Source organism: Crocuta crocuta, unplaced genomic scaffold (assembly GCF_008692635.1).
Source record: "Crocuta crocuta isolate KB4526 unplaced genomic scaffold, BGI_CrCroc_1.0 scaffold273, whole genome shotgun sequence".
In the NCBI taxonomy this organism is placed as follows: Eukaryota; Metazoa; Chordata; class Mammalia; order Carnivora; family Hyaenidae; genus Crocuta; species Crocuta crocuta.
The window spans coordinates 5,242,754-5,314,650 of NW_027529425.1; the positions used below are offsets into that span (position 1 = coordinate 5,242,754).

The 71,897-nt window shown below is 48.4% G+C and overlaps 2 long non-coding RNA genes and 1 pseudogene across 2 annotated transcripts; 1 reads left to right on the forward strand and 2 right to left on the reverse strand.

Annotated features, from left to right (window-relative positions):
- Window positions 1-5,694: 5,694 nt before the first annotated feature.
- Window positions 5,695-16,171, reverse strand: LOC144227246 (small ribosomal subunit protein uS2-like; annotated as a pseudogene).
- Window positions 16,172-26,641: 10,470 nt separating this feature from the next.
- LOC144227076 (uncharacterized) lies at window positions 26,642-37,310 on the reverse strand. The gene is made up of 4 exons (XR_013333849.1): window positions 37,145-37,310; window positions 31,730-31,837; window positions 27,217-27,302; window positions 26,642-26,848 (listed from the first exon to the last, which is right to left on the reverse strand). It is a non-coding gene; the product is annotated as an uncharacterized LOC144227076 (long non-coding RNA).
- Window positions 37,311-38,810: 1,500 nt separating this feature from the next.
- Window positions 38,811-46,857, forward strand: LOC144227077 (uncharacterized). Its single transcript, XR_013333850.1, has 3 exons — window positions 38,811-38,948; window positions 44,945-45,040; window positions 46,419-46,857. It is a non-coding gene; the product is annotated as an uncharacterized LOC144227077 (long non-coding RNA).
- Window positions 46,858-71,897: the final 25,040 nt, after the last annotated feature.

The following is a 71,897-nucleotide window of genomic DNA, read 5'->3' on the forward strand; positions in this document are numbered from 1 at the left end:
GGGTCTAAGATGCCAAGAAAGCCACCATGGTCCAGCTCTCCCCACAGTCCTGGCTTTGATTTCTGCTGTTCATTCCAGCTGCTCATGAAACTCTGAAGCGCATCAGCCCTGATCCAGTGCTGAGAATTATATGTGTAATGAAGTCTTCTAATAAAAAAAATCTGAAATTAAATCGTTGTGTCCTTTGATAGTACCGTTCAAAAGCAAAATTGCCTGCTCAATTATCCAGACAGTCCTTCTTGCCTAGGCAGAGAAAAATGACACAAAACAAAGCTAATATATTTAATATTATATTTTCAGAGGCACGTTCCCTAGAATATCTTTGTTAGGTTAATTAATTTAGTTGAGTTGTGCCTACCAAGAATTTTTTTTTAATTGTAGTGCTATCTGAATAGGTGTTACGATTACAATAAACCAACATTTTTTAAAATAAAAAACTCATATTTATTGTCAAGTGATAGGAAGAAATTGAGAGAGGGATACAAACATTACTGTGAAGGCTTGAACAACCACAATTTATTACAAAGAGATAAAAAGCAAACACCTCAGCCATATTATCACATAATTGTGTGCCGTTTACCCATCTTGTAAAATAAACGGATCATGAAATGTGAGAGCCCGTTTCAAAACATACATAGAAGGTGTTAAAGTGATTTTGCATAGGCTGCCTGACTTAATTGTAAATTGTTTTTCTTTCAGTGGGAAATGAGAAGGTATTAATTAGTCACAATTTCGACAAGATTGAAAGTCCATGGACTTTGGCTCAGAGAGAACTGCGCAAAGGTGCTTCCACATCCTTCAGAGGTTTTTTCTTTGTTTTTGATTGTTTTGTTGTTTTTTATCTTAAGGTATTAATGGCATTTTGTTGTTTGCTAATCCCTGGAGTGGGCACACTGGAAGATCCAGGATCTGATCGATGTACAAGTGGCTCTGATTTTAAAAAGCAACATTTCTCCTCTCACTCCAGGTAGCAAAGAGAAAAGGTAAGGCACATGGTGTTGCCCCAGGGAGCTGCAGACAGAGGATTAGGGAAGGAGCGCCGCACCAGCTGTCTTCCCGCAACTTTAGAGGCTCTGGCACGACACTGAAATCTCACTTGACACTCCCTTCCCTTCTTTCCCAGTGACTTGTTCTGTGCCTTTTCCACCAACAGGTTTTTATTCTCAGCAGCCAGAATAATTTATTGGTTTCCACTGTTCTCCTTGGCTGAATTCTCAAGTATACCGCCTCCCCCACTTTCTGGACAGACTGTCTATAATTCAGCTGGTATCTCATCAGCACCTTGCTGATCCCCCATCCTTCCTTTCTCCAGAGACATGATTCTTTCTTCCTTCTCAGAGCGAAGGGGAATCACAAGCACATAGACACCGTCCAGTGGGGATTTGACTGAAGGGGGGTTGAACTCTACCACATTTTTGCTTCTTTGTTGAAAGAAGTACTCTCATTTGCACGGATAGTGAATCGAGCTCACTAAGGTAACAAAACTGCCCATCACGATTCTGCATTTTCTACTTGCAGCATGGCGATGAATGCCATTTTCACCAGATGCCTTCTCTGAGCTTTGCGTGTCCTGTTTCACCTGGAGCCATCCTCTTGTTGATGCAAAAACAAAACCATTATGACATTGATTCTTTAGGTAGGTTGGGAATGGAGTCCAGACATGTAGACTGTGGGTCTGGCAGTCAAATTCAGACCGTGATCTTTGGCAATCCATCTTTCCAGGGAAACCCCTGAGAGTAAACATAGCTCTGATGAGCCTCGCCACTGCGGACAAAACAAAGCGATAACATGGAAGCGAAAATGACTCCTTTAAAATAGATGTCGAAGGACGCCTGGGTAGCTTAGTCAGTTAAGCCTCCAACTTCAGCTCAGGTCATGATCTCACGGTTCATGGGTTCGAGCCCCGCATCGGGCGTTGTGCTGACAGCTAGCTCAGAGCCTGGAGCTTGCTTTGGATTCTGTGTGTGTCTCTCTTTCTGACCCTCCCCTGTTCACGCTGTCTCTCTCTCTCTCTCAAGAATAAATAAAAAATTAAAAAAAAAAGATGTCAAATTCTGCTGTGTTCTGCATAACGTGTGTGTGTTTCATACCACCCTCCCTTATTCTTGTAGTTTGGACCACAGGCTCCCATCAGTCCATTACTTTCAATGACAGATTACAGGGAACAGCCAGTGGGAGCGTTTGGGCTGTCCTGGAGCAAGGGTCCNCTGTTCACGCTGTCTCTCTCTCTCTCTCTCAAGAATAAATAAAAAATAAAAAAAAAAATAGATGTCAAATTCTGCTGTGTTCTGCATAACGTGTGTGTGTTTCATACCACCCTCCCTTATTCTTGTAGTTTGGACCACAGGCTCCCATCAGTCCATTACTTTCAATGACAGATTACAGGGAACAGCCAGTGGGAGCGTTTGGGCTGTCCTGGAGCAAGGGTCCACCATGCAGCCTCCACACACCAGGGAGCAGGTAAAGGGAGCACAGCTCGCCCACACTCAACACCAGGGAACAGAGCACACGTTAGGAGACTCCGGAGTGCCTTCTGGTCCAGCTGCAGGACCCGCCAGTGTTCGTGTTTCAGGAGCATATCACACGCTGGCATTCTGCTCTGTAAGTTAACATTTTTTGGCCAAAACAACATGAAGGAGTTAACTTTCAAAAACACCGGCAGCCAGTGAGGGACTGGAACAGGGCACAGAAGAGAGACAAACCCAGGACATATGTCTAAAAATAATACCTGCATGTCCCTTTGCAGCTTTAATTATTTTTACACCCCTGGTGAGCTGTCTGAGGGCTGAGGCGGGAAGACTGTCCCAAGCCTCTCCGCGGTCCCTGACACTTGGTTGTTACTTTATTTAAAGCAGACATCAGGCGAGGGAAACGGGAAGTTGAGGGTCAGGAGGGAGTTGGCGAGCATTGTCAAAGCCACCTACAGCTGTGGGAGGGACACCAACTACCTCAACAGCCACGGGTACAGGATTCTGAAAACCATCCAAAATTTAGATCTCCCTCCCCACTGCTTTGCAGGGCTCAGGAAGTGGAAGACGTTCTTCTCACGTTGAATGTGGAGCCCCTGCCTTCCAACTGGGTTGAGAAGACAGCCCCTCAGGGTGGACCTCAGTGACATAATACTGGGACAATGAAGCCAACCGTTAAAGAGAACACACTGTAGGGTGCTGCACAATTCCTTCATACAAAAGTAAAAAACAAACATAATTCATTTATGGTGATGGAGGTCACAATGGTGGTTATTCTTTGTGGATGCTGTCATTGAGAACCTTCTGCGGTGCTGACTTCTATACTGTGCTCTGGATTTATGTGCTTTGTAAAGATTTATCAAGTTGTACACTTGAGATGTGTGAATTCACTATATGTAAGTTATACCTCATTAGTTATGTTTTTACAAGGCTCCTTTCTCCCATAAACTATGAAAAATGTCAAACATATGGAAATGTATAGGGAATGATATAGCTTAAATTCTGAATACTCATGATTTAACCTTAACATTTTCTTCAATTGTTTTTTTTTTATTATTATTTTTGGAGAAATAAAGCATTATAGGGACAACTAATCCTTGATGTACCTGTTTCTGATCCCATTGCCCACCTTCCCTCTCCAGGGGTAATCACCATCCTGCATTCAGTGTTTTTCATCCCCATTCATGTTTTTATATCTTTCCAACATAAGTATTTTGTGTAGCCATAAAAGGTACATGGTGTTGTTTCGCAGGCTTTTAAACTTCATATAAATGGTATCATACAGTTTGAGTCATTTTGCACGTTTCTTTTTCAAGCAAGAGATTTTTGTTTTGAAGCTTTAGCTATATGGATCCATTCACCTCTATTTTCCTCATTTTAACCACTATGTAGTACTTTGTTGTGAACGTAATTGCAACTTATTTCTCCATTCTCCTAAAGATAGACATTTAGGTTGACGGCAAAGACTGCTGGTTGCTTCCCAAGTCCCCTTCCCCTTCCTCACCAACAGACCTCACGGTATTCAGAGCAGCAACATGGCCAGTTGAAAGGATACCTTTCCTCCCCCTTTCTTCTTCCCAGATGTGGCCACATCTATATTCTGGCCACTATAAAATAAGCAGGGGTTCTTGGGTGGGACCAAAGATGGTCAGACTATGGCTTGCTCTTTTGTCCCTCTCCTCTTTCCCTCTTCTTGGAAGAGTGGATTTGATAGCTGGAGCTCCAGAACCCATCTTAACCCTTGGCTTGGGAAGTTTCTGGAGAAATCCTGTCGGGACTGAATTCAGGTTATAAATTAATTGGAGGAGAATCAATATCTTTATTACAGTGAAAATTCCTAAGCTTGTACGTGATTTATCCATGCACTAAAACAAAACACCTCTGGTCATGTTTCGTACTTTTCTTCATAAAGTTTTTAAAAAATTGATAGGTTCACAACTGGTCTAAATGCTTTTGGTTGTTGTTGTATTTTTCCATTTTTTAAATTTTTAAAAAATGTTTTATTTATTTTTGAGAGAAAGATAGCGACAGCATAAGCAGGGGAGGGGCAGAGAGAGAGGGAGACACAGAATCCGAAGACAGTCTCCAGGCTCTGAGCTGTCAGCACAGAGCCCGACGCGGGGCTCGAACCCACGAACTGTGAGATCATGACCTGAGCTAAAGTCGGACGCTTAACTGACTGAACCACCCAGGCACCCCTGCTATATTTTTCTTCCATTATGTTTGGTGTCTTTCCCTTCTGTTACATTTTCTACCTGACTTCTATTGTTCCAGAGGAATGCTACTGGAATTGCATTTTGATTTTACCTCCAGAATATTGTAGATCTCTTATCAGTATGGGATCCAAATTTCCTGATTTGCTCAGGACAGTCCTGGTTTTCAACCTGGTGATCGGGCACCCCATTTGGTTTGGCATTTGTCCCAATTTCCTCATTTCCGATGAAGTGATATTTCTAGCAATTGCATTTAAATGGACCACAGTGGAAGGGCAAACCTCATCTCCGTAACTCCAGCTTCTGAAATGGTGTCACCCAAATCTCATGTGAGACATTTTGGTCTTTGTGCAGTGAACAAAGTTCTCAATTGAACACATGGCTTAATGCGAAGGATGACCAGTGATAACCTCCCTTTCTTGTCCTGACTCTTTCTATGTGCAAGGTAGCCAACATTTCCTTTTGTAGGCGAGCAAGCAGGGCACCAGCTTGAACCCTCTTTGTGGTATCATGAGAATTTGGTTTCGCCATCGTGCTTATGCTAAATTTATAGTTTCCCCTCTGTTTCTAGTCTCTATAAAAGCTTTTATAAGATGCAGGCTCTCTCTATTCAATGATGTCTTGTTAGAACTCATCCATAAAACAGATTCAGCGCCTTTCGTCTGTGTGTTTGGGGGTGGGGCAGTGGGAGTGAGGCTATTCTCCACTGTCAGTTCAGTTTCTTTAACAGCTGTTGGTGTATTTAGAATTTTTAAAACCTTCTCAAGTCAATGTCGGAAGTCTATATTTTTCTAGAAAATCATTCATTTTATCTAAGTTTTCAAGTTTGCTGACATAAAGTTATTCTGCGTTATTTTATTTTATTAATAATTTTAAAAAATCTCAACTGTATGTCTTTTTGTGTCTATTCCTATCATTATTTATTTACATTTTTTCCATCCTTTTTTTTTCAAGAAACTGTTTATTTTCCATCAACCATATTTCCATTCTGTTTGCCTTTGTGGAAGAACAGCTTAAAACCACTCAATGGTTGTTCTTACCCACTCAGTGGCCTGAGTGGTGGGAGCTGCAGACCTGAGCACTCCAGGCTTCAGTAGGGAACTGCCCAGTAGGCACACAGGGCACCTGCCCACCTTCTGATGAGTCTGTGACTTCAGGTTGAGAAGCAGTGAACTCAGGAGCTGGTGCAGCCCATTAACCCTGATGTTCCTCTTCAGCCACAGCCTTTTTCAGCACCAGACTGCTCTTCCTTTTCAGTGTCTTCAGGACCTCTGCATAAGTAAAGACCAGGCATGACCTCCCATGGGTGTTCACTGGAAATGGTGACATGCATGCACAGAACTTCCTGGGGGCCAGCATCCACCACATCAGACCTAGTTAGTGCACTCCCTTATTGTTGCAAGGGATGGCGATGTCTGCCTAGTACAGAGGAGAGTCTGTGTCACACAGTGCAATGGTAGACAGGTTAACATAAGAGGCCTCCATGAGAGGCTGGTGGTCAGCCCCGGGATCAGTAACCACGAGAGGTCTTGGCTCCCAGAGGGCTGTCTGGGTCTGATTAGTGAAGGTTCCAGGACTGAGTTGACCAGCAATAGGAGTGGCTCCAGTAGCAGCTGCACACTGCAGCCCTGCTCACTGGTCAGTACCCCCGGATGATATGACACTGACATCAGCCGGGTTTTCAATGGCAACAATGGCACAAGCTGTCAGCAAAAGCTTCTCTCAGGTTCTATTCAGATTTATGATGTAGACGCCATCACTTTTCCTTTTGTAGATGTACTGTTTCATTTGGAAGTGAAGGTTGATGCCACCTAAGTGGGTTCCTGCTGCAAGGAATTTGAGGACATCCTCCTCCTTCTTTTGCAGGACATGAAGGGCATGTTGTGACAGGTTCCCTTTAAGTTAGGACAGGAATGCAGAACAATACCATATGGACCCCTCTCTGGATGGACAAAAAGATTCCATCCATTTTTAAATCTTGCTAGAGGCTTGTCTATTTTATTTGTTTGATTTAAAAGCCAGTTTTTGTTATTTTGTAATACTATTTCTCCTTTATAATGGTTTTCTATTTCACTTTCATGCACTGTAATTTTTTTCTCTGTTAAAACAAAAAAGTAGCATTTTAACGTAAGCAGTAGTTCATTGTATTTACCAGTATTTTTCATGAACTTTTATGTTGTTTCTCATTTTTCATGCCTTTCTTTCTTGTCCACTTCCCTCTGACATTGAGTATCTGTAATAAAGTTTATTTGTTGTCTATCTGAAAATATCTCTGCTTTGCCTTGACCACTGAATGATAGTTTAGCTGGGTATAGAATCCAGGGAAGGTGTTTTTAAGAAGGTTTTCTTTGCTTGTTCTTATTACATTTCATAAGTATATACATTATGTGATTATTTGAAAAATGTCCATCTCCCACCAGATTGATTTTTGTTTTGTCCACCACCATGTGTCCCAGTCTCTAGAACAATGCCAGGCACTTTGTAGGCATTCAATAAACAGTACTGAAGAATAAATGAATGAATGAATCCCTCACTGGACTTTCTGTTCTCTGAGGGCAAAGAAGGTGTCTTACTGTCCAGGGCTGAGTTCCAGAGACTTGTCTAGTGCCTGATATAGGAAGAATTAAATAAACATTTGTTGAAGGAATAAATGAATTCACCCAAGTTCTAAAACCAAAGAATAAAAATAGTACTCTTAGAAACTAGAGCCTTTAGAAAAAGCAACCTTTAGAGTCTTCTAGGTCTGCATTTTCTTTTTAAAGTTTCTCCCCTGGGGTTAGCTGCAAAGGAGTTGGGGACGGAGAGGAAGAGGGGACTTCCATGAAACCAAGCCCTCTCTGGGGTGTTCCCTTTTACCAAATCTGCACAAACTTTCAAAGACCTCTTCCCAGAAAGGATAATGTTGTCCAGCTTAACAGGGAGCCTGGGTGAGACCTGGTTTCTAAACAGATTGTAATGCATCATCACTGGTGGCTCCTTTAAGGGAAAAGGGTGTCACAATAGGAAAGATGACATCCAGGTGCAGACTGCATGGATGGGCACAGTGACTAATAAGATATTCAGCAGTTGCGGCTGTGGCCTCAGCAAGGACACGCAGCAGAGCCAGCTGATGCCTGAGTGTGAGGAAGTGCACTGGGATCCGCAATAAGGTCCATTTAGGAAGGAGTCAGGGGGCTCTGAGGACCATTGTACAGGAGGTATTTAAAGAGTTGGTCCCCTGAGAGCACTAATGTGCTTCGATTTGGCCATTTATGAAAGGGAAGGAACCATTAGGACTCGGGAAAGATGTCTGGCCTGCACCATTTAGAGGACACAGAGGTCACCTGTGTGTCAACAAAATAAAAGGGTCATTCATAAAGCCCTGCGTCTATTCGTCAGCCCTACAACCTGGCTCACCGTGCAGGGGGCAGCAGGACAGGAGACGTGCTATTGCGTTTCTCTACTTTCTGGTCGACTCTAACAATCTCCAATTGAACGTTTGCTCTCACGGATGTGTGGTCCCAACTCCAGACAGTTTTTATAGGCACAGATGGTGCCCTGTCCCGCTCAAACCACCCCTTTAGATTGGACGAGTCCAATAATCGTGTAACCGACGCCCCCTGCCGGCTGGTGATGGGGCTAAAGTGCATATCTCTGCCTCAGGACGCTCACAAAGACCACACAGCTCCCTGACAGCCAAGTTCGAGGGACACAAAAAAAGTGGAGAAAAATGAGTTTTAAAGATGCCAAAGTTAATGTGTTAGCAAGATTTTAAAAACATGTTTTCTTTGGCTTGCGGAGAACGGAGAACCGAGCTTTTCTCAAACCGCCTCTCCTTCAGCCCTGGCGTCATCTCTGAAACATGGAAGTTACATAAACAGAGAAAAACATCCCTTCCAAATATTGGTTCAGATGCAGGAAGAGCACAGTTGCCAAAGGAGAAGAAACAAAATCGGAATCAGAAAAAAGCAAATTATTCTTGACGGCATCAAAGTAGGTTTCCCAAACAAAAGAGAGTGCTATTTCTTTGTTAAGGAAGGGGGAAGAAAAAGCCATTATGGAACAATACTTCACCCTTTAATGTCGGTGTATGACAAAAATGCTGTCGCTCTGATCTGCAGTCTGCCATTCAGCTTTGCCTTTCAGGGACTCTGCATCTACAGGTCCCCAAGAAAGGGATTTACTCAGTGGCTTTACACATCTTCCAAGTAAAGATTAACAACAACAATAATAATAAAGTAATAAATTGGCCTCGAATCTTGGCACAACCTGAAACCATATGTTCTGAGAGTCGCTTCATTCACTGCTAATTAAATTTTCTTCCACTCCCCCCCACCCCAAAAAAATGAGCCTCTTTTTTTTTTTTTTGGANTCTTCTCTTTGGAGGCTCAAATCCCAGCTAGCTTTGTTTGAAGTTCAGAGCCCCGCATAGCATCTGAGAAGCGTTAATAAAATAGAATCGTGTGTACGGAGTTAGTCTAACTTCATCCCAGGAGGGAAGTGTAATAATGACTCACTGACTTTAACACCACCGCCACCACAGGGGATGATCTCCAAGCCAGCTGGAACCACATGTGTCTTCAGGCCCCGGGCCACCCAAAGAACTCCGGGGCGGGGGTGTCACACATTCTCTGCAATTCTTCTAATCAACGCCCAGTCCAGGTGGTCACCAGCCCTCTCTGCAGCAAAAGTCACTGAGCATTTGGGTATATACACAGCTTGTTTGTCTTGAGTTAGTGCAGCCTTGCAAAACACAGATGTTTTCCTTTTAATCCTGTTTGTGCTTTGCGATGGTCACACTTGGTGTCATTTGGCTGCAGGAACCCCCTCTAGGAACGATTCTGCAAGAGAAATAGCCTGTGTGCAGAGCCATCTGATTTGGGGCAGCTCCCTACTTCTCTGCAAAGCTGAGCACAGTTAATTTATTGGAACAGAATGGGTTATAAGGGTGAGGATGAACATAGAAATACCTCTTTTTTTTTTTTTAAGGCTAACTGTATAGAATCTAATCATCTGGCCCTACAAGGTAAGTTTATGACTGTGTTATGTGTGTGTGTGTGTGTGTGTGTTAATGTTTATTTACCCTGAGGCAGAGAGAGAGAGAGAAAGAATCCCAAGCAGGCTTCTTCAGCACAGAGCCCGATGCAGGGCTTGTACTCCAAGAACCATGAGATCATGACCTGAGCCGAAATCAAAAGTCGAATGCTTAACCAACTAGGCCACCCAAGCACCCCAGTTTATGACTATGTTTAATGTACTTTTGGATTTTTACTCCTCCACCAGGGTTTCTTGGCTTTCTTGAGAGAGACAGAGTGTCTTCGGATTCAAGAGCTCAGACTAATAGCAAACAGTGTGAGTTCAAGACTCGGACCTGCTGCTTCCTAGCTGTGAGGCCTGAGGCAAAGCACTTTGCCTCTCTGGGCTGTTTCTTCATCAGTAAAGAGGAGCAAGTATAAGAGGCTATGTCATAGGGTTGTTGTGAAGATTAAGGGGTACACTGCATAGAGGCACATAGAGTAAATGTGTAATATGTGTTACTCCTTTCATCTGTGTTCCTCACTTCAGGCCCTTGATCTTGATCTGCATCAAGAACCAGCTCAAAGTCCAGAGCCTTGTAACGAAGCAGCCTGTGTGTCTTTTCCCACAGAAACACCCACCCTGCTCCCTCCTTTGGATCAAGGAGTGAAGTCTGCTAGGAGCCACAAAATTGTCACAAAGCATGTGTCACCGGGGGCTGGGGTGCAAATTGTGAATCAGCTGTAGAGAGAGGGTTGGTCCTCGATGAATAGGACATGGGGCAGATCAGTTTGGAAGATCCAGATTCACTTATGGTTAAGACCCTCCTCTGTACGGGGAAATTTGTTAGGTCTATTTCCACATGTGGTTTTGTGTAACACTCATGACAAATCTATTGGACAGGTATCATTATGATTTCCAATTTATAGATGTAATTGAGCTTTAGGGAAGGTAAATAATTTGTCTGCCATCCAAAAGTTGCCCTCTGCTTGCAGGATGAAGTCCCAGACCCCAGGGACAGTCCATGGCATGACCCTCCATCTGTCCACTTACACATCTCCCCATACCCGCCTTACACCTTACTGTCACCCAAAGGAAATCGGTTTTCTTCTTCCTGCCTTAAAGGAGACAGAGGCTCCCACAGCCAGCAATACAACCAGCATAAAATCCAACCCCCCAAAGCACTGAACTCTAATGATAGTCTTTACTGACAATTTCTCATGGAAGGGCCTTCACACACAGAGGGATGTCCTAAAAACCCACTTTCCATGCTTCTCACCTCAAAGCCCTGGTTCTTATGGGAGCTCCTCCCCTCATCCTCTTCTCTCCTTCATTAATTCTTTAATGCTACTCCTTTGTTCCCCTCCTTCCTGCAACCCCACCCCCACCCCATCTTTCCTCCAGTGGAGGAAAGTGGACAGCACTGGCTTTCTGCCCTGTGGCCTGCCCCCTCCGCACACAGCTCAGTGCGGCAAGGCCAGCAGGGAGGGTGGTTGCAAGATTGCAAATATGTATGTTAACTTTTCTTGTCCTTTATCGGATTTGCCTTGCACTCCAGCAACACTGCCCTGGGGATCAGCTTCTGCATGGGCCTCACCAGGTCTTTTCTCTGAGACTCACTCTACCCAAGCAGCCTGCTCTGTCATTCCTCTGCCTGATGGCCACTGTGCGATATTGGATTATTTGTTCAAAGATCCATCTCTCACCTTATTTCAAGTTTCTTTTTTTTTTTAACTTTTTTAATGTTTATTTATTTATTTTGAGAGAGAGAGAGACAGAGTGCATGCACAAATGGGGGAGGGGCAGAGAGAAGGAGAGAAAGAATCCCCAGCAGGATCCCCACCATCAACACAGAGCCTGATGCAGGGCTTGAACTAACAAACTGGGTAACCATGACCTGAGTGGAGATCAAGAGTTGGAGGCTTAACTGACTGTGCCACCCAGGTGCCCCTTGAGTTTCTTGAGGGCCCCACAGCCAACTCTCCACTGAGGATGACTTTTGTTGTTTTTTGGAGCACGTTAAACAAATAAGAATTGATTCTTCTCAATGACAAGAAGACAACAGATAGGCTGTTACTGGTGTTGACTCAGCAGCCGCCACTGGGAGGCAGGGCCAGGCACTCCATGGTCCTGTGGACTTTTCCATCCCTGGGAGCCCCATCATGGCAAGATGGCCCTAGGGTTCTAGATGGACCATCTGTGTTCAAGGAGGAAATAAGGAGTCGAGACAAGCAGCTCTCTGAACTTCTACGGGAATGCAATGGCTTTCCTAGAACTTGGCCTTGCCTTGAACATGAACCAAAGTGTCTCATTGGCCATTAGTGGGCTGCGAGGCATTCCCCACCTTGTTTAACAGGGTCTTGTGATCTGATTTATTTTTATATTTATTTTATATATCTTTTTATCGCAGTGAAATTCACATGACATAAAGTAACCATTTTAAAGTGAATAATTCAGTGGCGTTCAGTATATTTACTAGGTGTCTAACTTCCACCTCTACCTAATTCCATGCAATTTCACCACCTGGAAAGGAGACCCTGAGCAGTTACTCCTCACTGTCCCCACCCACTGCCCCTTGTAACCACCCATTTGCTTTCTGGTTCCAGGGGTTTACCTATTCTGCACATTTCTTATAAAATGGAATTCCAAACCATGTGACCTTTTGCATTGACATCTTTCACTCAGTATCATGTTTTTGAGGTTCACCCATGTAGTATCGTCTATCAGAACTTTGTTCTTTTTTAGAATTTTTAAAAATATTTGTTCACTTTTGAGACAGAGCACAAGTGGGGGAGAGGCAGAGAGAGAGGGAGACACAGACCCAAAGCAGGCTCCAGGCTCTAAGCTGTCAGCTCAGAGTCCAACACAGGGCTCGAACTCACAAACAACGAGATCATGACCTGAGCTGAAGTCAGACACTCAACCTACTAAGCCACCCAGGTGCCCCAGAATTTTGTTTTTTTTTTTTTTTATGGGTGAGTAATTTTGTATTGTATGGATATACCACAATTCATCTGCCCATTCATCTGATGATGGACATTTGGGCTGTTGATCATGTCACTTGAGTCTAGGCCTGTTCGCTCCAAGTTCCCACTGTGGACCTCTGCAGAATGCCCAGGTCTGGGCCCAGAGTAAAGAGGTTCATGGAGGAGATTCAAGATGGGGGCTGGGGGGACTGAGCCACTCAGTTGAGCAACCAACCATGGCTCAGGTCATGATTCACGGTTCATGAGTTTGAGCCCTACATGGGCTTGCTGCTGTCAGTGCAGAGCCTGCTTTGGATCCTCTGTTCCCCTCTCTCCCTTCACCTCCCCCACTTCTGCTCTGTCTCAAAAATAAATAGAACATTTTTTAAAAGGAGGCTCCAGGGATGCCTCAGTTGCCTGAGGGAGTGAGCATGATCTTGGGATGGGGAGCCTGCTAGAAACCATCTCCACCTACTTCCCAATCCTACTACGGCCCTGTGATTACCTGCCTTCTTGGAGCATTTGCCTTGTGCATGCACTTAGAGCAATCAAGGAAGCAGCACTATCTTAACCTGGGGTCATCTAATCCAGGACTGCCCTGGCTGGAGCCCAACCAAGAACATTTCTCAGTACTGGTGTCATTTTATGTCGTTCTTATTAGTAATCACATAGGATTCATAGCCGGTTGACTCTTTACTCTTGCCAGAGGCTGATAAATTGGCCAGATGCAAGGATCATTCTTCAATAATTAAAAGCCTTTATGGCTTGCAGGAAGAAGCAAATTTGTGAGTATCCACCATGGATCCGTACAGCGCTCCTCCCTACCAATCAATGTCTGCATCTACTGCTAGCTGGTGAACTGTTCACCTTTGACTTGGCCTCTGGAATTTCAGTTCAGCCATCCAAAGGCACTACTGTCTGCAGAGATCAGGCACTTCCAGGTGTCCCCTGGTGTTTGAAGGTGGATTAATTGGCCCAGGGAAACCAAAGGGTGGTCCCAGAATGCACTCAGCATCAAGTATCCTTTGCATGGAGCTACTGATTCAGCCCTTTTCAATTTCCTGCTCTGGAGCCTAAGGCACCTAGCACACCCCGCCCACCTTCCTGGGCCACTAGGGAAGGACTCTGTCTTCCTAAGAAAGGACCCAGCAAGAAAATGCCCAGCCATCAGCTTATGACAAGGAAAGGGAAGAGCTAAACAATGATATACAAAGGCACCAAATGGACAAGTACAGCCTAAGATGACTTAACTTCTCAAAAGCAGAGATTTTATTTCAGAGTGATTTATCACCGCATCATGCTTAAGAGTTCTGGCTTCTGAGTCAAAGAGACCCAAGTTTGATTCCAGGCTCTGCCACTTAATAGCTGCATGCTCTTGGGTAAGTTACATAACCTCTCCAAGTCTCTGTTCAACCTCATGAGGAAGAGAAGTAGGATAATCCTGTGAAGTATGGTGCCTGCCCCAGAGGGAGAGCTCAGCAAACTGCAGCTGTTAACAATTTTTGTGACTCTTTGCTTCCTCATTTCACTTGCCCCTGTGGATCCAGACAGATCTGCCAGGACCCCTCCTCTCCCAACCTCCCCCATTTCCGTCATTCCAGTCCAAGGTTTTGTGGACTCAAATCTTGCCAGGGCATTTTTCTTAGGGGGCTCTCTTTGCCAGGATGGGCTGAAGATGATAAAGTGTGGTTAAGAGTTTCAAGGTCAAACCTAGTACTTCCTATGAAAATAAAAGATGGCAGTACATTACGTTGTCAAGTTAATACAGTGTGATGGAGCATCTTGAGACTGCACATCCTGGAAGACTGTAAAAGTCTAATAGATTTAGGGAAACTGTACCTCGGGGAGCGTATTAGACAGCACTCATCAATGGATCAAAACTGTCTTGGAGGCTCCCTTCCCAGGGAACAGCAGTGGCCCTTAAATGATTGCTTTCCCTTCAACAACCTGGAGATAAATTGTGCTTCATACATTAACTTTACACGCACGGGCCACTTATTTTGACTGGAAAGTACACCTTATTTTACCCCAAACAAAAAAAGCAGATCCTTTGAAAGCCAAATTCTGTATTCTTTTAAACTACTGTAAAATGACATAATGCCATGTTAATTCTCCCCCCCCCACCCCCACCCTGTAGCTCTATCTCCACTGATTTCAGATGTGTTTGGACACATTTAGCATCATGCCCCTATTGGTGAAGTGTTTTTAATGATTCCAACAGATGTTCTGATGCATTTAAGTTTTTCTTAAAATTTTATAGTTTATTTATTTTTGAGACAGAGCATGAGTGGGGGAGGGGCAGAGAGAGAGAGGGACACACAGAATCCAAAACAGGCTCCAGGCTCTGAACTGCCAGCACAGAACCCAACACTGGGCTCGAACCCACAAACCATGAGATCATGACCTCAGCCAAAGTTGGACGCTTCACTGACTGAGCCACCCAGGTGCCCCATTTAAGTTTTAATCAGGTATACAATTAGCAGAGCCTAAGGTTTGTACATATACTCCTAGGAAGGCATCATTTCAATGAGCTTCTATCCTGGGAAGAGACGCCATCCTACAATGAAAATGTCAACACAAATAACCTAACTGGACCATACAGAATTTTTAAGAGTTACCATGTGAAATCATGGCTTTATTTTCCTCATTTCACACATTCCTAAAATTGCATACGCTTTCACAATCTTAACAGTCACTTAGGAGCCATTGTTCTAACGAGCTGAGGTCGGATGAGGAATAGCGCTTGACAGATTCTTGCCCCTTGCTTCTCATGCATCTCTCTGTTAGTTGGGATTTAATCTCTTCCATGGGGAGGACTGGTCAAACTGAGTAATTTATATCCCCTCTAATTTAAATAGACAATGCATCACAGTACTGCTCAGGGACCAGGCGGTCGGATGGAGCATCCGTTACCAGGGTCTTGACACCTTGGGTTCAGAGACAGATGTTGTGGGAGAAGTTATGCACATCACATCTCCCACAGGTTTGCCCAACCAGTCCTAGGCCAGCCCAGATCACAGAGGAAGGGAAAAAAGCCCCATCTCCTGATGAAAGGACTGTCAAACGTGCAGCCACCTCCAATCCACCACACCAATCACAAACACGTGCACAGTGGTGGCAGTTTGGAGACCATTACCATTTGAGGCCCTTTGTTGAACCACACTATAGAAAGGAGGTTAGCAAATATGCATGTTCAACCAAGCCAAGAACAACTTAATTTCTAGACACTCTACACAATAAATTTGATTTGTCCTTCTTCCTCATCCTCCATTTTGAAGTGATTGCCAAGAATCACTAAATCTGGTCCATTTTACTTTCTAAATATTGTGCAGATTTCCACTTCTCTCCATCCTCACCATTATCACCATCATCACCCTCTTCACTACCACTACTACCATGATCATTATCACCATCATCACCACACCACCACCACTGTCATCATCGATACCACCACCATCACCTCCACCAGCATAATCATCTCCATCATCACCATGACTGTCACTACCACCAACACCATCACCACCACCATCATCACTATCATCATCTTCATCCCCATCACCATCATGACCATCACCACCACCACCACCATAATCCCATTTCCTCTATTGTGAATCCCTATATGCAACAAACTGAATGTTGGTATCCCCAAACTCCCAAATTTATATGTTGAAATCCTAACTCCCAATGTTATGGTACTAGGAGGGAGCACATTTGTAACATGATGTGAAATTCATGCCTTTATATAAAAGAGGCCCCAATATGCTCCCTTCCTCTGCCATCATGTGAGGACACCACCAGATGGCCATCTGTGAACCAGGTAGGTCCTTACCACGCACAGAATTGCCAACACCCTGATCTTGGACTTCCCAACCCCAGAACTGTGAGAAATATTTGCTGTTAAACTCCCTTGGTCTGTGATATTTTTGAATAGTTTTTAAACGTTTATTATTTATTTTGAGAGTGTGCACAAGCAGGGGAGGGGCAGAAGGGGAGAGAGGGAGGGAGAGAGAGAACTCCAAGCAGGCTCTGCACTATCGGCGTGGAGCCCAATGCGGATAGTGAGATCACAACCTGAGCTGAAATCAAGAGTCAGATATTCAGGGGCGCCTGGGTGGCTCAGTCGGTTAAGCAGCCAACTTCGGCTCAGGTCATGATCTCGCGGTTCGTGGGTTCGAGCCCCGCGTCGGGTTCTGTGAGGGCAGCTCGGAGCCTGGAGCCTGTTTCTGATTCCGTGTCTCCCTCTCTCTCTGCCCCTCCCCCTCTCATGCTCTGTCTCTGTCTCAAAAATAAATAAACTATAAAATATTAAAAAAAAAAAAGAGTCAGATATTCAACTGACTGAGCCACCCAGGTGCCTCTGTAGTCTGATATATTTGTTACAGCAGCCCAAATGGACTAAGACACCAGCCCATAGCATGGTATTTAATGTACATTCACTAATGACTGCTCATGAACAATTGCACATATTTTAGACTTCTTATCCCAGACAGAGGTTAAACCTTCCTAAGGGCAAAGACTAGATCTTTTATTTCTCTGAAATAACAAAGACATGAGAGCTTTCTGGTGGGCTGGAAATATTCTGTACTTTGGTCACGACCAGGGTACTAGGTGTGTACATGTGCCAATAGTCCCTGAGCCCTATACTTAAGCTTTGTGTACTTCACATTATGCTACACCTCAGTAAGACTTAACACAGCAATAATGATCTGATGATTTATTCAACACCCACTAGGTGCCAGGCTTATGGGATTTAAGAATATTATTTTTATCCTCATATGAAGTGGGTGAGGTAGATAACATCCTCCCACTGGACAGTTGAACAAATTGAGGTTCAAAGATATGAGATAGTTTGTCCAGAGCCAAATGGCTGGTCAGTTCTGGAGTATTGAGCCACATTCAGGCAGATTCGACTGTGAATGTTATGTTTTTCTCAGCTGAACTCACCAAGACCTCAAGGGAAAAAGAAAACACATCCCCCCCCTCCACACACACACATGCACACACACACATACTTGTACACACACTTATCCAAGATGAGCTTTCAAACTAAAATTCCAAAGTACATCTTGTAAAATATGACAAATTCATCCCTCCCAAGGAAATACAAATACAAGAGCAATCTGAACAGATGTACAGAGGAAGAAGCCAGAACACTGCTTCCCAACCACTAATGTGCACCGAACCACCTGAGCATCTTGCTGAAACACAGATTCGGATTCAGGACATCTGGAGGCGGAGCGGAGGGCCTACATTTCTCACAAGCTCCAGGGGGTAGCAATGCGGCTGCTCTGTGATCCACACTTTACAAAGTCAAACATCAGAGCACATTTCAATGCACATGGGATCAATCAAATCATTAGCAAAACACAAGAAATTGCTTAGGAAATTAGACAATAGTTCCTGCAAATGCAAAATACGGGCAGTCTCCAGGCAGGGTAAAAATGAAAACTTCATCCAAATTGACACGGTTGCAACCCCTTTCTGGGGCGTCCAACCTGAAGACTGTTAAGTCTCTTGTTGCGAGAGATCAGGTTGTCCCATGGTCCAGCGCAGCCCAGCTCCAAGGGACACCAGAGGTGCTACCCATGATCTCTTTTGTAGGAGGGAGCCCCGGTCTCTGCTTACAGCCCACGCCAAAGGCTTTCACACCTGCCACTGCCAGGGAGGCATCGCGGCTATAAGAAACCTGAGTCTGGATTCACACATGAACATGATTCACAACTTCTAATCCCCACTCTCCTTTTCTCTTGCCACCCCTCCCCCTCTACCAGATTTTCACCAATGTTAGTTTGCGTGTGAACAGCACATTTACAAGGGGATAGGAGCTGTCAGTTTCCAAAGTCTCAGTCCTGAGTTCAGACAGAAAATGGGATTCAGCTCCAGGTTTACCCACAGAGGCTGTCTCATTCATTACGGAGAGATGAAAATAGTTGTTGGTAGAAACTCATCTAACTTAACTTGACATGCCTGCTGTCCGGAACAGAGGAAGCTTCTCACCCAGCCAGCTCTTGTGTCCCGATCAACAAATTTGCTCCCTGAAATCACACAGTGGCTAGGCAAAAAGGAGATATATTTCCATATATATATATATATATATATAAATAATGTATTTATATATAAGTATATACTATGTAATCTCAAGTACAGCCCTGAGATCTGAGTCAAGAATGTTCTTTGAGTTTTGCTGCAATTTGGTGGAATCTATGCTGAGGAGTTTTTGTTGTGTTTTTCTCTCCTTGTGTGCCGTTTTGAATGTCCCAGGCGGGCCACCGGGGGAATGACAATCAGAAGACTAAATGCATGTGAGGAATGTAGGAGAGACATGGGGCACCGGGCGTCAGTTCAGTAACGTGGCGGCAGTAATCAGCGAGTTAGTAAGTTAGGTCTGGAACTGCCAAGAACGTTCACCCTGAGAGCTATCTCTTTTGTGAGATGCTGACGCGAAGGGCCCACACAGCATTGCCAGTAGCTTTGTGGACAACCCTGTTATAAGCCCTCTACAAAGATCCAGCTATTTGGTTGTTGTTATGGGAACAGTACAATTATGGCCAAATTGGAGTTGTGATGGGGGACAGAAAAGAAAGAGGATTGGGGGTGGGCAAAATTGCTATTTTCGCCCAAACTCATTTTGGCAGATCACCTGCACTGAATGTGAACAACAATTGAGAAGAGCAGGTAGCAGAAGCCCTGCTTGGCTTCCTGGATTATAGGCCTGAGTGTGTGCTGAAAAAAAAGAAAAAAAGAAAATGAAAAAAAAAGGAATGGCCTTTAAGAGAGGAAAGATCACGTCCTCTTACTTTCTTTGTAATTTCACAAAAATACTATAATTGTGCATCAGAGCAGGAAGTTCAATGATGTTCAAAGATCCTATGTGGCCTCTTTACTTTTGTTACTGAAGTTAATACATGTCTGAAATATGTAATTTTGCAATTTAAGGTTTTTGATTGAAAAATCTAAAGTATCAGTCAATAATCTTCCAAAAGGATTGTTATCATTATCCAAGCAAGTCAAGCAAATGCCTGTCTACAAGCTAATTAAGATAGCAATCGAAACGCCAAGGCGATCCGTGCTCTATGAAACCGAGAGTCCTTTTCGAAGCCAGAGGCAGGAAGAGGAGGTTACTTTCCACAAAAATGGCGATGTGAGTTCACACAATACTTCCCTCCTTCTGTCTCCCAAATCATAGAAATAATGGAAAATGTATGAAAATATGTTTTAAGACTTAAATGTCTTTGGAAAACACCTAGAGTTTTTGGAAATAGAATCCTGCCAGGTAAAGAGAATAGAACTGACTCCCTGTATCCGACACCTGGGTCATCTGGGGAGGACTTTGCTACCCACAGATGGAGCTGAAACATTGCAACATGGGCCCAAGGGGATTGCCTGGGTTGGCAGGAATGAGCAGAGACACCTACAAAACAGACCTGGTATCAAATCTCATCCTGTCAATGTCCCTGTGGGACAAGGACCAAGCCACCAGAGAGCTCACATTGAGGCTGGCTAACTTCAGTCCCTCTTACCCGATACATCATGGCTGACTTTCAACAAATACTATAGGCATGCTGGAAAGCAAGAAGAAACGGAGTCTGAAGAGACAAAGCAAGCAACATAATCAGACTTGGATATGACACAGATGTTGAAATGTTCAGGCTGGGAGTTTAAAACAACTATGATTCATCTGCTAAGGGATCTAACAGAAAAAGTGGACAACATGCAAGAACAGATGGGCAGTGGAAGCAGAGAGATGGAAATGCTAATAAAGAATCAGGAGGAAATGCTAGAAATCAAAAGCGCTGTGACAGAAATGAACAACATTTTGGATGGGCAAATCAGTAGATTGGGCATGGTCGAGGAAAGAACCAGTGAGCTCGAAAAATGTCGGTAGAAACTTCCCAGGCTGAAATGCACGTAGAAAGAAGAATGGAGAAAACAGGGGGTGGGGCAGAGGGACAGAATAGCCAAAAGGGTAGAACAATTACAAAATACACAACATGTGTGATGGGGATACCAGAACGAGCAGAAATGGAGAAAGGAACAGAAGAAATATTTCAAATAATAATGACTGAGTGTTTTAAACAATTAATGACAGACACCAAACTACAGTTACAGCAAGCTCGGGGAACATCAAGGAGAATAAATACCAAAAAACCTACACCTGGGCATATCATAATCAAACTGCAGAAAATCAAAGACAAAGAGAAAATTTTTAATGAAGCCAATGGAAGAAAATACCTTACGTACAGAGAATGAGGATTCAAATTACATCAGAGATCACTTCACAAACCAAGTGAAGTGGAATATTTAATGGACCATATAAAGAAAAAAACCTCTGACCTAGAAATCTGATCCAGCAAAGCCATCCCTCAAAGGTAGGAAGAAATACATTCTCAAAGAAAAAGTGAGGAATTTGTCTCCAGTAGACCTACCTTGCAAGTAATGTTAGAAGCTCTTAGATAATGTTAGATCAGAAACTTAGATCTACAGAGGGGTTCCTATGTGGGTCAGTCAGTTAAGCATCCAACCTCAGCTCAGATCATGATCTTGTGGTTCATGAGTTCAAGCCTGGCATCAGGCTCTGTGTTGACAGATCAGAGCCTGAAGCCTGCTTCAGATTCTCTCCCTCTCTCATTCTCTCTCTCTCAAAAGTAAATAAAAACATTTTAAAAAATAACAAAAAGAAACTTAGGTCTACATAAAGAAAGGAAGAGCATTAGAGAAGGAATAAATGAAGCTAAAATAAAATGTTTTCTTTTTCTTATTCTTAATTGATCTGCTAGGTAACTGTTCAAAATAATAATAACAACAAGATAATGGGTGATCACAGCTACTTGATAGGTGCAGTGCCCAACAGCAACATGATAGCAGAAATTGGGAATACTCTACTATATGAATCTGTATCTGCTGACTGTGAAGTAGTTGCTTGAAAGTGAACTTAAATTGGTTGTACATGTACATTGGAAACACTAAAACAATTCTTTAAAAAAGTATGATTGACATACTAACAGAGGAGAGAAAATTGAATCATATAAAATAGTCAATTCAGACCAGAGAAGATAAAAAAGACAGGAAGACCAAAAAACAAAACAAAACAAAAACAAAAACAAAGAAAAAGGGCTACACATAGAAAATAGTTGTAAATATGGTAGATATTAACCCAACAACAAAAAGGCATACTCAGGGAAACCTCGTTTCCTCTCACTTCCTTTCTGGTCCCCTAAACCCCACAGACAATTATTTTTATTAGCTTGTTTATCTATCCCACGTTCCTTTCCTGGAAAAAAAAATTAAACACACACACACACCCTTAGTATATTCCAGTATTCTTTTGCAATTTGCTTTTTTCACTTAACAACTTATCTTGGAAACCAGTCTATCAATTCTTAAGGATCTCCCTCATTGTTTCCCAGGCGCATAGCCATCAACTGCATGGACATACCACAATCTTTTCAACGAGTCTCCCATGAATGGTATTTGAGTTCTTTCCAATACTTTGCTTCTAGAAACAAGGCTGCAGTACTGGTCTGTTCATATGTTGTTTCATATTTGTGGAGGTGTGTCTTCAGGGTACATCCCTGGGAAGGGGATTGGAGCATCCAAGGCCAAGTGCTTTGTAGTGGGTTCCCTTTGGGAGGGGCTAGACATGTTGCACCCCACTGTAGCTTCCCCAAAGGAGTGTTGTTCAGGTCTAGAACTTCTCTCAGAATGAAAGGTAAGAGATGGCACCTTGGTGTAGTTTTTATTTCTATTTCTCTTATTCAGAGTGAAGTTGAATATCTTTTCATATGCCTAAAAGGGCTATGTGTACATTGACTTTTATGAACTATGTCGTTGTCTTTTGCTCATTTTTCAGTCAAGTTTGTGGTCTTTCATCCCTCCCTTTTAAAAGGCTCTTTATATATTAGGATTACTGTTAGGCTATATACTAGGATATATATTATTAGGAATATATATTTGTCTATAATATAAGCTATACTTATGATTCCTGGTTTCACCTCTGTTGTGTACTTTTTACTTTGCTTACATTGATTTTTTTAATCATAAAAGGTATATTTTTGTGCAATCAAATTAATCAGTCTTTTTATTGATGGCATCTAGATTTTTCACCATATTTAGGAAAGATTTCTCCACATCTAGGTTGTAAAGGAATTCATCCACAATTTTTAAAGAAGATTTTACGTTAGCTTTCCAATCCAGTTTGAATTTACTCAGGTTTATGGTATGAAGAACTAATTTGGTTTGATCCAAGTCTAAGTATATATTACAAAACCATTTATTAAAAAGTCTCTCTTCTCCCCCCGGGCCCCAATGATCTGAGATGTCACATATAACATATTCTCAATTTTCTTATGTTGTTAAGTCTGTTTCTGGTTTTTGTATTGGTCTTTCTGTTGATGCACTAGTACTGTATGTTTACAATAGTTAGCCTTCATTTCCCTTTTGTGTGATTTCCCTATTTTGCATGTTTGTCTTTCCATTTGAAGATTCAAATCATCTTGTCTGGCTCCAGGAAAAAAAAAAAAAAACCTCCTTGGCATTTTTATGGAGATGTTGATATCTTTATGATGCTAAGCCACCTTGTTCAGGAACAAGAGGTAACTATTTGCTGAAGTTCGTTTTTGTGGGAAGATATTGGATCCTTAATTAGAAATTTCACATCTTGTGGGGCACCTGGGTGGCTCAGTCAGTTAAGCAGTTAAGCGTCTAACTTCAACTCAGGTCATGATCTCACAGTCTGAGTTTGAGACCATGTCTGGCTCTGTGCTGACAGCTTGCAGTCTGGATCTTGCTTGAGATTCTGTGTCTCCCTCTCTCTCTGCCCCTACCCCTGCTCACTCTCTGTCTTTCTCTCAAAATAAAATAAAGACATAAAAAAGTTAAAAAAAAATAAATTTCACATGTAGGATAAATACAAATAAACTGATAGACAGACAATGTTAGTGACTGCAGAGTTTTACAGGTAAACAGAAAAGATTCACAGGTACTAGAAAGAAGACATTGATTTCCCCATAAGGCATAGACACTCCAGACATCTTCTCAGCAGCATTAGATGCCAGCAAACATGAAATAGCTGCAGAAGAGCAATTGTCAATCTACAATTATATACCCAGAGAAGCCATAAGCTACCGCTCAAGAGTGAGAACCAACTACAGATATTTTCACACCTAAAAAGATGGAAAGCTTTTATTTCCACAGATGGCCTCTGCAAGAAAGCTTCTAAAGGATACGCTTCAGCACAAAGAGAAAAGTTCATGCTGGTGAAGGAGTGGGACTAAAGAAGAAAGAACAAATACATCATTAAATAATTTGATAACTTACGAACTACTGAATCTAGCAAAACTATTTTTGTGTTTACAAAAGAGAGATGTGAACTTCTATAGGGCAGTAACATGGAAAATGGAAAGGAAGAGGTTGAATTTTCTCAGGCCCTTTTTTGGCTTAAGGGAAGAACAGAGACACTACATAGTTTTAGGCTTTGAGAAAAAGATAAAGTATATTTGTTTAAAAATTTATGGGTAACAAAGAAAAAAATCAGAAGCATAGGCTATCATTTCCAGCACAATAGAAGGAAGGAAAGGAAAGAAAGAAACTTTATCAATCCATAGAAGAAAGTGGGGGCGGGAGAAACATAGTAAATAGAAAAATACAAAACAAGTTCATAGAATTAAGCCCCAGGATATCAGTCATCACAATAAATGTGATTGGGTTAATCTCACCTATTAAACATCCAATTGGATTTAAAATACAGTCATATGCTGCTAATAAATAAGAAACACACTTCAAACAAGATGACTCAGAGACGGTTATGATTATAATGTTACTTTTAAGTTAATTCTTTGTACCTTGCTGTATTTGTTTGTTGGTTGGTTTTTCTCTGTGTAAGGATTTCCATTTATTTTGGAAAACAACTTGTTCCATCAGACCATCACCTCCAGTCTGTTGGGGTGACTCACTCAGTCACCAAGTACAGCCACTGTTCTTCCAGGTTTCTGTCCTGTCTCCCCGTGAATTTTTCAAAAGTAGTCGAAAGAAAGAGCTCTAAGGCACTGCATTAGAGACTCCAACTCCCTCATAGTCCTTCTTTGCATAATTTCATTCAACAAGTTGCAAATTCACCTGGCCATCTTCTCTTTCATCCTATTTTCTCATCTTGTACAATATTTTAACACAGCAGGGATTTGACCTCCAGGACACAGTAAGAACTCTGGCTAATGACAGACTTAGCACAACCCCACTTGTTTTGCTGTAAAACCCCCAGCAACCTAACCCCCTTTCTCAAGCTGGAGAAGGAAAACATCCGCTGACACACTGAGGCTGCATTCCTACTGCTTAATTAGCACATCATGCACTTCCTGTACTTCAAAATGCCTTTGATGTCAGTTCTTCTGTCTTCAGTTTGCAGTAATAGAGAAATAAAGGGTCTAAGTCAAGAAACAATATCCGAACAGAAGCGATTGCCTCGTACTAGTCATTTGGCGTGTTTTAAGTGTAGCTTCCTTAAGGCGTTCATTGAGGAGTTGGGCTAAGACACGCCAGTGGTGCACCTGTCTCTTTCAGCTGATACAAGAATAATTAATTATGTGAAAATGACTTCCATTGGAGGTTAATTGATTTTGGCTGACAGTCACATACATAGGCAGATATGTCTTAGGCTGCAGTGGAGTAGAGCTTTATTTAGAACATTTTATTTATATCTTGGGTGATTTCATTCCTAAGAAATTAAGGGAGAGAAAGAGGAGGCGGTGCAGGAAGGCAAGAAGGGAACATTTCTCACCCTTTCGATTTTTGGTTTTTACAAAAAAGAAAAAAAGGCCAATGTCATGGCTAAGAACTTGGCTTTCTCCCCAGGATATAGTAGAACTCAGACACACTGAAGGGAAGGATCAAGCGTGCCCTGAGGGCAGGTAAAGAGTAGAGGGCAAGGGCAAGGTGATGGCATTGACAGGTTTTCTGTGGGAACTTCATCCACTTCCTTCCTTCTGAGAGGTTGGCAGTGGGGTCCCGGTTGCCACCATGCTGTGTTTGAAGACAAGACAGAGTGAATGTAGCGCCTCAGAACTGGCCCACCCACCCCCAACAGATGTGACCACAGTCTCCCTGGAAGCCAAGAGGGACTCTTCTTTCCAAATAATGGCTAAGCTTTAACATGACTTTTGTTGCATGCCAGGAACCTTCCAAGCATTATCTCAGTCCATCCTCACCCCGTGTAGTAGGCTATTATTGCCTCCATTTAATAAAAGGGGTAAACTGATGCTCAGAGAGGTTAAGGAACATGGTCAAAATTGCACAGCCAGCCAATGACTGGGGCTGACTCTCCAGTTATGCTCCGCACAGCTGCTCTGTAATCATTGCTAGTGTTACCCAGGAAAATGGCCCCTCAGCATCCCTGGAAGGTCTTTTAAATTCCTGATGTGTATCCATGAGTATGTGTGCAAGGGTTCTTAAATTTCAGGCTGGGGTGGCACTGTCACCTCTGAAGAGGAATTCTGAGGGCTCAGATGAGCGGTTAGCCTACCCTCTGCTTCACCGGCATATAAAGCAAGTGAGACCAAAGTGTGAGAGGAAACCTTTCTGGGTCATCATCTTTCGAGCCCCATCCTCATCAGCAGCTGTTACTGCTGGCAGCAGAGTCCCCACAGGGTGCCAGTCACACAGGGGTATCAGCCCAGGTCCCAGACCCCAGGCCACGAGCGTGTAATAATAATGATATTCACCCTTCCCAGCAATACCCCCTCCCATGCATTAACTGTTTGCCGCGTGCTGGAATTTGGACCCAGATCTGCTGACTCCTCGTCCACTGCTTACTTAGCCTTATGATTTGGGTCTGGTCATTTCAACTCGTTTCCTCTATGGATGATGAGGATAATTATGCCTGTTTTTAAAATAATATCTACTTAGTCATCGCTTTATATGCAGGATGTATTTATGTGCATGATTTCATTAATGCTCACAGATACTCGCCGGATGCCTACCTTCATCTGAGGACACCACACCGGGGACTGCAGCCCGCTGAAGGCCACACAGCTCACTTTGTGGTGGAAAGAAGATTTAAACCAACTTCTGGGAGACTCCATGCCCCAGCTTTGCCTCCAGGGGTATCGTAAGAATGAAAGATGATGTGTGTGACCAGTGCAGAGCAGGACTCCGTCATCGCTGGGTAGGCGCCGCTGTTACGATTGCCATTCCCACACTGGTCCTGCTCCATCTCCTGGGTGAGTTTCCAGATCACTGGCGCTGTGACCCTCCCCACCTCTACACTCCCCCTCCCCCACCTCCACCTTCCACCAGACAGGTTTAGGAGAGAGGTGAATTGCCTGCAGAGATCGGGGTAACCAATTCTAATCTTACTTTAAAATAGGTACTTCTTTTAAAAAACAAAACAAAAACAAAACCTGTTCAGCCAGATTGCCTGGTTTTCTTACACAATAGCTATCTTAATGAAATCTCAAGTTCATTTGCCCCCAGAGCCTCTTAAAATGAAAAGCACCCACGTTCCCAAGACTGGTCTAGAAACGGTGCGCTGGGGTAACCAGACACCTCTGTCAGCAGCCAATTTTAGGAAACAGACATACCCACCTGCCTTTGCAGCAAAAACAGTCACTAACTTCCCAGCAGGTGTCCTGTGTCCACTCCAAGTGCCGAGAAGTGGAAAATCACCATTTCTGAAAAACAAGGTGGTACTGCCTTGTGGCCCTGAGAGCGGCGCAATGTGGTGGCGAAAATCCTGCCTTTGGCTCATGCTGCCTGCTTTGAAGTCCCAGTTCCGAGGGATGCCTGGGTGGCTCAGTTGATTAAGCCTCCGACTTCGGCTCAGGCCATGTGGGTTCGAGCCCGCATTGGGCTCTGTGCTAAACACTTGCTCAGAGCCTGGAGCCTGCTTCGGATTCTGTGTCTCCTCTCTCTCTGCCCCTCCCTTGCTCACACACTGTCTCTCAAAAATAAATAAATGTAAAAAAAAAAAAAATCCTAGCTCTAAAACTGGTAAAAGCCCCTCTGTGCCTCAGTTTCCACATCTCTATGATGGGAATAAGAAGACTAGCCCCATAGGGTTATTGCTTGGATCTGATAAACCAATTCACATGGACAATGTGCTCCCAGCCGTTTTTGGCATGCAGCCATGCCTACGGCACTATTAGGAGTCATATTATTTATAATAATAATGATACCCACGAACGTCGTTTTTATTGTCATATAGAAATAGGCCTGAACTTTCCATGTCTGTGGCAATACAGCTCTTGGCAATACTTTTATAGGCAGGTTAGGATAATCCAAAAGCTTTGGAGTCTGCATCAGAACCAGGTAGGTGGGGTCAGAGCCTGCTGCTGAGTAAAGAGCCGGCTGGGGATTAGGGGTGCGAGAGGTTAGGACAGTCTAGAGGCCACAGGTCCAGGTGTCACTGGAACCATCTTGTGGCAGGGCCTGACATGGGGTCAGGGATGGGTGGACTTTGGGAGGGGCCTCCATCAAATTCCAAGGGAGCCTGAGATGAGCCTCTTTACTCAGCCTCAGCTTTGCTTCCTACTGCAGACCCTTCCAGAATTTGAGGGACCAGCTCGTTTGGGGGAAATAGAAGGGAAGTTTCCAGAAAGGGTAGGCCCAGGAAATTCATTAGATGGCTCCAGACAAAGGTGAGAGAATTCTAAAATTAGCCATAAGCCATGGACTTTTGTAGGGGACCTCTGCGNGCTTGGTTAACAGGTTCCCTGCCCTTTTGTGTTCTGGATACAAAAAACGCCCTTTGCCATGAGACTCAGAGAGGACTCAGGGAGGCTGCAAGGCCAGACGCAGAACTGCAGACCCCTCTTCTGCTTCCTTGGAGGCTGCCCTGCTTGCGCTCAGGGGTCCACTGGAAAAGACACTGCTTGGCCAAACTTGGGTTGAGCTTCTGCTTCCGCAGGAGCCTGACCTCTGGCCCATCCTCAGAGAGAGCGGGCAGCCAGCCCCTCCAAATGCAGGCCAGCCTCCAGTGGGTGCGATGTGCACCAATCCACACCCCTGTCATCTCTAGCTCATGCCTGCGCAGCCTGCTTGCCCACACCCCTTCTTCCCAGCCTTGCTCCCTCCTCCCTGTGAAAGAAAACCCCTTTGCCTAACCTTGCGTGACCTTGCATGACCTTGCCACATGACAGACCTGAGCTCTCCCCACATCGTCACCTTCACTCCCCTTAGTCCCTCCTTCCTGAACCCGGATTTGCTTATACTTGACTGGGCAAATCCTTGCGTGGGATCTCCCCAAAGTTGCGTTTCCGTAGAAGGCTTGGGTTTTCAGAATGCGGAAGAAACAGGGCCCCTCACCCCAAGGTCTCCACGAGGAGCCAGGCAAGCATATGCCTTTCGGGTGGGGTACAGGGGGCCTTGAGAGTAGCAGAAATTCCGCCTCGTCCCGTCCCTGCTGCGGAATTCTGTGGTTTGCCCAGGTGCCCAGAGGCATCTGTCTGCTGCCTTGTTTGATCCCAAGTAATTATTTGTTCTGTGTTAAAAAAAATTTTTTTCTGTATTCTTTTGCTGGTGCTACGGCCCACGGAACTCCCTTTTTTCTTTCGGTTTCAGCCCCTCACAATATTGCACAGCTATGGGAGAGCAGCCAGCGGTGTGGGCGGTGTGTTGAATAATACAGAGGCCGCCGCGGTAAAATAATGAGGAGGAGCCCGCGTGGTAAGGTGCGTCCCTGGAGGGACCAAATCAGAGATTCCCAATTAGGGGTTCACAAACAATGTGAAATGGCATGGTCAGGATTGACTCCTGATAAGAATGTTCCAGCTAATTAAAATGTCAGAGTTTCCTGGTTCGCCAGGATTTATAGTCAACACCTGGGAAGTAACACTTGTCCGCTGGTCAGTTCCTGCTGATAAGAAGTTCTGCTTGACAGTTACTGAGGTCTTTGATAAATAAAATATGGGAAAACAGATGAATTATTACTTAATAAATGCAGTGTTGTTTGTGAGGTTTTCAGAGCAGAGAGGTTGTAAGCTGGCAGCCCGCGGGCCACAGGCAATCCTTGGACACCTTCTACTTGGTCTGCACAGGAGTTTTGATTTTATTTTGCTCATATGAGCCAACATTTAAAAGAGGAGATAGCACACACACACACACACACACACACACACACACACACACACACACACACACACACACACACACTTCACATCCAGACCTGTGGCTTTTCTTGAACACTGACCACACGGGCTGCATGTCTTGGCAGGGGTGAGGCTGAGCACTGGCTGCCGCTCATGGATGGGACCCGTGGCCACCACCCCTTCCCAGTGTCCTGATGTGGCCACACGGTGCACATACACTGTGTCTTGCTTTTGTTTTTTCTGGCCTGATTTTCCTCATTGACTTTATCTAATGGCCTCTTTACGTGCAGGGTGGGCAAATTACACCCATGACCCCAGTCTGTCCCCATGCCTGTTTTCCTAAATAAAGTTTTATTAGAAGGTCTTGAGCTCACTTGTCTATGAAGCACGGTGCTGCGCCACACTTCACTGGCAGAGGCAAGCAGCTGCCCAGAGCCCATCTGGTGGATGAAACCTAAGATATGTATGTCGTGGTCCCTAACAGATGACGTGCGCTCACCTCTGCNCAGACCTGTGGCTTTTCTTGAACACTGACCACACGGGCTGCATGTCTTGGCAGGGGTGAGGCTGAGCACTGGCTGCCGCTCATGGATGGGACCCGTGGCCACCACCCCTTCCCAGTGTCCTGATGTGGCCACACGGTGCACATACACTGTGTCTTGCTTTTGTTTTTTCTGGCCTGATTTTCCTCATTGACTTTATCTAATGGCCTCTTTACGTGCAGGGTGGGCAAATTACACCCATGACCCCAGTCTGTCCCCATGCCTGTTTTCCTAAATAAAGTTTTATTAGAAGGTCTTGAGCTCACTTGTCTATGAAGCACGGTGCTGCGCCACACTTCACTGGCAGAGGCAAGCAGCTGCCCAGAGCCCATCTGGTGGATGAAACCTAAGATATGTATGTCGTGGTCCCTAACAGATGACGTGCGCTCACCTCTGCCCTGCGCCGCTGAGTTTGTGACCCTTTGGATTACTACTTTCCCCATGTGCTGCTTAACCTCGGGCAACTGACTTACATTCTCTGAGCTCTGAGTGCTTCATCTCTGAGATGGGATAGGGTGAGATTCTGTCCTCTGAGATGGTTGGGTGGGAGGAGCAAATGAACTGAGATGTACACCTGGCACACGATGGGGGTGCTCTGCCCTGCGCGGGACATGTGCTGACATTATCAAAAGTCTGGGTGAACTTGGGTAAAAATTAAAAAGGCACGCCTTGTATGGATTTAATGTTAAGAGTTGTCACAAGGGGACTTCCCAGCACTGCCAGAGGCTTCATCTCCCCCACCCAACCTGAGCCAGCAGGGGAGAGAGACACCGTGCACAGCTCAGCTTAGCTCCAGAGAGGAAATGTGGTTGAGAAGTGTCCCCGGGGCACCAGGCTGGCCAGAACGTGCCAAGCCACATGTGTGGCATCCCATGAGCTATGTTTTTGGAAAACCCTAGAGAAAATGTTAGGAGAGTGACAGGCAGCCCTTGCTCAGAGCCTCAGCTGGGGGCAGGGACCCTTCCAGCCCCACAAATGGGGCAACTGCTGGGCGTGGGGGCTCGCAGTCTGGGTAGGGGTCATGATGGTGGAGGAGTCAAAGTGACTACTACCATTACTCCCTCAAATGTGGGTGAGGGATAAACACCCCCACCCGCCACCACATCATCCCCAAAATCGCTCATACCACCTTAGCACCTGTGACGTCACCTCTGTTGCCCCACAAATACTGACTGAGCACCTGCTATTACAAAGTCACCAGAGTGGACAGGAGACCCCCTCGTATGGAGGGGTGGTGGGCACTTGACAACCCCTAACTAGAAAGTATCAGCTGATGTGGTACAGAGGACCGAGGTGGGTGCTGTGTTAGACAGAGCACGCAGGGAAGGGCTTTCTTTGGGCAGAGGGGCATTGATCAGAGACCTGAAAATGCAGGGAAGTGGTCATGTGAGGATGGGAGGCAGGGAGGACCGGCACTGCAGGTAAAAGACACGACAAGTTCAAAGACAGCATGATGGCTCTGCACCTCACCTGTTAGAAGATGTGGCTGAAAGGGGGTCCACAGCCCACACTGTCATCACTCGGGAGCTTGCTGGGGTGCAAATCTCGGTCCCTGCCTCAGGCCTGCTGGGTCAGAACCTGCGCATGGACGAGACACACAGGTGAGTTACATGTCTGTCACAGGTTAAGGAGCCCAGGACAGAGCACAGTGGAACAAGCCCAGAGCGAGAATGGGAACAGAGAGAGCACCCCAGATGCACAGGGAGCCACCCAATGCGAAACAGGTGAGATGGCCCCACACCTCTGTCGTGGTGGCTCTTTTGCTCTGATTTCAGTCCTCAAGAAGGACTTACGGGACATGCATTTCATGAGGTGCTTTCCTGACACAGGGTGTGCTGCATAAGTAACTCCTGGCGCCAGGAGAGGAGTGGCATCACGAGTCATGGTATTTTCACACACGTTAAGACCAAAGGAAAACAACAGCAGCGTTTGCAGGAAGTTTGCTTCTCCGTCAATGCCCTGAGTGACTTCTTTGCCAAATACGGGAATGGTTAGCTAATGCTGGAAGAACATATCCTTAATTCTTTGTGCAATTTATAATCTAATGTGACACACTTTTAACTTTTTCCTACATTATTCACCATTTCTCCATCACTGTCCTAAATCTAAACAATCAGCCGAATGGTAAATCAAGCTCTGATGTGCACTGTTTGCTGATCTCTGAGGTGTGGATGCTCCCATCACAGCCAGTGGCCAACATCAGGCTACCGCATTGCTCTACAGTATGTCCTACACAGACTGGGTATGTAAGCAACTTCCAGAGCAGAGATCATCGTACAATAATTAGGAAGGGATGACTTCCCATCATTTCTTCATTATCTTTGTTTTCAACAGAATTTTTAAAAAGTTTTTACAATCTATTTTTTCTTTTTTTAAAAGGTTATTTATCTATTTTGAGAGACAGATAGAGCACATGGGTGGGGAAAGGACAGAGAGAGAGAGAGAATCCAAGCAGGCTCCGCACTGTCAGCATGGAGCCCAGTGTGGGACTCGATCCCATAAACCACAAGATCATGACCTGAGCTGAAATCAAGAGTTGGATGCTCAACCGACTGAGCCACCCAGGTACACCTACAATCTAATTTTTAATAATGTCTGTGTTTAACCACCAACTTACAAAATTCCTGCAATTTAACGGTTGGCTCTGCTGAGCTGGTAGGAGCTGACTCCGACGCAGCACTGGGTGGGGGCCTCAAACACTCACAGGACAGACATAGCATAGTCTTTGGAGCAGAGCAGGTTACACTTTAGTGAGGCATCTCGAGCTCCATGAAACCCAGCTTCTGGTTTCATAGGCTTGGGGGTGGGAAATGAAATTGGCTCTTGCTTTGCCCCAGCCCCCACTCTGGCCTAGGAATACCCTTCCTCAGGGGTAGCCCTGAGGACTGGACCCTCACAGCCCCCTGCACAGTGAGCTCAGTGGAGACCCGCTGAGACAGGAGAGGAAGAGGAACCAGGAGACTAGAATGGACAGTGTCTTGGAGAGGAGATTGGGGCAAGGTCGCCTTGACTTGCCCTTCCCAACACTGAGCCACTACATGGAGGAAGGGATGGCGGAGCATGTAAGCTCTGGAAGAGGGGCCTCTGATGGCTGGAGCCTGGCCACTGAGGTCAGCCTGCTGGGCTTGGAGTCAGGAAGGGAACTACCTTATACATTGATCGCCTACTTCGGGCACTTCGGATGACTCGTACCCTATCACCGTTGATCCTCGAATGGCCTGNGAACCAAGAACATCACAATGTGGATGAAAAAACACAAGCAGCAGTCCCCCACACAGACATGAATCGGAGGTTGGAATTATCAAGAATTTAAAAGCAGCCATCCTAAGAATGCCTCAAAAAACAAGGAATTCTTTGGAAACCAATGAAAAATAGAAACTCCTAGTAAAGAAATAGAAGTCATATTTAAAAAAAGGAACCGAAATGGAAATTTAAAAACTGAAAAACACATTTACTGGGATAAAAGCCACAGAACCCTCCCTGGATAGGCTCAGTAGGAGAGTGGAGATGACAGAGGAAAGAGTCAGCAAACTTGAGTTCGGATCAATAGGGTTTCCCGTTCTCACTAACAGAGAGAAAATGAGCAGGAAAAAACACAACACCGCAGAATCTCAGAGAGCTTGAGACAATAAGAAAAGAATTAATACGTACGTCTTCTGAATTTGAAAAGGAGAAGAAAGAACAGGACTGATATACTGTTTGTGTGTGTATTTGTGTGTAAATGCGCATGTGTATACACACACATAATACCTATATATTAATGATGACGTTAAAAAGACCTAAGTGGAAGTAAGGTTTTCTTATACTTTACTCAAGTGGTAAAGTTTCAATACCAGTAAACTATAATAAGTTGTGTACGTATATTGGAATCCCTACAGCAACCAATAATTTTACACAGTGTCTCCCACAAAATAGAAGAGGAAGGAATACTTCAGACACATGGGTGGCTCAGTTGGTTAAGCGTCTGACTTCAGCTCAGGTCACGATCTCACAGTTTGTGAGTTCGAGCCTCGCATTGGGCTCTGTACTGACAGCTCAGAGCCTGGAGCCTGCTTTTGATTCTGTCTCCCTCTCTCTGCCCCTCCCCTGCTCACGCTCTGTCTGTCTCTCTCTCTCAAAAATAAATAAACATTAAAAGAATTTAATGCAAACTGTTTTTGTAAAGTAATACTTCCAGCTCATTTTATGAGGTTAATATTACCTTGATGCCCAAACCAGAAAAACATAATGAAAAGAAAGAAAAAATATATAAGCCAATATCTCTCATAAATTTAGATGCAAAATTTCTCAACCAAAATTTTGGCAATTCGGATCCAATAATATATTTAAAAAAATCATACACCATGACCAAACGGGATTTATTCTAGGGATGCAAGAGTGGGTCAATATTCAAAAACTAATGTAACAGACTAAGGAAAAAAAAAACATATGATCTTATCAATTTATGCAAAAAAAAAAAAATACCACCATAGCACTTTGGGCAAAATCCAACACCCGCTCATTATAAAAACTCTCAGAAAACTCAGACTAGAGGGACATTTCCTCCATTTGACAAAGAGCATCTACCAAAACCCTTCAGCTAACATTGTACTTAATAGTGAAACACTACGAAATGTTTTCTCCATAGGACTGGAGAAAAAGGAAGGATGTCTTTTGTGCCTGGAGGTTTTAGCCAGTACAATAAGGCAAAAATAGGAAATAAAAGACATGTAGCTTGGAAGAGAAGACATAAAACTATTTACAGATGACATGTTTGTGTTGGAAATTCTAAGAAGCCTCCAAAAAACTTCTAGAACAAATAAATGAGTCCAGTCATGTCACATGATAAAACACCAACTCCCACAAAAAACAATCACATTTCAGTGGACTACAACGAATGTGCGATCAGTGAAATGGAAAACACAATAGTTCCAAGGCAAATGAACCACTTTGGTATAAATCTAACAAAACACGTGTAGAATCTGTATCTTGCATGTTATTAAAAAACTAATAAAATAAATGGAAAAAGACCTAAGTAAGTGGAAAAACATACCATGCCCATGGACTGGAGGATACGACGACACAGGAAAAGATGTCACTTCTCCCAGAATTGATCTACACATTCACTGCAATTACTTTAAAAATCCTAGCAAGATTTTTCCTAAACAAGCTTATTCTAAAGTTTTTCCAGGAAAGCATAGGACCTAGAATAGCTAAAAATGCTCTTAAAAAATACCAAGTTGGGAGAAATTTCTTTATTCAATATTGACACTTACTCTACAGTTATAGTAATCACAAAGGTATAGTTTGGGCGGAGGGAATAGCCCACAGATCACTGAAACAGAATAAAGAACCCAGAGAAAGACTCACAATTGCCTGACTGATTTTAGAAACAGTAGAGGCTCCCCAGAGGAGAAAGAATGCTGGTGCAAATGCACACGTGTAAATAACAACACCAACAACAAAACAAGCCTCTATTTAAGCGTCACGTTTTATACAAAAAGTAACTCAAAGTGAATCATGCACTTCAATTAAAAAGATACAATTTGGGGGGAAAAAGGGAGAAAAATCTTTGCGATACAGGGCAAGACAACAATTTTATGCCAAGCACATTTAAATCGAAGGAAAAGCATTTAATAGAAGGAAAAGTTGGTTATTGGACCTCATCAAAATTAAAAACCTTACTCTGTGAAAGATCCTATTAGGAGGATACAAAAACAAGATATAGGCTGGGAGAAAATATTTGCAAACCACACATCTGACAAAGGACTCATATCTAGAAAAATAAAGAGCACTCAAAACTCAACAGTTAAAAAAAACCAAACAGTCCAGCTAGAAAATTGGCAAAAGGCATGAACAAACATTTAACCAAAGAGGACACACAGAAGGCAAACAAGACCATGAAAAGATATTTAACATCACTGGCCAGTAGGGAAACCCAAATTAAGGGCACCCTGACCTATCACTACATACCTATCAGATGGCTCAAACAAAAATCAGTGATAACACCCAATGCTGGTGAGGATGTGGAAAACCAAAGCACTCACACAGTGCTGGTGGGGATGTAAAAGAGTACAGTCACCCTGGAAAAGAGTGTGGCAGTTTCGTGTAAAACTGCACACAAGCTTACTGTTTGACCCGTTCCCAAAGTTCTTACTAATCAGATGGCACGATTCTGGGCGGTCCGGCGGACACAGCACTGGAAGCACCACATAGAACGCATGTCTGGCACGGGGAAGGGGAAGGTGGATTGGGTGGTGAGGAAGATTTCTCAGGGAACTGAGGGAGCCACCAAGAACAGCGTTGATGCCGAGCCATGCCAAACATACGATAAGGTGCACCAAATGCGACGGGGTCAAAGGGACGTCCACAGAACAGGGAGGTCCAAGGACACCTGGTGGAGGAGGCAGTTCTCAACAAGCACTGAGTGTGGCCTTGACCTGCTGACCCACTTCTAATGGACACAACCCAGCAAAGGTGGTAGGATGCCACTTCTGAGATGAGGTTACAAAAATCCATGACTTCCATCTTGAGAACTCTCTCTCTTCCTCATTTTGACACTCTACAATGCTGTGAGATGACCACTGGAGAAGTCATGTGGCCAGGACGTGGGGCCTGCCTCTGGCCAATAGCCCAAGAGGAGTGGAAGCTGACCAGTGCAAGCCGACCAGGACCTCTTAATGGGGCTGGAAGGGGATTCCGCCCCCGGTGGATTTTGTTATGACCTTGGGCCCAGCTGACCCCTTGAGTGCTGCCATCAGAGAGACTGCAGGCCAAGCCCCAGTTCCTGCCTGATGGAAAGCATGAGATAATACAAGTGTGCTGTTTTATGATGTTTCATTTTGGAGGAATTTGTTAGGCAGCAAGCAATAGCTGATACAGGAGGTGAGGTCTCTCATCACCCACCAGGTCGGCACAGGCTTGTTCACATGGTGGCCGCAGGATTCCAAAAGAGACAGCAGAAGCCTGTGAAACCTCGTGGGGTCTTGGCTCAGAGTCCTTGAGGTGTCGCTGCCGCTGCATCGTACTGACTGTTGCAGGTCTGGGGTTCAAGGGCGGGGAAATGGATCCCACCTGTGGCTGGGAAGACCCTCAAAGTCACAAAGGCACATTGCAAATAAGCATGGACACAACTTTGCCAACCATCAACCAGGGGCCTGCTTCCAGAAATGTCTTGCTTGGCCAGCCCCCAGGGTCCGAGGTGGAGGTCAGAGCTGCTGTGAGACACACGAGAGGAAAGGCCAGAGGTCATACCAGGCTCAGAACTGGAGATGTAGAGCCCGTGGTGGTGGTGGGGGCGGGGAGGGACTGGCAACAAAGTCTTCCACAACCAAGATGTAAACCCTCCCCTCTCCCTCCAGTCCCTTCTCTGCACTGTGGTCAGATATGAGAGCTTTGGGGGTAACTGGGGGGCTCAGTGAGCTAAGTATCCAACTTTGGCTCAGGTCATGATATTGCAGTTCACGACTTCAAGCCCCACCTCGGACTCTGTGCTGACAGCTCAGAGCCTGGAGCCTGCTTTGGATTTTGTATCTCCCTCTCTCTCTGCCCCATCCCCACTCTTGCTCTGTCTCTCTCTCAGAAATAAATAAACTTTAAAAAAAGAAAAGAAATGAGAGCTTTCGGACAGGCTCCTCGGGTAGTCAGGTAAAGCCTCGCAGCCTCGCCAGAAGGGCTCTGTGAGCAGTGTCCCTGTGCAGGTTGTTAGAATGAGAGCAGGCTCCCCGCAGAAGGCCGTTCGCCTGCCCTCGACACCCACGATGGAGACCTTCAGTGACTGTCAATCCCAGATACAGAGAGTCAAGGCTGCCCGCACCCTCAGCCCTGCTGTCTCCTAGCCGAGGACTCCCAGGCTCACTCTCTGCAACCCCCCCGCCCCCACCCCGAGAGAAAGAGCCACCTTTCTGCTCTGATCACCTGCAGTGGGGCTGGTGTCTGGGAGCTGGTGTTTCCATGATCTACCTCCCCGCCAGGTCTGTGAAAACACGTAGGGCCTCTGACTTCCTCTCTGCAGGCCCGAAAGAGAGAGAGAGTGAGAGAGAGAGACAGAGCGAGCAGAGATCACCCGAGCTGGCTGGCGTAGGCCAGTGATGGTGCCAGAAGCTTCTGATAAAAGCCGACTGTGAGGGTTTCACGGGGCACTGGGGGCTGGTCCTAACAACCGGAGACAGAGGCTGTGGACGGAGAAAGTCAGGCTCCCTGGGTGGTAGCTGTCTGTGCACACTCTGCGATGTGACTGTGCAAACCCAGCTCTGTAAAGGCGTCTCTGGGAAGTGATCTCCTGCCCGGTGCAGGGCCCCCCACAGCTCCTCCCCCATGCCCTCAAGGCCTCCCCACAAGCCCTGTCTGACCCCGGCAGCCCAGACCCTCGGCACCCAGGGGCAGGGCGCTGAGACCCCGCCGGGCACCGTCTGTACCCTGCATTCCGTTGGGGGGCATGCCCGTTGTGCTCCACTGTTGTACTCCCTCACTCACCATGGCCGATGGAGAGCTTTCCGTGTCCTGGGCCCAGCATCAGAACGTGGAGCCATGGAAACGACTATGACCATGCCCTTGGAGCTAATGTGGGGGAGCCTGTGACCAAGAGTGAGTCCCCAAGAGACCAAGGGGCCTCATGAATTGTGATCTACGTGCCCCCTTGAAAAACAGGCAGCTGGCTGGCCTGGCCCATCCTTCGACATCGCTTTCTCGGTAATCAATGCATTTTAGGGTGAATTTCATTGCCACTCGGCTTCCTTGAGGCTGGTAGATAATGTCGCAACTTAGATGCCATCAGTACACATTTCCTGAGCACCTAGTTTCTGCCTACACGACGGCGGGCTTTGTGAGGGACACAAAGGGAGATGACGTAGGATAGTTTTCCATGGGAAGGTCTGCTGTCTGCTCTGTGGTGTTCACCTTGGCCTGGAGGGTAAGCAACAGAACCATTTTTGGTGACAACAAAGGCAGGAATGTGAGAAAATAAGAAGTATCCTTGGTTTCCGACATAGGACAGTACCCTCCCCTCCTTGTCGTCTCCCTCCTCCTCCTCTCCACCTGCTCTTCCTCCCCTCCTCCTCCACCTGCTCCTCTTCATCTCATTCTCCTCCTCCCCCTTTTTCCTTCTTCTTCTTCTTCACCTCCTCCTCCTCCTTTATGTAAAAATATTTCCAGAAAGAGAACACCCTTAACCCTTTAAAATAGAAATAACATGTGGCATATGGGTGGCTCAGTCAGTTCTGCATCCGACTCTTGATTTCAGTTCAGGTCGTGATCTCACAGTTTGTGGGTTTGAGCCCCACGTCAGACTCTACAGTGACAGTGCAGAGCCTGCTTGAGATTCTCTCCCCCTCTCTCTCTGCCCTTCCCCTGCTCGTATATTCACACGTGCTCTCTCTCTCTTTCAAAATAAATGAACTTAAAAAAAATAGAAACGACACATACTTTGACATGCATGCCTATCTGGACCCAGGGACAGCAGGTGCCTGAGGCTCTGTGTTGAGCAGGCCTCTGAGGTTCAGTCTGGCTTCTGATGCAAAGCCTGTCAGCCTGTCACTTGCTTAATGATGTCTGTTGTGGCTGCCGGAGCCAAAGAGAGCATTCACTACCCCTGCCTTAGTGCAGAGGAGCTTAGGAGAGCTTTTCCCCTGCCATAACAAGAGGGGCTGAGCCAACATTTCCGATCTCACAGAGGGGCCGCTGAAGGAGAGACGCATGAAGTCGGGGCTGTCCCATCTCACCATGGGGCCCTCAGTCTGCCCGCCGTCCGGGCTCTGAGCAGCCTGCAGCAGGAAGCGCCTCACCAGGCCTTCCCACCCCGTCTCAGACCCTACTCTCGCAGCGTTTCTATTCCAGCCTCCTGAACTGTTCTCTTCCAGCCACGTCCAGGTGTGATGACAAACAAAAAGTGTAAACGTTACATTGTATGATTGGATTTTTTAAGGCGTACCATGCACTGATTTAATGTATACGTTGTGAAATGATTAGCGTGATCAGGTTAACACAGCTGTCAGCTCACATGGTTACCATTTTCTGTGTGGTGAGAACAGGTAAGAACTGCTCTCTTAGCAACGCTCAGGGCGTGGCAGCGCTGTTAGCTACTGTTGCCAGGCTCCACGTTAGGATCCAGAATGTCTTCCCCTTATAGCTGAACGTCTGTACCCTTTGGTACATTTGGTCAATTCTGTCCATTCCTCCCACCCCCCAGCCTGTGGTCACCACTAATCTTCTCTGGTTTCATGAGTCTGGCTTTTGTAGATGCCACATAGCTGTGAGAGCCTGCATACTTGTCTTTCCGTGTCTGGCTTATTTCACTCAGCAAACGGTCCTCTAGTTCATTCCTATTGTCAGAAATGGCAGGCATTCCTTCTACTTTTTTTAAGTTTATTTATTTATTTTGAGAGAGAGAGAGAGAGAGAGAGAGAGAGAGAGAGAGAATCTCAAGCAGGCTCCACACTGTCAGCACAGAGTCTGAAATGGGGCTCAATCCCAGAAACTGTGAGATCATGACCTAAGCCGAAATCAAGAGTCAGATGCTTAACAGACTGAGCCAACAAGGCACCCCAGAATTTCCTTCTTAAGGCTGAATAATAATCCATTATGCATGTGTGTGTGTGTGTGTGTGTGTGTTACATTTTTTTTTCATCAATTTATGTCGACGGACCCTTAGGTTTTCTCCGTATCTTGGCTACTGTGAATAATGCTGTAGTGAAGGAAGGAGAGCAGATATCTCTTCCAGATACTGATTACATTTCCTCTTGGACACATACCCAGAAGTGGGATGGCTGGATCACACGATAGTTCTATTTTTAATTTTTTGAGGAAGCCCCACACCATTTTTCGTAATGACTATTCCAATTTACATTTTCATGAGCAGAGGACAAGGGCTCCCTTTTCTCCCCACCCTCCCCAATACTTGTCATCTTTTGTCATTTTGATAATAGCCACCGGAGCAGGTGTGAGGTGGTATCTCATTGTGGTTTTGATTTGCATTTTCCCGAGGACTAGTGATATCAAGCACCATTTCATACACCTGTTGGCCATTTGGATGTCTTCTTTGGAAAAATATTTATTCAGGTACTTTGCCTATTAAAAAAATTGACTATTAGTGTTTTGTCTTTTTTTCTGCCCCACTGAACTCTTTGCAAAGCCTGGATATCTGTGCTCCTCCTGGACCATAGAACAGCTATGACCATTGTCCCTACCAGGGAACTCTTACATTAGCTCCATCAAGACCTGACTCAAATGTCACTTACTCTGAGAAGCCCTCCCTGATTCCTCTACTAGAGTTGTCATCCCGTCCTCTCTTTTCCTGCTGCAGATGCAGCCTGTGCATGGCAATCTTCACTCTCTCACATGTCACCCTTACCCTTTGATGTGGCTTTACTTGCTCATAAGACAGATTTTCATGGGTGCTTTGGGCCCAACTCACAGTTGGTGTGCAAAGATCATTGGTTGATATATGGATGGATGGATGGATGGATGGGGAATGGGTAGATGGATGGGAGGAAGGAAGGAAGGAAGGAAGGAAAGAAAGAAGGAAGGAAAGAAGGAAGGAAGGAGGGGTGGATGGATGGAAGGATGGATGGGTGGATGGGTGGGTGGATGGATGGATGCCATATTGGTGCTGAGACTCAGCTCAACATTCTTGTGCCTGTGCTTTTCCTTGTACTGCCTTAATGAATTAATCCAATCTCTATGGCTTCACATACTGAAGGTTAATTTCCCTTCCACAAAGCCCAGTGTGAGTTCCACCCTCTCCTGAGCAGGTGTCTTATATCAACCATGTCTTTTATTTTCTGTGTCCTGATGTTTTCACACCTGGGCCCTTGCCATCCCTGGAGGGACTGACCCTCCCCCAGTTAGCCAGTTCCTGAGGATCCTAAACCATTCACCCAGGAGCACATTTCTCAAATGCAAACCAACCAACCCAGAGCCTACACCCCAACATCCTCCTCCTTGGGGCTTTCACACTCTGGGCCTCTGTCCCCCAGCCCTAATCCCCAGGGACCAGAGCCGGGACAGTCCCCATGCCTCAGAACCCACTGGAATTACCCAGACTGGCTGGTCCTCGGCCTGCTCGACCTGCCTCCATGCTCCTTCCCTCGGAAACCAGTAAGGCTCTTCACCAAGCCCCACCTCCCTCCGCCTTCTGACTGGCCCTGGGGCTTCCATGTGGTGTCCGTGCCCCCTCCTCTTGGGACTTCGAGTAAAGACTACCTTTCCAATGGTGATCATCTCCTGGGGTCCTGGCCCTGCCATGCCTCACATTTTCTACTAAAACACTGTATTTGAAAACAGTCTTTGGCTCAGTGCCTCAGTCACCCAGGCTGCTCTCCGGGTTGGCTCTACCACCTGACAGGTGGCCCCCACAATTCTGTGGCAGGGAAGAGAGAGTGAAGGCATCCTGCACCAGCTCTTCCGTGCTCCTGCCCGGAATTGGCACATGCCACCTAAGCACACGGAGGTGTGTCCGGGAAATCTGAGAGCAGGGGGTTCACTGTCCCTGCCTCTGGTCTTGACCTTTCCATCTGAATTAAGAATGAATCACCCATCTAGGGTCAATATATGTTTCATTTCATAACCGTGACACAGTATGATTTCAGAGTACCCTTTGCCATCGATATGACCTAGTTTGTCACCAGAAAATATGGACGCGTAATGTTAACAAAGCAGAGACGCCAAGGAGACAAGGTGCAAGGACTGATTAGGCCATAAATGTGCTCCGGCATTAGGGCCATGAGTGAGATTGATGGCCTGAGGCCCCAAAAGCTCCCCAGCTCTCACCTCCTGGGCCATTTGGGGACAACAGGTTTAAGCTGCAATGTGATGTGGCCGCAGAGGAAATCTGGTCTGTAACCACCCACTCTGGTAACTACCTTCTTTGGGCGGGGTGCCTCCACAGACTGCTTTTGCTTTTAATGGGGCCACATGTTTTGTGTTTGACCACGATAGGCTCCCGATTATTCATGATCAGGGAGGGGTCAGTGGAAAGGTAAGCATCAGGAATATTTGGAAGCACAGACCCGAGTGGGCTGATAATTCCAGCTTCTTTCTCCCCAGATTATCACCTGTGGCGGCTCAAAGGTTGTAAAATTAACAAAGCATTCACCTCTTCCTTCTCGCGCCCTGCTAGATGTGCGAATGGCAGTGATATCAGCCGGCGGGCGGGGGTAGGGGGACCCAATGCAGGCAGCTGGACAGTAAGGAGAAGACAGGGCAGGAGTGGAATCGTATGGGCCGGGGGCTGTAAGCACATAGTTGCATGTACTCCTCATGCCCACCTTGGAAGGAGCCTCTCATTTTTACAGATGAAGATGCGGTATTCAGAGCGGGTAGGGGACTGCCTGGAACCACACAGGATTCCGGGGGTCATTGTCCTGCCTCCACCCCCAGGCAGGCCCAGCCTGCAGCTTGGCGATGTCACCATGAAGCACCTCACTGGCCGTCAGGCCCACCTTGGCAAGGGTCATGACCCGAGGACGCTCCTAGCCTCTCAGAGGACACCCCTCTTTGCAAGGCTGAGCAACACTGCACACGCTCTCTCTGCAGAGCAATGCACGAGCCGGCGTGCACACACACGCATGTGTTCCACCTGCAACCTCGCAGACTTGCAGGTGTCCCGGCCGAAGTGTAGCTGGTGGGACATGGGCAGAGCTTCTCCCCAGCCTGGCGCCTGGTGTCAGGTTTCAGGACGCTGACACATACTGTGGTCTGAGAGACAAACGTAAGAGGTCATAGCGAGTCGGCAGCACAGGTGACCCCGGGGCAAGGAATCAGTCACATCTCCGTGCAATGCGCTAGCTGTCCCCGCCTCCCAGCTGGCGCCCTCCTCAGCCTCTATGACTGTCCACGGGGCACGGTCCCAAGCGTCACCTCAGCCTCGGTGCGGACCTGCCCGTGGCATGGTCAACGCTGTCCTCACGCCAGGAAACGTGCTCGGGCCTGACCCAAAGAAGACAAGCTCCATTCAGGAGGGGCTGGGACATCGAAGACCGGATTTGGGTTTTGGCAAAAGAACTGTGCTTTCCACAGACAGGTGGGGGGTGGGGGGCTGGGGCTTGAGGAGAAAACAGCAGCATTGCCTGGTGGCTACTTAGCCTCCTCTGCCTCAGTTTTTCCACCTGTAAAGTGGGAGCAATGTTGCTCTCACCTATTAGGGCCATTACACCCGCAAAGCCTGGAGAAGGGTACCTGGAGTGTGGGACTCACGACACACACGCGAGGCCCCTGGGTTTCATTCTAGCCTCCACGGCCACAGAGAGGGCTCTGGGGTTGCAGAGAGACTTCCCACTAAATAGCACCACTCATGTTCCCCTGAGTCCTAAACAAGCTGGATGAGACCAATGAGAGATCAAAGCACTCGCTTCGTTCCCCGTGCACCTGTCAGGTGCGTTTCTCCACCTCCCAGGGGTGTGTGGAGGGAGGCTGGGAGCTCTGCCACGGGGGAGGAATGGTCAGCATTGCGGTCACTGTAAAGGCATCTTCGGTACCTGTCATGCCAGCCCAGGCCTGCATGGCTCCTGGAAACACCTGTGGTCAGAGATGTTTCTGCATGTTCGTGGCCATCGCTCTGGGAGCCAGCTTTGTCTTCCTGCGAACTCCGCCCACAGCACCTGCCAGGTGGACCTGGAAACACAATCTCAGGGGTGCATGAGTGTCACATGAGGCAGTTCTTTCTCCTGGGAAGCCCCTCCTCAGGGGCTCACTACTCTCTTCTGTCAGCAGGTGACAGAGGACCACATGCTACCTGCAGCCTCCAGACGACTACTCAGCAGCTGCCTCTAGGCGGATACATCCTGTGCCTTCACAGCCCGCAAACCAGTAAGGATGATTTCAGTCACCTTTTGCTGCCTCCAATTTTGTCTTTCAGCAAAACCAAAGTGTCTGTGTTATTAATGAAGTCAGGAAAAGAGAGGGAGGAAAACCATACGTCCAGCTGAATTCTAGCCTTAGATAAATCGAATCCACTCACAGGAAAGCACTAGACTAGGAAAAATGTTAACAGCTCTCATAGAAAAAAAAGATGACTTTCCATAATATATAAAGAGCTCCCACAAATCAAAAAGAAAAGACAAATAAACCATTGGAAAAATGGGCAGCAAACACTGTCATGAGCTGTGTTGGTTGACTGCTGGGACAGCCCATCCTCCCTCCCCCTTCCTAGGGGATCCAGGGTGGCTCAGGACCACGTCCATGTCCCCAGTGTCCTGGAGTCTGGATTCCTTGAGGCCCATCACAGTGGGTCATTCTCCTTGCTTGGGTTCACAGATAGGATGGGTGATGGCAGGTGATGCTGTCAGTCCCATCTGCTGGGAGAGGTGGGAATGGGGCTTCCAGGAAAGCTTTTTCTCAACCTCAGAAAGAGACACTGAAGGGCTCCTGGGCAGCTCACTGGGCTAAGCATCTGACTCTTGGTTTTGGCTCAGGTCATGGTTTCATGATTTGTGGGTTCGAGTCCCACATTGGGCTTCACATGGACATAGCAGAGCCTGCTTGGGATTCTTTCTCTCTTCCTCTCTCTGCCCCTCCCCTGCTTGTGCACTCACGTGCTCTCTCTCTCTTAAAAGAACTAAACTAAAAAAAAAGAAAGATAAAAGGGCACCTGGGTGGCTCAGTTGGTTAAGTGTCTGACTTCAGCTCAGGTCATGATCTCACAGTTTGTGGGTTCAAGCCCTACATTGGGCCCTGTACTGACAGCTCAGAGCCCGGAGCTGGTTCAGATTCTGTGTCTCCCTCTCTCTCTGCCCCATCCCTGCTTGTGCTCTGTCTCTCTGTCTCAAAAATAAATAGACATTTTTTAAATTTTTTAATTAAAAAAAAGAAGATACTGTTGAAGCCAGTTGAGTCACATTTTTCTGTTCCTTGCTCCCCAGTGCATCCTAAATAACACAGATACGAGCAGGCACTTTTATAGATGAGATATGATCGGCCAATAAACATATGAAAATATGTTCAGCCAAAGTAGTTAAACAGGAAAATGCAAATTGCAGTAGCAGTGATATAATTTGTGCGTATCAGATCGGCAAAGAGTAGAAAGATTGATAACAGGTCATTCTGGTGAGGCTGTGATGTACGGGAGCTCTCGCACACCACGGCAGGAAGTAAGTGCTCCTACAGCCTTTGCGGAGGACAGGTTGACGGAATCTCTCAGTGTAGGTGCACCCTTCCAGCAACAGTGCCAATTCAACCTGTTTTGCAGAAACACTTGCACCAATCTAGCGAGGGACAAGTCGCTGGAAAAATGTTGATTTGGAGCAGCAGCAGCAGCACAAACGGGTCCAAGCTGGTCCCAATTGCTTCCAAGAAGGACTTGGGTAAATAAACTGTGATGCACTGATGCTATGGAAAACCATGCGGCTGCAAGAAGGAGTCTCATAACTAAGTGTGCAGACATGGAAAAAAAAAAACACAGAACACAAGACAAGGAGTAAAAGTTCAGTGAAAAACAAGTCCTGGAATAGTGCAAACAGTACAATCGCACTTACGTAAAAGCTTATCTCTGAACGTACAATACTTGCGCGTGGACACATGTTCAGATCCATCAATGAGAAACTATAAATGGACAGGCTGAAGGATTAACAGTGCTTCCTCTGTAGAGAGAAAGTGGGGAGGTGGGAATAAGGAGGGGCTTTAACGTTTTCTTCCATGTTCTGTTTGAAAAACTTGCGTACAGTGTATTACTGTATTGTGTGGTTTCTTAAACATGCAAGCCGCTCATGACGTTCAAAGTCAATATATAAAAGGGATGTGTTATGGGAAAAAGAGTTCATTGTGCGAGGAGCAGTTCTGCAGCCCTGGCTCCTCCCAGGCTGGTCCTCCTTCACCGCCGCGTGCTGTTCCAGCCAGTGAGGGAACTCCACCAGCCCTCAGGCCACCGGGCGAGGTCAGTGCCCACAATTTCTCAGCCCGGGACCCAGCGGAGCCTGAGAACAGAGACCTGGCGGGCAGGACCCCGCAGCTGGCCGCCCCCCAGGCCTCCACCGGAGCAAACGTCAGTCACACATTCCTCCCCACCTCCCAGCGGCTTCCTACCTGGTGCCGCCCCTGGGGCCCAGCCTCGGCTTGAAGCCAGCTGTCCCGAGAGACAGCCACATGCCTGAGCCTCATGACTGATCTCCTGCCGCCTGGCTGGAAACCCGTCTTCTGGCTGTTTTGTTTGTCTTTGGGGGCCCCTGACACTCTGGCTTAGTGGGGGGTCGCTTACCTCGTGGGAGGGGTGCCCAACTCAAGATGTGTGGTGGGCTTCATTCACTTGCCAGGGGTCCTGAGCGAAGAGCTCTCCCTGCACCAGTCAGGAGGTTCAGAAACTTGGTACCTAGAGAAATACTCATGTGTTGTGTCTTCTGCACGTCCACATTTCTCACATCACAGCCACTTCAGCCAGGGGCCTGAGCAATGTCCCCTAGTCTTAGAAACTTCAATGTCCTTACATGTGAAATGGGGCTAGGAACGCTTGACTTGCAGAGTTGAGGAGGGGATGAAGTGAGCTAATGCACAATGTAAGGGCTAGGGTGAGGGACGGGGGCCCAGAGGACAGATGGCTTGACCCAGCCAAGGCATCCAGGAGGGCTTCCTGAGGGAGGGAGCAGACAGCTGAGGTTTGAAGGCTGTGCCAGTTATTATTGCCATGTAAGAAAACACCCCAGTCTAATGGAGGGAAAGACCCAATTCACCGTCACAGACTCTGAGCCAGGAATTTGGACAAAGCGCAATAGACCTGGCCCCTGCCACCCTCCACTCCGTTTGGGAGACTTGAAGCCCGGGCATGGCTGGGGAGGACTCATCTGGAGGCACCTTCCCTCACGTGTGTGGTGGTTGGTGCTGGCTGCTGGCTGGGACCTCAGCTGTGCTGTGGGCTGGAACGCGGGCCCGCGGCCTCTCCCCTGGTCTCTCCGCCTGGCAGCTCAGTTCCAAGAGTGAACGTCCCAAGAACCGAGCGGAAACTTTGTCACCTTCTAAAACCTACCCTTGACAGTCACATAACATTGCTTCTGCCAGTCGTAGCCACCCAGATTCAAGGGCATAGACCCCACCGTAGATGAAAGAACTGTCATTGTAAGAAGATCCTGTGAAATGAGAGATACTGTTACTGCCTTTTGTTCATTTGTTTTGAGAATATAATCTGCCACAAAGGGCAGTAGCAAGTTGGAAGTATCTATTCCAGACAATACGGGTGGGGGCATGTTCCCTTGGCCACCTGGGACTGTTGTGCAGGTCATGCACTGCACAAAGGCACCCTGCCAAGAGGGCAAGTGGGAGCTGGAATCCATCCTGTCCTCCATTCCCTTAGCTCTATGCTCATCACAAAGCAGCCTCAGCTGAGAGGAAGGAGACTCTTCCTTTGAGCAGATCATTGTCCACTCACTAGGGGGAGTGTCCGCAGAGCTGTGCACACTCAGGGAGCACACTTTCCCGATATCCATGCAGTAACCACATGGACCAGCTGCGGTCCCGGTTGAGCTTGTCCTGGGGAAGGTGAACAGAACTAGAGGCTGGAACAGGAGGTGGGGGAGGGGAGAAGAGGAGAGAAGACTGGATGGTAGGGAGGGAAAGGGAGAAGGTGGGGAAGGGAGGGGAAGGCAGTGCAGGGGAAGGGAGGGCAGAGGAGGTCCGAGCCTGGAGGTTCAGCTGAGCCCCAGGGGCCCTGCTTCTCTGTAGTCTCCACCTCCCCAAACATACTCACCCAGAAAGTTCATTTCCATCTCATTTCTGCCTGCTCTGGCCAGGATTCTAGCTTGTTCTGGTCCCAAATATGATGCTCCCAACATTGCCTAGGGGTCAGTGCAAACACAGAGCAAATGCTAGACTGACCAGAGAAGCACAGGTCAGACCGGGGCCAAGAAACCCGGGCTTCAGGTCTCAGCGAGAACACAGCCGTCCCGGGCAAGAGAAGGAGAGTGCCGGGCCCGGATGTCTCTCCTCAAAAGATTCGGAAGAGCATCCATCAGAGGCCCTGGGTGCCTCCTTCTGAAACAGGAGGAGAGAACTCTGCATCCCTTTTCTTAGTGTTTCTTTTCCCAATTTCCCTTTACAGAGATGGGACTAAATGGAAGATGGCTCAGCACTATAAAAATAAAGCCAGGTCTCATGTTGGGGCTTCACAGAGCCCGCGCTCAAAATGGGAGACACAAAAGCTATTTATACAGTGAAGGGAGCCTTTCAGTAAGAAACTTACAACCGGTGTTTAGAGTTAATTTAGTGCCTTGTCTGCTCCAAGGACATATGCTATGTGTCTGGAATGATGACACTTCCGACACCGTATGTGCACGTGTGATGTGTCCGGAAGGAGCCTGGAGCCTCCTGGCTCACAGAACCCTGCACGCTCCGCTTGGCGTGTCGGTGACGATCACACCTCCCCAAGTGTGTGAACGCCGCCAGTGCGTCTAGAATCCCAGAGTCTTTGGAAATACGTGGGCATATGGCACGCGTCTCACATTTTGGCACCGGGCTCAGAACATAAGCGGTGGTGTGCGGTCCGGAGTCAGGCAGAGGGGAACTCACACCACCTTCCCTGTCTCCACTTCACACGGTGTGGCGATTCCCAGCTCAGAGGAGACTGGTGGACGTTTCCGGGGCCTGATCCGAATATACTGGAGGCTGCGGAGGGGCCGCTGCAAGCAGACACGGGGAGGCGGCGGTGGGGACCCACCTGTTCCATATCTGGCACCCCCTCCCCAGTTTCACCTCTGAGGCTGCAGATCTCAGAGTGGCAGGGGTGAGGAGCAGAAAGATAGAATCATCACAGTCTATACGGAAGCACAGGCTGGGCCCTCACACACTGTTCTGGAAGGAATTGGGGACAGCAGTGGCGGTTGTCACCAACCAAGTATGGACTCATTGTCCCCATGACAACCCGAGAAGCCCCACAACCCTTCACTACATTCCCTGTGGGGGCCACATCCAAATTCTTTCAGCAAATACCTACTGGCCACCCTTGCAGCAGTTAGTCACACAGAAAAGAACAGGAGAACCAAACACCGACTTCATGGGGCCAAAGTGAGGATTTCATGAGCGTGCAGGGGGGTACAGGGAGGGGAGGGCTCCCTCCCGGTCCTGACGCCCATTTCCCCCACCCCGCCCAGAGGTGGATGTTGTCAATGCTTGCGGCTCCTTCCAGAAGACACAGCTGTACCTGTATCTCTGCTCTTACATGCTTTTCACACACGCACATATGCACACACCTGCACGCACACACACACACCTATATAATACCTTCAACTTCAGAATGGCTAGTGAATCATGATTCCTTGGGTGCCTTGACTTTGAGGAGAAAAAGCACTATGCATTGGAGACTGTTCCATGTAGGCACATAAAGGACTTTCTTACTCGTCTCCATGGAGGAAAAGGACCTTCACTTTGTCACGCAGACCCCTACTGATTTGGGCTGTTCTCTGCTAGGGGCTGATTCCTGCAATGTTGTAAAGAACACGCTGTACACCTGCTTCTGGGTGCCCGTGTGAACACATCTGGAGGACAGCTGTCTGGCAGAGGACAAGCTGGCTCAGGAAGCAGGGGAATCCGGCATTTGGATAAGTGTCCGCCAACGACCTTCCCGAGAGCCTGTGTCCTCCGCGTATGCCCCGACTCCCGGTGTGCACGATATCATGCCACAGGACTGCCGCAGCAAATGACCGGAGGCTGGGGCTTAAAACAGCAGAAATACAACCTCTTCCAGTTCCGGAGGCCAGAGGCCAAGGTCAGGTGTCAGCAGGATAGGCTCCCTCCGGAGGCCTCAAGGGACAAGCTAGCCAGGGTCTCCGTCCCAGCACCTGCTGTTCCCGGGTTCCCAGGCTGGTGGACACATCACTCCAGTCTGTGGTTGTGCCTTGTCTCCCATTGTCACATGTCCACACTTCCTGTGTCTTTTGAGGACACCATCCACTGGATGGGGGACCATGCTAACCCAAAATGACCTCCTCACCACCTGATTATATTTGCAGAGACCCTATTTCTAAACAAGGCCACATTTGCAGGTACCGTGAGTTAAGGCTTCAACTTTCCTTTGGGGAGAGTGCAATTCAAACCCACAGCAGAGGTGTCCCCAAACGCTTTTACCTTTGCCTCTCCAAGGGACGCTGGTACCTCTTACAGGAGAGTGGAGCCCGGTTGATCGTGGAAATCCCACCACATGCTCCCAGCTGCCTCGTCAGCCACCCCTGACCCCTGAGGTCCTCATCTGTTCTTCTCAGAGGTCTCCAAGGCACGTTCACTGGTGGGGCTGGCGGTGGGGAGATGGGAGCAGTGGGGCGTGGGCCGCGGTGTCACCAGATGCCCCCCCCCAACTCCCCAGACCTGCTGCTGCCTGCGGAGTCTCTGCCAACACTGATGCCTGGTCCAACGGAGTCGCATTAACCGCGAGCGTGAATTCCACAGTCCTGCGAAGCTGACAATCACATCCAGCCAAAGTGAGGCTCGGAAAGGCCCTTCTTTTGCCCATCCTAGCATTTCAGCCACGGTGTCCACAGAGGCCACGGTCCGGCAGGGGCTCTCTTGGTGTCACCCTCGTGTGCATGGTGGGGCCCCTGGGTGCAGGCTCAGCCCACGACGACAGACATCCCTAGCCATGGTCTGCCATCAAGAGGGACCTCCCCCATCCCCCGGGATGCAGGGGACGCCTCACTTTGTGTCAATGGCCCAGAGAGTGTCTCTGGTGACAAGGCTGTGTCACTCAGGTATGTCCCCTTCACACGGCAGCTAGGAACACCCAGTGGCTCCACCTGTCTGTCCACCCAGGACCATGATGGCTCTGACATGGAAAGTAGAAGCATGGCACAAATGAGAGACCCCTCAGGGCCCCCATGCAGATACGGAGAACTCTGTGAAAGAAGTACCTAATGACCCCAGAAGGTTTGCTTTGGGAAACTTCCCTTCTTCCCTCTCTGCCTTTTCCCTTCCCCCCCCCCCCTTCTCCACCCCCACCTCCAACAGACCAGCCAACCGGGATCATAAGTGTCTTGACCCCTGTAGGTGATATATAAAGACCTGCCTTTGTAGGGGAGCCTGGGTGGCTCAGTCGGTCACAATCTTGCGATTCGTGAGTTCGAGCCCCACTTCGGGCTCTGTGCTGACAGCTGGGAGCCTGGAGCTGCTTCAGATTCTGTGTCTCCCTCTCTCTCTGTCCCTCCCCCGACTGCTCTCCCTCTCTCTGTGTGTCTCTCTCTCAAAAACAAATAAATATTTTTAAAAAAAATTTTTTAAAGACCTGCCTTTGTATAAGCAGAGGGGGTGGGCACACACCAGTTTAAGTGGTGAGGACCAAACATTGCGCACCATTCCTGATTTATTGACTTACTTCTCCAGTCGATTTCCTACTGTGGGGCTGGAAGCCACATGAAAACCTTTCAAACGCTTCTCAGAAAACAGGGGGTCACCCCTGAATCCATTGCCTACTCCCTGAGACGCTGGGAGAAAATCCCTCAGCAGAATTTACTGCTGCGAGTTCACAGCTAATCCCACACCAGACATGCTCAGAGCTCACAGTCCATGCCTGATAAATGTCCCAAGGCAACAGATTTGGTTTGCTGGAAGTTAGGAAACTTGTTTTTTTTCATTTTTTTAAGTTTTATTTTTTTAAACAAGGGTGTTACTGGTGACAATGTTATCTCCTTTAATGTTCTTTTAAAAAAATTTTTTCATGTTTATTTTTGAGAGAGGGAGAGACAGAGTACAAATGGGTGAGGGGTGGAGAGAGAGAGAGACACAGAATGTAAAGCAGGCTCCAGGCTCTGAGCTGTCACCACAGAGCCCGAAGTGGGGCTCGAACCCATGAACTGTGAGAACCCATGACCTGAGCTGAAGTTGGGTGCTTAACTGACTGAGCCACCCAGGCAGCCCTCTCTTTTAATGTTCTAAGAGAAAAAAGATCCAATATTGGAATTTTTTTAAATCATATTTTAAAGAGAGAGACAGAGAGAGCAGGGGAGAGGGACTGAGGGAGAAAGAGAATCTTAAACAGGCTCCATGCTCAGTGCAGAACCTGATGTGGGACTCGATCCCATGACCTGGGATCATGAGCTGAAATCGAGAGTCAGATGTTCAACTGATGCAGCCACCCAGGCGTCTCCCCCCGCAACTGGAGTTATTTTTAATTAGTGTTATCTGATGGCTTGTGTCCATCAACATGATACTACTGGACTCGGCCATATGAGGTGTAGGGGAAGTACCTGGGTTGCATTTTGGGGGACGATTTGGGTATGATCGTGTCATGCCCAGCAAGGGCCTGGGCAAAGAGTTTTTCACCGTGACCTGGCTTCTAGACTTGCAGATTACCCGAGTCATTCTGGTGTTTGGAAAATACCTCCAGGGTCAGAGGGACATTGCCAGAAAAACATGGAGAAAGAGACCATGCTTTCCAGGAAAATGCCCCCTGGTGGCAGGCTACATGTGGTAGAGATTCCCAGAGTCCTATGTGAGCTCACTAACCCTGAGGAAGCTTTGCAAACATCTTCTGGAAAAGTCTGAAGGTTTAGATGTGAAGCCAGATTCATTCTCCCTGCCTCCTAATTTCCACAGGCACCAGGACTCCTGCTTTGTGTCTGCCTCTGTTACCTGGGGCCAGCGTCATAGATGGAACACGCCTGGCTCACCCACCATCTCGGGGGAAGAGGAGAGGTGTGTGGGTTGGAGCCCCTGGGCCCAAGCCTAGACTGGGTCATCCAACCCTCAGCTGACTCTGAGGCCTGTGAACATAAATCATTGCTGTTTTAGGGGCACCTGGGTGGCTCAGGTAGTTCAGCGTCTGACTTCAGCTCAAGTCATGATCTCACGGTTTGTGAGTTTGAGCCCTGTGTTGGGCTCCATGCTGTCAGCACAAGCCTATGTCACAGAACCTGCTTCAGATCCCCTGTCCTCTTCTTTCTCTGCCCCTCCCCTGCTCTTCCTCAAAAATAAACATTAAAAGAGGCACCTGGGTGGCTCAGTTAGTTAAGCATCCGACTCTGGCTCAGGTCATGATCTCATGGTCTGTGAGTTCGAGCCCCTGCATCAGGCTCTATGCTGGCAGTTCAGAGCCTGGAGCCTGCTTAGGATTCTGTGTCTCCCTCTCTCTCTGCTCCTCTCCAACTCTCTCTGTCAATAATAAACATTTAAATTAAAAAAAAAAATTTTTAAATAAGTGCTATTTTAAGCCACTGAGTTTTGAGGTGATCTGTTACACAGCAATTTTACATTGATAGCTGACTAATACACTCCCTTCCCGTGACTTGCTCAGTCCTCCACACTGCACTCATTTTGGCTCAGCTACACCATGCACAACAGCCATTCCAGCTACTTCTCGGCATGTAGGGTGTTAGCACAGAGCCCCCGAGACCCTTTCACACTGCTGCTGGTTTTGAGCCCACCTGCCTCCTTTGTATTGATGGCTCCACTTCCTCTGAATCATTCTTGGGTCCACAATACTTCTTGCACACGCATGTGGCTTGTCCTGCCCGCATCCCCTCTCCCCTCCCCTTCTTCCCTCCACTCCCCAGTCTTGGCTCAGGGCCCCAAGCAGGTGCTCACCTTTGCTTTTGGAATCTCTGCTGCCTTCTTTGCAAGAAGGAATTCAGAAACACCCTGTGAAGGCATTATTCATACATGAGGCACTGTCACTGCTGGCGGGGTGGGACGGCCCCACAGCAGGCCACGGTGACCTCCCACGCCAAGATCTCCTGGTAGACGAAGCCGGGCTTCTGTGGAACAGACACAACCTTGTCTGGCCATGCACAGGCCCTGCCAACAGCAAATTCCGCCGACTGCGACTGCTGCTTGACAGCATTTGTTAACATATTAATGACACGAAAAGACTTTCTGGCAGAAATATTGCATCCCCGGGCCCTCCTCTCTGAAAGGAAGGGATGGGGCTGTGCAGGGCAGGTACAAAGCAGACACAAAAGAACCAGTCTCTCCTGGGGAGGACCCCCAATTTCACCTACGTTGTGCTAGAGTGTGGGCTCTCAGAGCAGATGCCCTCCGTGTCTGTCCATTGAACCCCAAAGTCACATGGTTGGTTGCAAGGAACAGGGAAGCATGGACCCACACAGGCTAACTCAAGTAAAAAGGACACCTCTGTCAGGACCCTGCCAGCAAAGATGGCGCCCTCCAATTAAGATTGTTCAAGAAGGGCTTAAGAAAGGCGATGAGAGCCTGCTGGGGGGCCACAGGGGCAGGAAGCATCTCAGGCCCCCACATCCAGCCCCAAAGGGGCAGGAAGGAAGACAAGAACCAGGGGGGAGAGAGGCCCATGGAGAGCGCCATTTTGAGGTGACCTATGCCTTCGGTGGAGGGACACAAGTGGCCCGAGACCACCACAGGAGGAGAGAACTGGGGAAACCAGCAGCAGACCGGCCTTGACCCTTTCTGTCTCCCTGAACTCCTTCTGGGGCTCCCCACTGGTTGAGTCCAATTCTGAAGCCAAAGATGGGTTGGTCCAGTGGTGTGGCCCCTACAGGTCAGCCCCATGGGAGGAAGAGTGGACACGGGCCCAGATGTGGGGCTCTGAGGGAACCCCAAGTCAGCTATCCAGGGCTGAGTTTACAAAGTCTGAGGCTAACAAGGGATCTGAGACCCAGGATTTGTCTTCCTTAGGGGAGGGCGGACACACAGCCATGAAGAGGACCTTCATGGTGAAGAAGTGTTTACACTCGCACGCACAGAACAGGAAGTGGCATGTCATGCAGGGCCACGCCAGGGAGAACCAGGGCTGGTCTGGTGAGGCAGAAAGAGGGAGCGGGGCCGGGGGTGGGGGGAGGGGAGAGACATGGTCCAGAGCCTTTACTGTGCTTCTGCAGGAGGCCGTGGCGGGCAGGCTTAGGACAGGCCACTCTGAATCATTTCAGTGGAGCCCAGACAGGGGGGCTGTCGCTGGCTGTCTAGTCTCTGGGCATTAGGGCAGGGGGACAGTGGCCCCAGTGTGAGAGCCCCATGGGGGAGGGGTGCGATGTGGGCTCCGGGTGGTTGGTCTGCATTTGAAAGACATGTTCACAGGGGAGTTGTTTGTCACCTGTAGGAAGTAGCGAACCCTGAGGGACAGTCCCTGTAGGGTGGACAAGACCGTGGGATCTTAAAGCATCGGAACACAGAAAATATAAAACATGATTAATACCTAGGGTGAGGCCAGGGAGGGAACAGAGCAGTTAGAAAGGGGCGGATGTGCATAGCCATGCAGTCCACAGGCGGTCCTCCTGGGTATAACGCTATTCGTCAAACTGCGCCGGGTCCCTGCGCTCAGCATGTGTGTGATGGGAACATGGGGTCCTTGCTTGGGACATGCAGACCAGGGGCCCTGTGCACGCAGGCACCGTCCGCTCAAGGAAGGACAGGGCTCCCTTGTGGTTCCATATCTAGTCAGTGCTGGCACTGGGCCCCGGGGGCTCCGTTTCCAGAGATGGTTCTGGAAGCAGGACACACCTGTCGCCGTTTCGTCTGTGGGAGCCGGACAGGGAGACGCCGTCTGCTGGCTTTTCAGGACATGATGTTTCCTGCTCAGTGAACACGACAAGGCCATGTGGGACTCTGAGGAGTGTCCACGGGAGGTGGGGCAGGGAGTGCAAAGTACGTCGCGGTGGGGGCCACGGGGGCGCATCGTGCACAGGGCAGTGCCTCATGGAGGAAGGGCCTCCTGGGATGGGAGCTTTCGCCACCGGCTTCTTTGTGCCAAGAAAAATATTCCACTTTGAAAGAGGGGAGCCTTCAGAGCAAAACACAAAAAATCTTCAAACAAGACGATTAATTTTCCCTCTCACACCCCGTCCCTCCCCCCCCCCAACGCAGTGAGGGGTTTCCTTTAGCAAACTGCGCACATTAACGTGGCTGGAAGCAAATCAGTTCCCCGCGCTGGAAATCAGAGAGCTGTACCCCGAGAGGGGGGTGGGAACAAGTCAGAAAGCGGTGACAGATGGACCGTGTTCAAGAGTGTGATCACAGCATCAGGTGATTCCACTTGGTTTCAAGTTATGGGACCGAGGAGGCTGACGGGCGATCCTTTCTAAGGTGCCCCTCCCCACAGCACCAGGGGTGGGGACGCAGCCCCTGTGATACTCCCAGCCGAACTGGGGGACAGGCGGCGGCCCCTGCTCAGGGCAGTAGGACCACGAACATCTCAGGCCCGGGGGGCCTGCAACTCAAACAGCATCACAGGAAACGCTCAAAGCCGTGGACACTTGCAAACACCTCTCTTCATTATGATTTTTTTTCCTTGAGCTTGCTAATGAAATCATTAAAATTTTATCTTCACTTAACCATGGATAAGAACCGTTTGAAACATTTAATTAGGGTGCTGCTGGAGAGATGCAGGAGCCAGGGATCTCTGCAAGGTGGGGGCTCTTAGGAAGTGGCAGAGGGAAGACAGACCCAGGAAAAGAGAAACCGAGGGGATGGTTTACGGAGGGAGGAGTTGGCAACCCTCTCCTGCCTTTGATGAGAGCCTGGAGGGCAGTCAGAGCTGCCTGCTGGGCTCTGCCTCTCTGCCTCACTCAGGAGCTTCAGTCGGCAGTGTGTATGCGCGCATGCACGCGCATGTGTGTGTGTGTGTGTGTGTGCAAGAGAGAGAGAGAGGACGAGGCTGAACATTCCAGGGCTCTTGGCTCAACCATCCAAACTGCGTTTCAAATTTTGCATACATTTCCATTCAGGGTGTCTGAGTTCCCTGCCCTTCTCCTCCGAGCCAGCAAAATAAAATACCATGAAATAAAATTGAAGTAGTGCAACTCTAAGGTCAAGCTAATATTCATCCAGTTGGGAAAAGGGCCCCCCTGAGCCCCAGCCCCAGGGGAACAGAAAGTGCTGGCCCCAGGCCGGTCTTCCAGGGCCCAGCAGGTACTAAGCGTTTTTAACGATCTCAAAAGATCTCAGGACCCCTTCAGAGGCAGTATTATCGTCTCCTGGGCCATCATGACTCTAGACTGTCCTCAATTCCTGAGGCCGCCCTAACCAAGCACCTCAAACTCAGCATGTTCTGTCTCCCAGTGTAGAGATCAAAAGTCCAAAACCCAGGTGTGGGCAGGGCCTCGTTGGCTCTGAAACCCGTGGGGAGGCCTTCGTGGCCTCTTCCAGACTCTGGCAGCCCCTGATGTTCTTCGGTTTGTGGCCACGTCGATCCGACCTTCACACAGTGACCCCCTTGCCTCTTCACTTGGCCTCCTCACTGTGTGAGTCCACAGTGCCCTTCCAGGTCATGCTGGGACCTCAGTGTCACCTGATCCCCTCTGTAAACACCCTACGTCCCAAGTGTGGGAGCTGGGTTTATAATCCAGATCCGACCTCTGTACTTCCTGGGCCTCACACGCAGAGGCTTCTGCCCCCGCCACCCCAGAGAGCCCCCACCGGCTGGGGTGGGCAGGCAGCACGTCCAGGGGCCCAGGCCGCCCAGGCCAGTCCTGGTGGGAGCCTGGAGCCAGCCTCAAGCTCCTCTGTTGCACACGCTGCCTCCTTGTCTGTCACTGTTGTTTTGTGAGGTTTCAAGGCTCACTGATGTGTGAATAAATCTCCTTGCACATCCCTTGCTGGGGGAGTTCTTTCTGGCAGGGTCCCCACTCCCTCTTGGTCCCCCCACTGCCTTGCTCATCCCTGGCCCCATGGACAGTGGAGTCCTGACAGGGACAAAGTGTGGGGTCAGGTGATGCTCCCATGGCTGGGGCCTGGGGACATTGGGATCAGAGGGACCGCAGACCCACCAACCCACGTGCCCTGCTTTACCGCGGTTTTGTCCAGAAGGGTGGGCCTGACACAGCTTCTTGGTACCCCTCTGGTCCCAGTCCCCACCTCCCAGGGCTTTCTCTGTCTCTCTGTCACCCCCCACCACCTCTGTCCTGCTTGGGCTACAGCTCTGGATGCCAGCCAGAGAGAAGAGGCCAGAGGAAGGCAGAGGAAGGAGGGGCCTCAGAGAGCCAGACACCGGCCTGGGTCCTGCCCACTCGGGTCAAGTGGATGGTGTGTTGGGATGGCTCCACGTGCCTTCCAGCCGTGCATAACTGGCAGCGTTGCCCGGGTGCCCTCAGCCCCCAGGCAAGCGGGCACATCAGCTGTGACCTGCAGGAGGGATTCGCGCAGGGAAGGATTTCCCACACACACCAGTTACTAAATTCCTCTGAGGCAACACGCAGGTAGACTCTGGAAAACATTTAGGGAAAGTTCTGGTACCGAACCTCCACTGTACCATCAAGTTACAGATACCGTGGAAGAGAAAACGCACCAATGTCGGCGTTCATGAGATATGATGACACATGACCGCAGGCGAAGTGTCTGTGCCAGCCCTGATCCTGCCCATTCGTGATGAGATCACGAGCGTGTACAACTCTTGGGTTTCCACTAAGTTCTGGAGCTAAACCTTGGTTCTGGAGCAGGCTCTGGGCTGCCACTCTCCCGGCAAGCTCCCCTGCATGTCAGAGAAGAAGGATTTCTGCTCTGGGGACAGGTGGAGCTGTGGCCCGATGCCCAGGAGAATTCCAGAGACTTCTTCAGAGAGCCCGGGTGTGAGCATGACAGGAGGGGCAGAAAATGTTGGCCAGCAGGACGATATGAGGAATATCGTCTCTCCGGCCTCAGGTGCCCATGCCTCCCCCTTAACCCACAGCAAATAACTCACCCCAGTCTCCTGGGAGCAAGGTGTGTGTGTGTGTGTATGTGTGTGTGTGTGTGTGTGTGTGTACGAGAGAGAGAGAGAGCGAGCGAGCAGTTTGGCACCCAAGAAAGTTCTAGTTAGATTCTTAGGCTGGGAAGAGGGAGAGCAAGTCACTTTTTACCTTGTTTGGAGGGAACATCCCACAGATAGTAAACAGACAGGTCTTTGTGAGGTGCGTCTGGAACTTTCTGTTGCTCCAGGCACCCCCTGGGGCTTTATTGATGCCCTAGGCAGTTAGGGTTGAGCGGGATCTGAGGAGAGCTCCTAATTGGTCCTGCTTCTTCCTGAACAACTCGACCAACCTTAGAACATCATCTGCCTCCGTCACAGGCCGCTTTTGCCGGGAAACGAGCTACATATGGAGCTCCGTGGCCAGTGAGGTCTTTCCGCTGACCAGTGGCGGTGACAGGGCTAGAGATGTTCACACCTTTGTCCCTTTCCCAGCGCACGTGACTCCCTGGGGCTGGCGCATGCCGCATAAGAGTCTCGGACTTGCTGCTTGAGGGGTGATCCAAGCACCAGCATCAGCCAGAACTTGCTAGAAACCCACACCTGCTGAGTCAGTCATTTTATCCAGATCTTCAGGCGCTCTGTGCACTTCACAGCTTGAGCACCCCTTCCCTGAGGGGCTCCTTGGGGACTGCACTAATGAGCGCCCAGAAGGACAGCAGGAAGGAAGAAGTGTCCAATTCTGCCTCGTCTGGAGGAACAGTCTGGAGAGGGAGCACCCCATCGCAGAGCTGAGCGCTCCTCGTGAATGTTGGTGTCCTCCCCAAACTCATATGTGGTGACCCTAATGCCCAAGGTGACGGTGTTAGGAGGTGGGGCCTTTGGGAGGTGGTTATGTCATGGGGTGGACCCCTCCGGAGTGGGGTTAGTGCCCTTATGAAGAAGACTCCAGAGTGCTCCCTCATCCCCTCCACCATGTGAGGAGAGGACACAGCCAGCGGTGCCAGCTATGAACTGGGATGCAGGCCCACAGCAGCGCCCAAACCTGCTGGCACCTTGATCTTGGACTTCCAGCTGCCGGAAGCCTGAGAACCAAATGCCTCTGTGTACAGGGTGTTTGATTACAGCGGTCCTCAGCCTGCCTTGCTCTCAGAAAAGAGCTGCTTTTTGAGCTGGGCTTCTTCCAGAATAACGTAAGCGGTGTACCCCACAGCTCTGGGAGGAGATTCTGACAGCCCCCCGCGCCCCCCAGGAGCAACCGGGGGTGCTGAAAACACAAGAGGAAAGGAAATGCTCCCTTGAGCGCTCTCCCCAATCTGGGACGGGCTTGAGCTGGTGCCCTCTGCTGGGCTCCATGAGAAGTGCAACTGGGGGCGGTGGCATAGAGGTGCCCGGAGTCAAATCCCGCCCCGGGGTGACTTCAGTAACATAGGCTTCAGTAATAACGGCCAATGTTCCCCAAGCATTGCTCTGTCCTGGGCACATTCTGGGGTCTTTATATATTAGCTCACTTAACTCTCACAGCCCCCAGGAGACTTCTCGTACTCTCAGCGATTGCAATATCTACATGTCACAACTCCGCCCTGCTCCCTTGCAGTAAAACAGCCCACGTGGCACGGCCTACCGTTTTCATCATCTTTCAGTGCACAGTTCTGTGGCGTTGTGTGCATCCACACGGCTGTGCCACCATCACACCATTGGTCCTCAGGCCTTTTTCTTCATCCCAAACCAAAACTCCGTTCCCATTGAGTACCAACTCCCCATCTGCCTCCCCAGACCCAGGAGCCCATCTTCCACTTTGGGTCTCTATGGATTTGACTCGTCCAGGAGCTGCGTGCAGGGAGTTAAGCGGTGTGTTTGTTTATTAGCTACTGCAAGGGATGGGCCAGTGAAGTCCTAACAAACACGGGTGTTGCACTAATAATAATGTTGTAAAATCAGCTTTGTGTAATGAGAAATGTGTCCCGCAAACAATCTTGTATTTCTGGAAATGGACCTCAAACAGGTGTTTTTTTTTTAAAAGGGGGGGTCAGCAATAGCAGCAGCCCTCTCAGCTGCTTCAGGGAAGTTCTAGAAGTCACCCCCTCTGACTCCTGACCTGGGAGTCCCGTGTCCGTCCACCGTCTCCCCGGGTGTGTGGCCAGTTCACGCGGTGTGTCTAAGCCAACCTGCTCTCCTGCCTGCGGTGAGGTGCTGTCACAGCCCGCTAGGCACAGTGGGGGCCGCGGCTGGCTTCTGAGGCAGGATGCCAGGCTACCAGCAACAGCGATGTGCCCAGTCGTGTCCACAGGGGTGCCCACCAGCACCCTGAATCCTGGCAGTTCCCAAGACACAGTCAGGCTGGACCCGTCCCTGTCCCCTGGGTGACCCCAGCTTTCTGTTGGCAAGGGAAGGAAGGATCCAGAAAGGCCCTCTCCTGGAGGAAGCCCCCCAACCCTCCAACACTATTTCCCAGCTTTTTCAACAGGTATCTGACAGATGTCCCCAGGGTGAGTGTAATCACCTCTCTTTGACCACTGAGACTTCAAATCACATCTAGGAGCCCATGTAGACCTGAACTAGGTTCTTGGGATCCAGCCAGAACATTTCCAGACCACGTCTCTCAGTCAGCAACTTTTTTTTCCTTAAAGTTTATTTGTTTTTGAGAGAGAGAGAGAGCGAGAGAGAGTGAGCTTGGGTGGAGGAGGGACAGAAAGAAGAGACACAGAATCAGAAGCAGCTCCAGGCTCTGAGCTGTCAGCATAGAGCTCACTGGGGCTCAAATTCACAAACCACAAGATCATGACCTGAGCCGAAGTTGGACACTTAACCGACTGAGCCTCCGAGGCACCCCCCTCAGTCGGCTCCTTTCACTCTCTCCCCTGTAACGGCATTGTGGGGTCGAGCAGACGGTGAGACCCAGAGCTCCCTTCCTTTTAAAACATGGAAGATTTCCAGCACAGAACTTGACAGAGTCCAAATGGCACAGGTTTGCTGCATTTCCATTTAACACGTCCCATCCTCCCCACCCACCTTCCCTGAATCAGTCTTAAGAATATGCCTCAAGCCTGAGTGCTGGCCCTCAGGGCCTTGCTGAGCCTTCTGTCCTGTCTAGTGCAGGGACATTTCTACCATTCACCTGTTTATCTCCTCCTCTGTCTGCTCCCTTCTTTCCAAAGGGGAATCAGTTTAGATTAGGAGGCATGGCCTCTCTGCTTCATCCCCAGTTGCCCACAGCCTTCTCTGGACAGAAGAATGAGGCAGGGAGTGGGGGAGCTGGCTTCCCCTTGGAGGATGACTGGGCGCCCCCAATACTCCCACCCTGTGGGGCTCAGCTGCAGGGAGTGCAGCAGATGGGGGTCAGCAGGGGAGGGGTGGGGGAGCGGCACCATCTGCAGTGCTGAGGTGGGGGAGGGTCTGGAGGGCGAGGGGCCCAGAAGGCTCCCAGGCAGGCTCCTGGGAGACTGGCTTTGATGCCGACCCAGAAATTAGTTCAGAGTCAAAGCAAAGGAATGAATTTGTTAGCTGGACCACAGCCCTGAACTCTCCCCAGGAGATTCACTGAGAAAGAGATTTAACCTGGGAGGGTTTTGATGAAGCAATGAATCACCCAGCTCTCCCGGGTCAGTCTCCTACTGTGGCTTGGATAAATGAATGCGTAACGTCCTTAGACTCCTGGGGACTTTGCCGTTTTCCAGTGGCCTCTACTTACCGTGTCTCCTGCAATCTTGTGGGCAAACCCAGGGCGAATGGCTGAGGCCTAGCAGCAGGGGCTTTTGGGGGAAGGTCCCTGTGTAGAGGGTCCCTCAGCAGAGGAATAGGAGACAAATCAGGTCCAGGGACTTTCCCCAAGTCCCACAGCCTGGGAGATGTGGTTGGGACCAGAGCCTGGGTCTCTCACCTCATTATAGGTGGGCCTTGGATTCAGCCTGCTTCACACTATGGGGTTGAGAAAGGCACGGATTTTTAAAATTTAAACTGAGTCAGGGTTAGGCCCATCTAAAGTGCCAGTAACCAATGATGGCTAGTGGCCGCCATATTGTGCCACACAGAAAGAACACTTCCACCATCCCAGGAAGTTGAGTGGGTTCAAACTCGAGGCCAGTTCTATTTCATGTCCTCTTCTCCACATCCCCTGTGGGCCCTGGATTCTTTAGAGGCAAATCCCAGACATTCTGTCACTTAGCCTGTAAATATTTCAGTATGCATCCTTAAAAACATAAGCATTAGTACAGCTAAAAGTAGTCACAATAATTCCTCCTTTCTTTTTAAATGTTTACTTATGAGAGACAGAGAGAGCAGGGGAGGCGCAAAGAGATAGGGAGACACAGAATCCAAAGTGGGTTCCATGCAGACAGCACAGAACCCAACACAGGGTTCGGACCCACAAACCATGAGATCCTGACCTGAGCCGAAGTTGGATGCTTAACTGACTGAGCCACCTAGGCACCCAGTAATTTCTTTTTTTTTTTTAATGTTTTATTTATTTCTAGGAGAGAGACAGAGAGACAGAGAGAGAGCAGGGGAGGGTCAGAGAGAGAGGGAGACACAGAATCTGAAGCAGGCTCCAGGCTCTGAGCTGGCAGTCAGCACAGAGCCCGACGCGGGGCTCGAACCCACGAACCACGAGATCATGACCTAAGCGAAAGTCGGACGCTTAACCGACTAAGCCACCCAGGCGCCCCGGCACCCAGTAATTTCTTAATATCATCAAATACCCAGCCAGTGATCAAAGTTCTCTGTCTCGTGGATATTTTTCTTTTGCCGTGTTTAAATGTGAATCTAAGTAAGGTCCGTGATGTGTTGGGTAGACCCCTCTGATGTATCCTGCAGCCCACGTTCCTTCCTTCCCTTGCTATTATTTAGTTGAATAAGTACTTCATCTCGTTATTTGATGAAGAAAGTGGGTCATCTGTGCTATGGACTTTGCCTCTGCTTAGATTTTTGTGGCTGCACTCCCGTGGCGACATTTAACCCGTCCCTTTGTCCTCTGTATTCTCTGTAAATTGGTGTTTGGGTCTAGGGTCTTGATGAGATTCAGGTTTTGGTGTTTGGCAAGAATATCTCATTATGCCATGCCGTGTCCTTCCGCTGAGGGCACAGAATGCTTGGTTTGTGTCGTTTGGGGATGGATGCTTATGGCTGTTGCTTGGATCCATGGATTCTGGTCTGCAAATGGCTCTAGGTGAAGTCTGCATTCCTCTTTGTTAATTAGCTACAATACTTTGATAGCTCGGACCGGACCCTCCCTTCATTCACCACGTGGTCAAGTGGCCTGAGGTATAGTTGCCAGAGGAAAGGCAGGATAGATGTTTGATTTTTTTTCTCCCTTTATTGATCGGTTTTCAAAAGAATGCCTTGCTACTGTAGCAATCCCTAAAGGTGGTCAATAAGGGACGTCTTTTTTGTTTTAATTACCTTGAATTTGTGGATTTAAACATATTTGATGTGTTTTGATCCACTGTCCGAGGGGTCTGTTGGACCAGCTTGCTCTATACCCTTGAACAGGCAGCTTCCGGCACAAGGCCTGTCAGGCTGGCTGGGGAAAGCCAGGGCCCCTTCATTGTGCCACAGACAGCAATATCCTACCTGGAAATTCAAGATCCGCCTGTGTGCAGAGGCATGATTCACAGACAGAGCAGCCACAAGCAGAGAGTGTTCTAGAACCCAGCCAGGTGTTGGGAAAAACAAGGCACCACTCCTGGTCAAGAGTGAGAAAACTAGAGGTGCCCAGGGACCTCAGTTGATTAAGTGCCCAACTCTTGATGTCAGCTGAGGTCATGATCTCAGAATCTCAGGGCTTAAGATTCTCTCTCTCTCTCCCTCTACTGCTTATTCCCTCTCTCCCTCTCTCTCTCTCAAAAGAAAGAGAGAGAAACCTGGATCCAATTTCCCATGATGAGGGGTATGCAGTGTTGGGCTATGATTGATGCAGANCCTCTACTGCTTATTCCCTCTCTCCTTCTCTCTCTCAAAAAAAAAGAGAGAGAAACCTGGATCCAATTTCCCATGATGAGGGGTATGCAGTGTTGGGCTATGATTGATGCAGACACTGATTCGAAGCCTTAAAATACATATGCCATACACGCACACATCACACACCGCATGTGTGCACACATGTACACACATCACACCCAGACATGTATTCAACTGCTGTTCACGAGGGCAAGAATTTTCAGGCTCCTATTCCTACCTGCTGAAAACACAAATAGTCTCAGATGTCCTAGCTGTCCAACTAATCTGGTTTGATAAGGAATAGATTCCACTTCTTAAGTCACAGATTTCTCTGTCTCTACAGACTTTCGCCCTTTGACCCCTCCCAGCTCTGAACTCAAGTAGTCGCTGAGCAGTGAAATCCCGGACCAACTTGTGAATATCTGGTTGAAGTGGGATTGCTAATGCTATTTCCAAAGCCTGCAGACATCCACTGGCATTCTGTTTATTTTATTTGCTCCATCCCTGCTTTGGACGGGATATTGAAGGTGAATTATTTATACCCCAAGAAACCAAAAGAAAGAGGGAGGAAAAAAAAAGAAGAGCAGGAAAACTATAATTTCCGTGTGGCTGTCTTGCACGTTTCTGCCTTTCTCACTAAAAAATATTTTATTCTTCCTTCATTTTTGGAAATTTCATTTGTGCACTGTCGCTGGAAGACGGTGTTATTGACTCATTTAAAATATTTATGCCGAACTACAGCGTCAAGATAGACACATGCATTAGCAGACGCTGTTCGAAACAATATGCCCACAAAGTTTATTTTTGAATAGAAAGTTGGGAAGCCTGTGCGACACACATCAAATGGCTCATTCTTCGCTAATTACTGACACCTGCAGCCAATCACTCTCTACCCAAACTCAGCATTTCGGTTCATTTCTGCGCCAGTCTGTGTGGCAACAAATGCATCTCCCGCTTAATCTAGAATCCAGGAGCTGCACAATGACTTGGGGGAGCTTCTGGTTTTCTTCCTAAAACTCTAGCAAAGCAACCAAGAAAAGGCAACAGTTTGGGCTTCATGGTGTGACCCAGGTAGTCAGGGGTCCCTCTACCTAAGGGCAGGGTCACTTGGAAACTGGTGGGTTCAGTCTCTTTAGATGGGATGGAGGAGACTTCAGGGCCCAGAGATCAGACAATCTTGGATCCGTGTTTCTGCCCTGCCGTTCACATGCTATGTGACCTTGGGCAAATCGCTTAGCCCCTCTGAGTCTCAGGATGGGTATAATCGGGTGGTCCTATCTCACTCAGACGCTGTGGAGGCAAAGTGCTTGGAATATGTACATTATTCACATGGCTACTGCTCAGCTTCACACCCCCAAAGTCCCCTGCCGATGTTGTTCGCCATTTGCATTCTCCATGCTTAGCTCCTGAAATTTCCACTGCCCATTCCAGGCTTCACCGCTGCAGGCTCCTGCCTTCAACTAGTCTACATGTTGAAGACATGTTGCTACTCTCCTACTCTCGTCTTCACTGGGCCTTTTCCCTCCCCAGGCCCAACCTACTGTATAAAGAGCAAAAGAGCCCCAGGCTTTGGCACCCTCTGTGCCCTGGTAACAACAGTGCCCTCCCTGGTGTGAGGCACCTTGCCGAGCCCTTCACGTGCGTTATTAACTCAGGATGCCTTTGCTGCTTCTAGGAGGCAGCCACCAGTGTTTCCCCAGTGTAGGAGTGAGGGAACCCAGACTTCAGAGAAAAGTAGTCCAGAAACCAACAAATAGACAATTCACAGAAGAGATCAACATTGCCTATCGAGCTTGAGACAAATTGCTCAAACTTACAACCCATTGAGGGAAAGCAAATTAAACTGATCATGAGAAAACATTTTTCATCGATTAACCAATGATTAAGAGGGTACTGGCTTCCAATGCGCTCAAGAATATGGGAGACAGGCTGCTCCCAGACCTTAGGAAAGAGTGTTAAATGCTGCAGGCTTTATGGGAATGAGCCCTACACTATACGTTAACATTTAAAACGCATGCCCTTTGGGGCATCTGGGGGGCTCAGTCCCTTAAGCGTCCAATTTCGGCTCAGGTCATGATCTCCCAGTCGGTAGGTTCGAGTCCCACGGCAGGCTCTGTGCTGATAGCCCAGCAGCACTGTAAAAGGATGAAGTAAATCTCACCTGCTTCATTGCTGGGTGAAACACCAACCGGAGCAGCCCCCTCAAGTGTGTCCCAGAGCGGTGTCTGGGGTAACGGGAGACTGTATTCCATTATTTTAAGTGGGAAAATATCACAGTGCATTCCAGGCCATTCAAAAACCCCAAGCAATTCCTGAAAATTATGAAAACTCTCCCCGACATCCATCTAACAATCCGCCAGGTATTTTTGCAAAACATCAGATACTTGAAACACCAATAACCTGATCACTTAATACTTAGCACACTCAGTCAAGGGTACGTGTCTGTGTGCGCTCCACAGTGACGTCTTCCTTCGCTACTGCAATTAACGCGCCCCGGTAATACCAGCAAATGGAGAAGTAACCTGCTGAGGATCTACTGATGAATTCGAATAAGACTTAGCAAAACAAAATAAACAAGGGAACGTTTTAATAACGGTGATTTACTGATTGCAGGTCTCAGTGAGGAGGGGGTCGGGGACTGCGATACCCTGCCGTGAGCCTCGGCCTGTGCCCAGCCATGTGCTCCGCCCCACTCCCGGCCCTGAGCCCTGCCCTGTGCCCCTCTGTGAGCCCTGCTCTCTACCCGGCCCTGAGCCCCGCCCTGAGCCCCGCCCTGAGCACCCGCCAAGTTCAGGGCGGAGCCCATCGCTCCAGCTGCTGGCGGTGCTGAGCCCAGACAGCTCTCAGCTGCGAGCCCTCCGGGACCTGCTGCTTCTGTAAACACGTGTGCCCCAGCCCACATCCCTTCCTGGGACCGCTGATCATGTGAGTCATTGTTTTCCTGGTCTAATGGGCACAGCCAGACAGTCTGCGCCCTACCTCAAGGATGAGCAGCATGAGTAGGCTGGGGCCCGGAGAGTCAATAACTCCAGCGGCCCCGGGGCATAGGGGGCCACTCCTGGCCAGCTGGTACCCAGCTCTGGTCATCAAGGAGGGAGACAGTGGCACAGAGTGTGAGAGCCCCGCAGAGAAGGGAGTTGGGCTGGTTGGTTTGCATTCAAACGGCTCACACGTGCTGAGCGGTGTGTTACCCCTAGGAATTAGCGAGCCCTGGGAGGGTCCGCAAGGACACAGAGAATCAAGGGCACGGTTCTTGTAGCTGTGAGGCACATGAGCAACGGGACAGGACAGAGAATCGTGTTCACAGGAGCCGCGTCGTTGCCTGCGCAGGGAAGACAACAGCCGAATGCTCTCATGGGGCCTTGGGTCCGACGTGGACCCTGCACTCCGTTGTTACTGCTTCTATCATCCTTCACCAGCTCACACCTGCTGCCCCTCACCCACTCCCCGCCCCCGCCCCCCAAATGCAACCATGGCCTCAGGGGCCGTCCAGGCCAGTTCTGAGATAGGCAGGCTCAACTTCGGCTGCAAGATGTCCACTTAGAAATGCCAAGGGGCTAGAGGCGAAGCAGAGGGAGCAGGAGCGAGCAGAGGGAGCAGGAGCGAGCAGAGGGAGCAGGAGCGAGCAGAGGGAGCAGGAGCGAGCAGAGGGAGGAACCCACCTGGGATGAGCTTCCCCCTTGACGTCCCCTGCCCAGTAGGGAGCCCTGCAGCCAGCATGGCGCCTCAGAGGAGCCCGGGGCCTGGGAGCTTAGAGGCCCAGACCCCCACTGCAGGTCCCAGAGGGGCAGAGGGCCTTGCAGAGGGGAGGTGCTGGGGGTGTCTCCAGGGGCGGACAGACGTCTGACAGGTGCTCAGGGAGAACATGACTCAGGGAAGCACCGAGGCTGTGATCGGGCCTGGGTCGGGCCTGGAAGTTAGAGGGAAAAAGGCTGTCAGGACAAGCGGAGCCTTGGCGGTAGACATGCTAAGGGGGCCGCCCAGGAAGGTGGAGGGGGCCGCCCGGGAGAGGGGCGCAGGGCGGGTGCTGGTTTCAGAGGAATCTGCCCTGTGGCTGAGGGCAGCTGGCTGGAGAATGGCGCTCATTCAGAGTTTGTCCGCCGAATCCGTGCACAGGTGCAGCTGGGAGCTGCTGCTGCGGGGGTCAAGTTTGGGGGTGGCTGGGGCGCACCACGAGGACATGGTCGCTGAGACTCCGGCGAGTGTTGAGCAGATGGTGGGCGGAGGGGAAGCCAGCAAGGAGGTCCCTGGCCTCACTTGCAGGCTGGGGGGTGTTGGGGTATTTAAGTGAAACGGATCCTCCAGCTCTGGGCTCTGGGAGGAAGTGCTTTCCGGCCAGGAAGAGGTGTCCTGAATGGGGTCAGGCAGAAGTTTGTTTGAAAGTGCTGTACTGGGTGCTCAGCAATGCAGGCCAACCTCACCCCCCAGCCCGCTCCCCCTCCAGCTCCCTATCTCTCCCTTCTTTCCTTTCTCCTCTCCCTCCTCCCTAAAATACATTTTTAGCATCATGGCTATTGGGCAGCCTACACATAGCATTGAGGAAAACCTGGCGATAATGCCATGTGACAAAATCCGTTTGAGAAAATACCTAGTTTTGCCTTAATTGTTCTGAATAACCCACATGGGGACAAGATGGCGAATGAGGTGTCTGCAGAAGGCTGCCGTAGGGGCTGAGTGACCTTGTGGTAGAGGGCAGTTTACTCTCAGGGTCTGTTTCCTCTACCGGCTCAAACCAGCTCTTCTACCCTTGGCAATAGAGACATTCAGTGCTGGCCGGAGCCAGCAGTGGGGGTCTCCTTTCACCCCCCCCGTCCCTGTTCCCTGACTCTGCTTGCAGCAGGTGTGACCTGGGACCCCAGTTTGGGACCCCAAACCCTGGCATTTGGTGCCACCTGACCTCACTCTGAGTTAACACAGATCCTTCCTCCTCCGTTAGCTGCAGCTTTCTTAGGAAATGATTCCCCAGCAGAATGCGAGCCCTTCTGTGAGAGATCACCCTCCGAATAAATTGTACTGGCATTTCCCTCCTCATTCTTCTCCCGCGGGGTGCGTGGTTCATCATCCTAAAGATCTCTGTGTGACAGTTAAGTGCATTAGTGTAAGCCAGTGTGATATTTCTTCCCTATTGTAATTATTGTTTGCTCTTATGATTTCTGAGTTGTAGGATTGCCTCGTACATTGCTCCTAATGGATGTCATGATTTCTACTGCACCCCAATAGTAATGCCACATACAGGGACAGTGACACGGGTGAAATTGCTCGGACTCAGAGAACGATCTCATAGGACGGAGGCAGATAGTGCCCATTAGCTAAGCCAGAGGAGCACTGCTTTGTAAGAAAAATACCAGTGTGTTCACGTAGCCATGGTTCCAAAGGCCGTGTGATCATGAAGCTCTGGGGCAGCTCCTAACAGCTTCGTTATCAGATAGCTCTTTATGGCAGTGACATTATTATTGCATTCTGAATGCTGGTTTCTCAGAAGGTCTGAGGGGGCACCAGAGAATTCTTTTGGCATGCGCTTCCCTCTGTACCACGAATGCATCCTGAAAGCTCCTGAGTGCAGAGGGAAATAAAAAGACATAACAAGGAAAGAGCTGGACCTCCCTGTGCCCACACATGTCATTGTCTTCATCCTGCACCATCCGTATGCACTTAGCTCTGAGACCATAAGTAACCTGTTGGCGTCATAGAGCTGGGTGGGGAGCCGGGGAGTCTTTCCGGGGACAGAGACAATAGATGATGGCAGAAACCCTGGCCTCTCAGAGTCTGGTCCTTCACATTCCGGAAGCTTCCTTGAAGCATGGTTTTGTCACTCAGTGATTTTGAATCAGTGGGATTTCAGAACTGGCTTTGTCAGGGGATAGGTGTGGACTCGGAAGGAATGCTCAGGTGGCTTTCTCAAATCCTGTGCTTAGGTTCCAGAATCCCGTAACTCCTACTCAGACAAGTTGAAGTTGGTATTCACGGAGGGAGAAGGCAAAGAAGAGGAAGGAAGGGGCTGGGTGAGAAGGGCATCAGGTAGGCAGGCGGAAAGCAAAAAGGCAAAGTAAAACCTTTTTATTTTGGAGACCCGTTTCGACCCTAGTGCCTGGTCAGCAAGAACTGTTTGCTTCCAAGAATTTATATTTCTATTTTTTAAATTTTTTATTTTTAAAAATTTTCTTTGTTTATTTATTTACTTATTTATTTGAGTGAGAG